General features: G+C 35.1%; 1 protein-coding gene across 3 annotated transcripts; it reads left to right on the forward strand.

The window, feature by feature from the left end:
- The first annotated feature begins 6,140 nt into the window (after positions 1-6,140).
- LOC121419077 (disheveled-associated activator of morphogenesis 1-A-like) lies at positions 6,141-60,003 on the forward strand. Of its 3 annotated transcripts, XM_041613370.1 has the most exons (23): positions 6,141-6,233; positions 15,103-15,191; positions 16,485-16,620; positions 21,212-21,409; positions 33,977-34,087; positions 40,726-40,829; positions 41,170-41,236; positions 41,558-41,675; positions 42,925-43,107; positions 43,446-43,513; positions 46,277-46,303; positions 48,514-48,519; positions 49,855-49,977; positions 50,779-50,998; positions 51,493-51,647; positions 52,005-52,265; positions 52,624-52,819; positions 53,612-53,826; positions 54,495-54,556; positions 55,022-55,082; positions 55,516-55,650; positions 56,011-56,181; positions 57,293-60,003. In XM_041613370.1, exons 1-23 carry the CDS (start codon positions 6,225-6,227, stop codon positions 57,554-57,556), a joined length of 2,979 nt encoding a protein of 992 aa, XP_041469304.1. In that variant the 5' UTR covers positions 6,141-6,224; the 3' UTR covers positions 57,557-60,003. The 3 variants fall into 3 exon arrangements, with proteins under 3 accessions (XP_041469304.1, XP_041469305.1, XP_041469306.1); XM_041613371.1 differs by lacking the exon at positions 48,514-48,519; XM_041613372.1 differs by lacking the exons at positions 46,277-46,303; positions 48,514-48,519.
- The last annotated feature ends 945 nt before the right edge of the window (positions 60,004-60,948 follow it).

Below are 60,948 nucleotides of genomic sequence, written 5' to 3' on the forward strand. Positions count from 1 at the left end.
TAAGAAGAAAAAATATTGAGGTAAATTTTATAGATAAGTGCTCAAAGTGATCACTGCATACTGCATGCAGTGGTAGGGTTTTTATTTTAAAAGAGAAAACTGTCATATAGCATTATGAGAGTATTTTTTTTATAGAATTCTTGATCTCTTGAAAATTAACTACATTTGCTCCAATGAATTGATTTGAATACATTTTTTTTGTTAAAAGCAATAAAAGTATATCAGCTGGAAGTCCATTAAAAATCTGATATCCGCTTGCACATGTTTCAAATTAGTGTATGTGTGTTAATAATACAGCCAAACAATCATTCTCTTCATGCGCAACTAACAAATCATTATTTTCAAAGAAAATACCCAGAATGTATTGAAACTTTTTGCTTCCGTATTTGCAAGTTGTAAATGACAGGCAAAATTTACCCAAGCTCCTAAAGGTAGTGGTGAAGCAATATGCTGTGGTATGTGTCATGAATGTTGCGAATAAACAGAACAATCCCACCTTCTCTGGTATTGCATTCTTTGTGTCTGACGTCAGGAGGGTTTTCATAAAAACACTGAGGTGTGAGGTATATTGGGCTTGAACCTGGTATTGAAAAGGATTTCATTTTACACCGCAGCTGGATGATTGCGGTTATTAGGCACAGTGGAGTGCACTGCTATTGAATATGATTTGATTTGAATTGACAGCAGTACATGAAAATTGAATCGGTTGAATTATCAAGAAACTTACTCTGCATTGTTATATCATGATAAAATGATTTGTATTGGAGTTTGTTCAATGTCTTGTATCTGACAAAGTATTTTTTCTAAATCCTCCAATTCATGCCCATTAATCTCTTGTTAAAAAACTAATTATGTTCTTTTTGATATTCAATCTAATTTTAGCATATGAGCTTTATTTAAAGAGAAATGCCAGTAGTTGCCGTAAACACTGATTTCATGAGAAAGTCTGTAAAACCAGGCTTAATTGTCTTTATATCATCGAGGATCCAGATCTGATACAGTTACATAAACTGAACTTTGTGAAATCTTGAAATCTATGCTGAAATTGTTCACACTGAAGATCACAAACGCAGATAAGCGCACGTGGGACAGTGTATTATTATTGCTTTGAATGTCATGCCTGACGCTTGACCTGAATCCTGTGCTTATTTGCTAATTTCTCAGCAATTACACAATTTCTTCCAGAATCCTTTGGCACGTAGGCCCTATTTTTGTCTCACCTGCGAAGCAAAGTGAGACTATAGGCGCCGCTTTTCCGACGGCGGCGGCGGCGGCGTCAACATCAAATCTTAACCTGAGGTTAAGTTTTTGAAATGACGTCATAACTTAGAAAGTATATGGACCTAGTTAATAAAACTTGGCCATAAGGTTAATCAAGTATTACTGAACATCCTATTAGAGTTTCATGTCACATGACCAAGGTCAAAGGTCATTTAGGGTCAATGAACTTAGACCATGTTGGAGGAATCAACATCAAAATCTTAACCTGAGGTTAAGTTTTTGAAATGTCATCATAACTTAGAAAATATATGGACCTAGTTCATGAAACTTGGACATAAGGTTAATAAAGTATCACTGAACATCCTGCATGAGTTTCACGTCACATGAACAAGGTCAAAGGTCATTTAGGGTCAATGAACTTTGGCCGAATTGGGGATATCTGTTGAATTCCCATCATAACTTTGAAAGTTTATGGATCTGATTCATGAAACTTGGACATAATAGTAATCAAGCATCGCTGAACATTTTGTGCAAGTTTCAGGTCTCATGATTAAGGTCAAAGGTCATTTAGGGTCAATGAACTTTGGCCGAATCGGGGGTATCTGTTGAATTACCATCATAACTTTGAAAGTTTATTGGTCTAGTTCATTAAACTTGGACATTAGAGTAATTAAGTATCACTGAACATCCTGTGCCCGTTTCAGGTCACATGACCAAGGTCAAAGGTCAATGAACTTTGGCCGAATTGGGTGTATCTGTTGAATTACCATCATAACTTTGAAAGTTTATGGATCTGATTCATGAAACTTGTACATAAGAGTAATCAAGTATCACTGAACATCCTGTGCGAGTTTCAGGTCACATGATCAAGGTCAAAGGTCATGTAAGGTCAATGAACTTTGGCCATGTTGGGTTTTTTGTTGAATAACCATCATATCTCTGTAAGTTTATTGGTCTAGTTCATAAAAAGTGGACATAAGAGTAACCATGTATCACTGAACATCTTGTGCGAGTTAGAGTAGTATTCAAAGTCAGCACTGCTGCTATATTGAACCGCGTGATGCAGGTGAGACGGCCAGAGGCATTCCACTTGTTTATTTACAATCAGACACTTTGGTGGTCATTTCATTGGATTCTGTATGAACTCATTTTGATATTGTTACCAAAACTGGCATTTACCTTTAAACATACAATATCAAATCCTAGATTAACCATAGCACATGTAATACCTCTGCAAGGCCAATCTATATTAAAGAAAAATAATAATGGAACAGACTCGGATTTAGGATAAGCTTTCATAATTCTAAATTATGGAAAATACTGTGCAAATTTGCAACATATATGGTTGTTTGTTGAGTTAATGAACAGAAGTATACACGTAGGGCTACATTATTTTGATCCTTAGAATGTGCTTGAATGTGGAAGGTTTTTGCATACAATGCACTTAGTTATCTGATTTGGGGGTGAATCACAGTCAATACCGAATGACTTTGATTCAGTCAAATACCTTTGGAAATAAAGTGCAAAATTAGTATACAGTATTTGAAATTCAATGTTATTGACGTTTACTTTGCCATTATAGTTTCTTGAAAGTTCTTGATTTGTTATTGTATATCCAGCAAAGGCAACTTTTTTATTTACTGTCAGTGAGATCCAGTGTTTTCATCAATGACTGTAGAAGGCTAATGCAATATAGACAGCATTTTGATTACTCCCAACCTTATTTATTTATTTATCCACTATTTGACCTTACAACTAAAGGAGTGAGAAAGGGATGCAACTGTGGTTTGTTTGGGGAATACAAGTGTGGTAGTGGAACGAACTGTGACATATTGTCTAACATGTATGCCACTCGGTCCTACTCTTGTTCAAATATGATTGATGATATAAACTATTCTCTAGGTATTGATATCTGTCATGGATGAATCCTTCCATGGAATTTCATGGATACAAACCGTCCTGCGATTTTATCTTGAACAAATAGAAAATATATCAGTATTGCCAGTGAAATTGAAGCCTAATCCAGGCTTTTTTGTTGACTTGATTTATTCATTCACTGGATGGGACATGACCTCATGACACATGATTTCAGACACGTAACCTAATATTCTGGGATTGTGAAGTTATGTGCCTTTCCCAAGAATGTGTTTATTAGATTTGATAAGTGTCGTTTTATTGTGTGCCTGGCAGATTCGCCACAAGCAATGTTCTATTGTACACAAATTGAAGTTGTCAGCTATAATAAGTGGTCTCGCCCGGGTCATTTCTTGAAGTATTCACCATAGAGGGGGATACGACACTCTGAAAGCTTAGATTCTGATCGGCGTGAAGGCCAGGTTTCAGATACATGAAGGTCGTCAAAGTTCGCAGAACTGAAAGAAACTTCAACATGTTTCGAAATAATTAGGGGAGCAATGTGAAGTTCGTTTTGTAGGGCATACACAAAAATAATGATGAATGGTAGTAGTGAATCATTACAAAAATCGGTTTGTGTTTTTCAGAGCTGTAGAGCATCCTTATTTTAATTTTTAAGAGTACATGTATATTAAAAGAAGCCTTTGATCTTCATTGAAACATGGCAAATTCCTTGGGTATTGCCAATGAGTTGATCTGATCATTATGAGAATTGTTATTTATTCCCTCACACAAATTAAGAGTCAGTTGTATCAAACAATGTGTTCAATTCCAGAGTGGGTGTTATCCAGACTAATTCTAAAGCACTCCCTCTTAGCTTGTGTTTTGAAAACAAGGTTTTTAATAAAACAGCAATTCTTTTTTCATTACATTCTGATTTGGTTTGAGGATTCCAGGTGGATAGAGCCAAACGAAACCCATTTTATTTGACTTTGACCATGGGGTACCGACATCCTCTAGCTCCATGTATGTACCTGTGTTCAGGTGAAAGTGATTGATTGTTAAAAGAATAGTATCCTTACGTTCATTTATTACATTACTTTGTCCATTTATCCTTGGATCCATGCTCAGTCTATTGTGGTGAGAAGAATTTATTTACAAAAGATTCCATAGTAAAGTGCATGTTTTAGCGTTGCTTTTGATGAAATTTTTTTTGTTCTGCCCAAATCTGAAAGCTACATGTACTTCATGTGAAGATCATCTTGTCTTGAAAGTGAGCATTGACTGAGTAGTTAGACAGTGGGAGTCCCTTTAAAAATGCTTTCCAAGACACACTTGTAAGCCAATAATGTTTCAGTCTTGTCCCATGTATCTTATTGGTACATCTTTGCTTTATGCTGTTTTTTATGATGATATTTCATACAGGTGTTTGTTCCATGGAATTTCTCTAGTCTGAACATGCTATGAAGCACTTTGCCATATGAGAAAAGTGACTTCAAACCCTTTGAACTGGCTGAAAAAAACAGATAATTGTCCAAGCAATTATTTCCAGTCCATTTGTCGTCCTGACACCAGACACTAAAATTGAATTTTTAGTGAGTTTTTATGGCGATGAGATGTTGTATTGCTCTGCAATCGTATGGCTGTATCGTGTATTGTTATTGTTGTTTGTCCATAAAAGTCATATTGATTTGACTTTGATGTTTGATCTTGTGGGATTGTTGATGGCCAACCACCTATACTTTGATCCAGACAACAAACAATTCACAGTAAAATACTGAAGCAGTTATTACCAGAGAGCTGACTGCTTTTATTGAAATATAGGAAATAATTGTCAATAGAATTTTACCAAGTGAGTGAGTGAGTGTGTGAGAAGTTTATTTATGAAATCATTAGGCCTGTATGTGATGACAAGTGTAGAATTTTAGAAATTGATATTCTACAAGTAATTGCAATCTTTGGGTCAGCCTGTATTCAAACTTGTAAAGAGAACTTTCCCAAACTGTAATCAAATAAAAAGTTTTTTGTAGAACATGATAAGCAGCTTTAATACCAATTAATGCCAAATGAACATCAATCCATTTGTTATGGGACAAAATGAATATTATCCACACCATAGGTGAATTGTAACAGAAATCAGGAATAATTTTCTTTCTAATCCATTATGGAGATTTAAAGATAAGCATACATGAAAATGCACTCCCTGAATTACAAGGAATCAAAATAAATTTGAATCCTGAAAGTATTACTCAAAATCTCAAATGATTTATATTTAAAATCTTTTAAGGTTTAAATCCAAACCAAGCATACTTTGGTAACCAACCATAGTCAATCTAGATTTATTTTAAATCCATTGACTTTGGAGTGAAATTATCAACTTCAAGGAGTTGATTCATTTCAAGAAAAGATGGCCAGGCACTTTAACAAGTCTTTCATTATTGTGGGTTTGTTTTTCTTTGAATTTTTTTTTGTTTGTGTAATGAATTACTCAATGCATAGTTCTTAAACAATACAGCAGATACGTAAAAATCTATGAAAGCATCGTCTTAAATCTCACATAATGAGAAGTGATGGGTTTCAGGGTTTTTTTTTTCTCTGACGGATAAACCATTTTGCTATTAAATGGACCTGGAGTGGTTTGATATTTAGGTTTCAGAGTGGTTAATGTCTAGAGCGTGCATGCGTCCTTCTCTTCACTATCAATGCTTGGATCATTAAACATAAGGGTGTCATCCCATCTTCAATGCTGGATTACAGGAGGAATGGTTGATGGTTTGGACTTTGGAGAGGTTATAGATAGTTACATAACATATGCACAAAACATAAGAAACCGAAGATGTTTTTTGTCCCATCTGTTTGTTGTCTCATTTTTTCTAAAATCTTCAGAATCATGCCCCTTCCTTCTTTTCTTATCAAAAGAATCTGTGATTAAACACATGCGTTTCAGAAAGTCTTTGAGTACGACTCCAATTAGTAAAATTCATCTAAATTGTGTAAAAAAAAACTTTTATAATCTGAATTTAATACTTATTTATATGGAGATTTACCAAATTTAATGATTGTTCCCTCTCTTTCTATAATTTTTACAGGAACAAGAAGAGCCAAACTCAACATCATGGCCTGATTATTACCTAGACCAGATCAATGCAATGATGACAGTAAGTTTGTTGTTTTTTGTTTAAATATATTTAGAGTTGTCAATTTCAAATTATAATCACGAATCAGGATTTTTTGGTAACATTAACATGTGATAATAATGATTTATAATGTCTTTTTGTGTTCATACATGAATTTTGACCAGAAAAGTGATTTTTCTTTGCAATCTGCAACTTCGTCAATTCCTTCCTTCTCCGATTAACTTTATGAATTATTAATAGCATTTTAGCAGATAAAGGTCATATTTCACTCGCTACTTTCAATCCGAGATCAATGGGGTAAACATTTGCCATATTGCCCTCTCAAGCACTCCGGGCTTTGCCCGTAAGAATACTGTACGAAAACAGAGGGCAACATTGACAAGCATAAATATTCATTCTGAAAATTAAATCAAGTGAAGATAAGTGCATGGATAAATTTGCCATTTCATCTACTGCCAACTCGTTCACTCACCACATGGTCTACCCTTATTTCAAGATCAATTTCGAGATCCATTTTGTCCATCAACATTTCGTCTAACACCATTTGGTCCAATCATCACTTCATCTATAAATCACCATTTCATTTATGACCATTTCGTCTCATAACCAGTTTATCTCACTATTCATTTCATTTTCATTCATTTTTCACAATTAACACAAAGTCCAAAGACCAAATGGTATATGGACTAAATGGTTATTGGACCAACTGGTTATTAGACGAAATGGTGAGTGAGCGAATTGGCAATTAGACCATGTGGATAGTGGATGAACTGATGTAAGACAAAATTATAGTAGAGAAGTAGGCAATTGGACGAACTGCCATTAGACGAATTGGATATAAACCGCAAGACCATGTTAGATATATTTTGAAATTATGGCTCCAAGTGGATAGTTCTCATTACATCGGTAATAATGAAAATCCGAACAGGTGATTGGTCTAAACCCTGTCATGTGACCATAGCTAGTTCCAATCAATGTCCCAAAATTGGCAAAAATTACATGAATTCTGACATCTGATGACAAAAGCTGGGAAATGGCTTAGTCTAGATCTGGATGTTAGTAGTAATTTGTTAGGATAACCATATACATGTACACTCACTCACCAATGTATCAGTCCTCTCACCTCCTCCTACTAACTACTATAATAGTAAGAGAAGGTGAAAATAAAATAAATACTAGTGTCCAGATCTAGACTAGGCAGGGCTTAAATTAAAAAGACCAGCTTGATCGAAGGTGTTGACCGTCGCACGTCTATCCAGGCACCTGTTTCGATTTAAAATCCGCCTTAATCTGCTTTTTTACCCTAATTTTGAGCTTTAAACTGCTGTTTTCTTTATTCGAGGAGATCTATATACTTGGATTTAGAGATATATGTAGGAGTTTTGTCTCACCGGGCAAAAGGAATGAGGTAAGGCATTTTTTCTTGAAGGCTATACATATACTACTAACACAACGCACTCTCCTTTATTTTGTATTTCCCGCCTTATTGGTTCCCACCAATAATGGCCCAAGCTTCGGTATCAGCGCCGGAGATCATCGAAGACCACGGACCCGATTTGGATGATGACGATTTTATGACTGTCTCTTACTCTCGTCCCAAAAAACGACCTGGGAAAAGGCCGAGACTTGCCAGTAACCTGGGAGCAGATAATATGAAAAATACGGATAAATCGTCATCATACGAATCGGACCGCGGTAACTCATCGCCATACCAGAATAGAAATTTCGATCTGATTATTACCACTATTGAAAAACATAAGAGCTTCAAGGATTTAAGTCCAGCCATTTTAGCTAATGCAATCAAGGCAGTTGCCATTAATCCTGTAGAACGTATTTTACCAATACAACAGGGTAAGGCGATTCTTGTTAAATGCAAGAACATCAAACAATTGAGGGCTATTCTACAATTAAATAACATAGGGAATCTCCATGTAAAAGTAGAACAGAAAACAACTGGCCTAAAAGGAGTTATTTCTAATGTACCACTTGAAATGACGGAAAAAGAGATTGTAGATGAGCTCAAATTGCAGGGTGTAACATCGGCTAAAAGAATGAGTAAGACTGTTAAAAATGATAACCCAGACAATGGAAATAATTCACGTGTAACCATACCCCTCCGTTCGATTCTACTGACTTTCAATAGAGCATCCCTACCAGATAAAATTACGATGTACTTTCAAATCTTCATGGTAAAACAGTACATTCCTCGGGTAACGAGGTGCTTTAAATGCCAGCGTTACGGACATGGAATTTCACAATGCCGGTCAAAGGTTAGATGTGTCCGTTGCGGAGAAAATCACACCTTTGAAGAATGTAAACGAAAAGAAGACCGAACGTGTGTAAATTGCGGAGGCAAACACTCAGCAGCGTATAACGGATGTATTGCTGCCAAAAATGCTAAGAAAATTCAACAACTGAAAATTCAAAACAACTTAACCTACGCCCAAGCTACAAAATATTTTGTAGAGAATGATCAAGCGAAAGAGAACAATGTAAATAGACCCATCCCTGTAATAGACAACCATCCCTCAATCCCCCCTACCAATACCGCAACTCCTATGACTAAAACGAAAACCCCTCAAAATGAAATAAGAAACCCCGATCAAAACCGTCCATGTGATCCCCTTCCTAGTATCCAAACCCAGAGCAACCAGTCATCACAGCTACCAGGTTCTTCTCGGGAAATACCGAGAGAAGAACGAAATAATGACGAATCGAGAACCGAAAATAACTTTGTAAATGCAAATAATGAACAGATTATAGAGCTCATCTCTCATCTCATTTTCCTTTTTACGGACAGATACTCTAAAAAAGACGTAATAAACATTGTTGAAGCTACTGCCCAAAGGCTTTTAAACATCAAAGCAAATACAAACAATGAACATGATGAAGGGCAGTAAACTTATGACAATACTATCAGCACTCACCATTTTACAATGGAATGCGCAGGGCATGTGTTCTCATGGTAAAGAATTAGTAAAATTTATTTCTTCAAAAAATAGCAAAGTTTACCATATAATTTGTGTACAGGAGACGTGGTTTACGGATGATAATATTTTTTACATTCCTGAATACACATGTTTCCCCAGGAATAGAATCAACAAGGGTGGACAAAGTCGGGGTGGATGTGCAATTTATGTGCACCGTTCTATAAACTTTTATTACCCTCGATATGATGACGAGCTTGAACTTCAATCGGTGGATATACATATCTTGCAATCTAGAGTATCTGTAGTAAATTATTATAACCCATGTAAAAAAATAGATGTCCATATTATCAATAAATTAACTGAATTCGTAAAAACGAATAACATGAATAATATCATTTACGTAGGGGATTTCAACGCTCATAACACTTTATGGGGTAGTGAAAAAAACGACGCTAACGGTCGGGCTGTTGAACATTTCATTGCTTCAAATAATTTTGTCATACTTAATAATGCAACAGGTACTAGACTGGACCCAGTGACTGGAAAGATGTCGTGTTTAGATTTAAGTATTACATCCCCAGATATATCAAATAAATGTTCATGGGAAGTACTCGACACCTCACTCGGGAGTGATCACTTTCCAATAGCTATAAAGATGCTCATGGAAAAGACTACGATATGTCCTGAAGTTGACAACCACACTTCAGAAAATTTCTGGTCCTTCAAAAACATGGACTGGGTAAAATTCTCCAAAAGATGTGAAGAAATTTTCAAGGACATGACTTGGTCTAATTTACAAGAGGACTATGCTCTCTTCAAACAATGTGTTTTAAATGTTATCAATGAAACAATACCTAAAAGAGGCAAGAAACATCACAAGCCTATCCCCTGGTGGACAAAGGAATGTTCAAAAGCAATTAAGGATAGAAATAGAGCTAATAACAAATTAAAAAGACACATCTCAATAGAAAACCTGAATACATTCAAAAAGAAAAAAGCCCAAGCCCAAAAGACGCTCCGTCAAGCAGAACGTACTTACTGGCACAACTTTTGCATCAAATTAAATCGCTTCGTGCCAGAATCGGTAGTATGGTCAATTATAAAACAGATGAATGGAATTCAGATTAAAAGAGGAAATAAAATACCGATTATAATAGAAAAAGAAAAAGAATTTATTACAGACCAAGAAAAGGCGGAAGCCTTTGGTAATTTTTTCCAATCAATAAGTAAAAATAAAACCAGTCTTAGTTTGAATCTAAACATAACTCAAATACATGGAAATATTCTCGATGAGCCATACAAATTCTTCGAATTGGAAAAGGCTCTAAACTCCTGCAAAAATTCTGCTCCAGGAGAGGATAAAATCCCCTACGAAGTATATAAAAAACTTCCATTTTCAACAAAAGAAACCATGCTAAAAATAATAAACTCTATGTGGGACACTGGAAAGATACCCACTGAACTGAAACACTCTATTCTCATTCCTATCCCGAAACAAAACAAAGACTTAAGTTTTCTGTCTTCATACAGACCCATTGCACTTACTTCGTGTTTCATAAAAATATTTGAGCGTATGATTAAAGACAGACTTGACTGGTTCATAGAAAAATCAGATATATTGCCTATGCATATGGGTGGCTTCCGTAAAGGAAGAAGTACAACAGATAATATCATTAATCTAGAGAATGATATTCAAAAGAGCATCAATAATGGTGAATACACCCTTGCCTTCTTCTTAGATATTGAGAAAGCCTATGATAGGCTCAACATAGATGGACTTGTTTACAAACTATTAAAAAACAATATCAATGGAAAAATCATAATTTTTCTTCAAAACTATTTGAAAAATAGAACCTTCCAAGTGGCTGTGGGAAAAACAAAATCTGAAATATACACTCTGCACAACGGTCTACCGCAAGGGAGTGTCCTTAGTCCCATTTTATTCAACATCATGCTAAGTGATATTCCATCTGAAGAATCAATTTCAATTTCCACTTATGCGGACGATTGTGCAATATGGATATCAGGTAATAACCTTGACCAGATCACAGGAAAATTACAGAAATATATAAATAGACTAAGTGATTGGTTTACAAAATGGGGATTCCATCTATCTCAGAATAAATCAAACCCAGTACTCTTCACAAAAAAACATAAAATACAATACCCAAAATTAGAACTGAATGGCAAGGACCTTACTTTCCAAAGTTCTAAACGATTTCTGGGAGTGATTTTTGATCAGAAACTTACGTGGCAACAGCATATTGCTGATATAATAATTAGATGCAAAAGAAAATTGAATATCATCCGCAATCTGACAGGAACCACATGGGGAAGCTCAACAAAATCTCTTTTAATGGTCTATAGAGCGTATATACGATCTCTAATTGATTATGGCTGTGAAGCCTATGACAGCGCGGCACCTTCTATTAAAAAACAACTAGATTCCATTCAATATCAAGCCCTAAGAATATGTGCAGGTGCATTACCACTCACTTCTTTGGAAGCTCTCCAGGTGGAACTAGGAGAACTTCCACTCGACTTACGAAGACAAATGTTATCTGATAACTTTCGTCAGAAGATTGAAACGCATAAAAACCACCCTGTATTAAAAAGCATCGAACCATCTTGGCAGTTGGAACTTTCTAAACTACAAAAAATAAATAAACCATTTGGCTGTAGAACGGAAAACCAGGGCCCCCATATTGAAAAAAATATTAGTAATTTTCCACCGTGGTTCTTCATACCCCCTGTAGTATCCACCGAACTTAGTTACTGTTTAAATAAAAACGAAAACCCCTCATTTCTGTATCAAGAAAGTCTCAGACTAATTAATAAGAAATGGCCTCAACAACTACACATATATACAGATGGATCTAAAGCACCCAATACAGGTGCTTCTGCGGCTTCATTCTTCGTACCCACATGGTCTTACCACCAATCAAAAAGACTAAGTGATAATACTTCAGTTTTCCGGGCTGAGTTGGCTGCAATAGTACTTGCTTTAGAGTGGTTAGAAAATATTAATGTTTATGTAGGAACAGTTATCTTAAGTGACTCACAGAGTGCGCTGTTAGCTATACAAAATATGAAAAACATATCATTTGTAACTGAAATACTAACTTTAACTACCAAACTACAATACCAGGGTAAAGAAATCTTTCTTGAATGGATACCAAGTCATTGTGGTATAAGTGGAAACGAAACAGCAGATTTTCATGCAAAAGCAGCCTTAACGAAGAAAATCGAAATTCAAAATAGTTTAGGTTCCGATGAAGTAAAAACATTGATAACAAAAAAATATACACAGGAATGGCAAAACAGGTGGAAGTATTCCATTTGTAATTTGAGACAGATACAACCACGAGTGAATCTTTCTTTATACGAATGCCACCTGAACAGATTTGCCGAAAGTTTACTACATAAACTTCGTTTCGGAATAATAGGTCTTAACTTTGATCTTTTCCGATTAAAATTACATCCCACTGGTTTTTGTGATTCCTGCAAAATATTGGAAACTATTGAACATTTTCTCGTGAAATGTCCACGTTATATCATTCAAAGAGCTATGCTACTCACTGAAACAAACTTGACGGAAGCTATAGAGATTCCGTCCCTGTTAAAAAGCACAGACATCGACAAACAAAAATCACTCATACGTTTCGTCCTCAGAACGAAACGAATATATAACAAACAGTAATACATATACCTTTTCCTCAGAGCAGTCTCAATAATACAGTTCGTTGAATTATGAGTAATAAATTAACAATCGTGAAACAATAAACATTATATAACCCCACTTAAAGAATGGCATGAATTATGGTATGTTCGATTCTCTCAAATTTACCTAAAAAAAAAAAAAAAAAAATAATAATAATAATAATAAATATATGTATATGTATGTATATATATATATGTACATATATGTGTGTGTGTATATGTGTATATTTATATATATGTATTGAAGGAAGAATGTCTTATGAATGTAATTGCATGCTTTTCCGGTTAGTTTATTTTGAAATATATATTATAATGCTTTGGGAAACACTGCAATATATACAGAAAGCCCGGATGCTTTCCTCAATTAATTCTGTAAGTCGGATACTGGGGCCAATGTTTTTTATGTTGGTCAACGGTTGGAGAGAGTCTCCTTCTCGGCTGATGATTAGTCACAGGTGACTCGAGGAAAACGGCCGATGAAAGCACCATGTCGATCTAGTTCATCAGTTACCCAGCTATTCGAGGAGCAGTTAAAAAATTGAGCTCTTTGTTTTGTTTTGCCAATAATCATATGCCAAGCTTTATGCGGGTTATTCAAACTCATGAAAAAAAAAAAAAAATACAAGAGAGAGGGGAAAAAGTGGAGGAAGTATTGAGACAGAAGAAACCAGAAAAAAGAAAACTTTTCATGTACAAGTTGCACTGCTCTTGATTACCTTTAATCACATTATGTTTATTTTGCAATTACATCTTTATGTGGTCATGACTAACCAAACATGTATAGCCTTCAGATGATTGCCTTACGGTTTGCTTATCTTTAAATGATGAAAGTATGCATGTTGATATATAGATTATTATAATTTTTTTTTTCCCAACTCACCCAAAGTCACATTCCATCCTACAAGGGCTTGTCTCCCAAAGTAGGTAGGATTTAAAGGCGTCTTGTCTCCGGGAAAGATCGAGACTTCACTGACGTTGATGTTCACATCAACGGGACAGACGTATCCCCATACTCCGGTACGGGTGTAGGATTGGAGCTGTGATTTTCCTAATTTCTTTTTCTGTCATCTCCATCCTGCTTGCATACTAGTAGGCCTATATAGCAAATTGTTAGCAATAGCCCTGGTTTTAATTTGTGAGACACACCTACTCGACTTTAAATCCTAGTATCCTAAAAAAAAAAAAAAAAAAAAAAAAAAAAGCATAGAAAAGAAAAAGAAAAAAGAAAGGAAAAAGAAATATTTGAATTTTACTTTTTTCCATTTTAAGAAAACAAACGTTAATAATATGATATGTACTATGGCGAAAATAGTCAAATTGACTGGTTGCCAAATAAAAATAAGAACCCCCCCCCCCAGTCCCATAGAGATTGCAACAGTGTGCCTATATACACAATGGTCAATCATATATTAATATTTTCTCATCTGAAGACCAGGTGACCGTTTCATAAAGCTGTTCGTAAGTTAATAGCGACTTTAAGAATGACTGGTGATCCTTTCTTGTGGTAAATGATATATTCATTGGCGATGGTTTAGTGCGTAGGAAAGGGTCTCCAAGCGTTCTTAAAGTCAATCTTAAATTACGAATAGCTTTATGAAACATCCACCTGGATCCTTGTTATGTATTCAATTAAATTTCTTATCTGTTGTATTTTATGATAATAATAATATAGGATATTTATATTGCGCACATATCCACCTTGTTAGGTGCTCAAGGCGCTCCTATATTACCCGGCTAAGCTAGGCGTTCATAGCGCACACAGCTTCTTAAGGAATTACTTCCTACCGGTACCCATTTACCTCACCTGGGTTGAGTGCAGCACATTGTGGATCAGTTACTTGCTGAAGGAAATTACGCCATGGCTGGGATTCGAACCCACGACCCTCTGTTTCAAAGTCCGAAGACTAATCCACTGGGCCACAACGCTCCACTGTGATGTGATTATAATCACGATGTAATCGGATATAATCCAAATATCTACTCCTCTGATCAGAGGCTTCGTCAAACTATGGTACCCTTTAATATTGGTGTGAATGCAACAATTTTCCTTCAGGGCTGTACGTGGCCCCGTGGAAAAAAGTCAGTCTGGCATCACTAGCATCACCATAGTTCCAACCACCTCCTCTGGCGGCCTTACATATTTTGTTCTTTGAATACTGGTAATATGCCTTTTTCAATACAAAGTGATTTTTTTTAAGTGATATATTTTCATGTTTATCATTGTATCAATGTTGTTACAGCTTGTTTCCACATCAGGGGAAGATGAAGTTGCTAACAGGACGAAGGTGGTTGACAGTCTCAAGACTGCACTCAGGACACAACCTATGAAGTAAGTCTGTCCCTAGATTAGGATGTTGATAGGTGTAGGTTAAATTATTCTGCATTGGTTCAATTAGAGTATGAATCAAAACAACACTTTGTGTTCATGTAAAATTTCACATGACAATTTGTCTTTGCCATCTGCAAGTTTTGTGCAATGTGATCGACCCTCTTTCAAATCCTCTGGTTTACCAGCAATCTCTCAAACCCATAAAAGAAGAGCATGACCAAAATACATTGGTGATTGCTGCTTTTGATCTATATTTGGTAGTGTGCATTCTAAATTGTTTATTTTGAAAATTAAAGGACAAGTCCACCCCAACGAAAACTTGATTTGAATAAAAAGAGAAAAATTCAACAAGCATAGCACTGAAAATTTCATCAAAATCGGATGTAAAATAAGAAAGTTATGGCATTTTCAATTTTTGCTTATTTTCAACAAAATACTTATATGAACGAGCCAGCTACATCCAAATGAGAGAGTTGATGACATCACTCACTCACTATTTGTTTTGTATTTTATTATATGAAATATGAAATATTTTTATTTTCTCGTCATTGTCATGTGAAATGAAGTTTCATTCCTCCCTGAACACGTGGAATTCCATTATTTTAACATTTTGTGCTTCAGGCAATGAGGTCCTAATCATCAAATTCGTAAAAATTGAAATATTGTATAATTCAAACAATAAAAAAAAAGAAATAGTGAGTGAGTGACGACATCGACTCTCTCATTTGGATGTAACTGGCTCGTTCATATAACTATTTTGTTGAAAATAAGCAAAACTTTGAAATGTCATAATTTTCTTATTTTACATCCGATTTTGATGAAATTTTCAACATTGTGCTTGTCTGATTTTTCTCTATTGATTTAAATCAACATTTTTCTGAGGTGGACTTGACCTTTAAATGTAAATTCACCCTTAATTTGTCATTAATTTAAATTCATCCCTAGAGATAAAGCTAGATTGGTGCCTGGATCAATACTCTCATAATATACAATGACATGAATATTTTTTTGATATGGTGTAAGGTAGATAGACAATATTTTTTTAATTTACAGCAATTAATGCGACAAATTGATTCAGAACTGATTTACATATAAATAACTCAAAAGGGACAATAAAATGAATCTCCCTTGAAAGCTATGAAATGGGTATTGGTTACCACAACTTGGCACTCTTAAGCCATTTTGTATACATTGTATACATTCATAAATAAGATACATTTGTATCTCAGCATTGCCTTTATTTTTCTAGAATAACCTTTTTATACTCCTCTCAATCACTTCTATTTGTTGTAGGTTTGTTATGAGGTTCCTAGATCTAGATGGCCTCTCCGTTCTCCTCAACTTCTTGGAGAAGATGGACTATGAAACCATGGAGAGCCCAATACACACATCAGTCATTGGCTGTATCAAAGCCCTCATGAATAATTCAGTAAGTATGACTAGTCCCTCATGAATATTCATGAAAAGTATTGTGAGATTTTCATGAATAGTTCGTTAAATTATTTTACTACTCAGGGGCCATAGAAAAAAGGGTTGCATTGTACTTTGTTCAAAAAAAGTCAAATTCAGCTTGATTTTCAACCAATAAGAAAGGGACATTCAGACTTCTTAGGTATGAGTTTCTGAGTTGCATTTAAAGACAAACTCTATCTGCAAAACAGCCAAATAGTTTTCAATATTATTTGAATGAGAAATTTGGTATTCAACTATGACCAAGTGATCAAGTATCAATATGGCAAATGTTAGCCCAAAAAGGCATGTGGGGTGCTCTATTAGGGTTAAAGGAGATTCAGATATGATGAATTTCAGGCCACGGTCTGTATCAGATTTGGAAAATTGATACACCTAATTTCAACAACTTCAGAATTTAATTAAGTTGTGTGATTATGAAAATAGAAAACCAATATCCCCAAGTACAGTATAGGCCCCTATGCACATTATTCAACACGGTATTACAAAGACCTTTCTATGTGATATGACAAAAAGATTGTGAAGATTATCTGCGGTGTACAAAGGTATGGATTGCTAGTTATCCCCTTCCTAAAGCAAACACTTTCTGAGATTTTAGATTTGACGCAAACGGAAACCTTTATCTGATCCCATCTAGCAGGTGTATGATGGTTATCTCTCGATGTGAACTTCCCATCCACATGCAATGATACCAAAATATCACATTGCTGCCCCTGTTCACACCGATAATGTCACATGACCTGGATGTCTGTTGCACACCCTTGTGGTAAAACTCATGTTACATTGTTGCCATTTGTTAACTCATTCACGTTTGTGGTAGACATAAGGCACCTGACTTTATAAGATAATCTGGTAAGGTCTATCAGGAACCCCATTGGAATATTTACCATGCACTCATAGATCATAGATGAGAATGATAACAAGTGCAGCAATATGCAGAATCCTAACAGATTATCTGTTAATATTGAATGTGAATGAATCTCGTCCTTGGTTTAACAATAACATGCAATGATCCACAAATGTATTATAAAACTGATAGACATTCGATGTTTCAGAATATGATTGGATAAATGTTTGGATAAATTGTTAAATCATTTTTAATTAATAAAAAAATGAGGACTACATATGATTCACCTGTTTGACGGATAAGATTTAACCTTATTCAAACCATTTGAGTTTGGAATAGGGAGCTATAATATCAGAAACTTAGTGCCATCATTTGTATTGATGTAATTGTTACTATACATGTATATGCTTGATGACCTCCTTGAAATATACATGAAACTTACCAGCATGTTCATTACCTTTGAATTTATGGTACATGTATTATGAAAACAGGTATATTAATAAGTAACAATTCACATTACAATAGATCAAAAGCGAAATAAAATTATATTGGTAGTTGACTAATGGTGAGATTGATTTCAAATGGAGAAAGTGAACAAAACTGAAAGAGGCTATTAACATGCATTAACGTTTCTTAGCAGTTGATTAGTAGGATGTTCAATAAAGTGATTTCAACAGTGTTTAAATCCAAAGTAATGTTGATTTCCTCATACTATAATGACAGCAAATTCTATTCCCATTAATGAATTATCAAAAGAAATACTCTGGACATGTTAATGTGTTGTGCACCGGAAAAGAATCAAATTTTTCAAGTGATATTATTGTTATTTACATATTTCACCACCAGAAAGAATACAAATGAAAACCTATAATACTTGATTTTCTAGTGAGAAACATGAATTATAAAACTTGCATGAAATCATTAAAAAAATAGACCAAATTATTGGGTAACATTACAAGGTGTATATTTTGTTACGATTTCATAATGCTTCTTTATTTTGAAAAAAACCCCTCTTTAATACAGAATATTTAAGAATCATCTAGATGAAAGATGAATACCATTAAAGCGTGTAGGAGAGTCTAACAGGTCACCAATTATATCATAAAATTGTGATATCCTGAAAGACCAGAAGGAAGTGGGGAGAGGGATGCTAAGAATAACCTCAAAACGGCCCTCCCACGATCAAAACTCAGTTTTCCCCTTGATACTGCTTTTAGGATACTCAATTCACTTTAGCTTATTTTTTCAGTGTGAAATATCCTGTCTTGCTGGTTTGTAATACTCATTCAGTATAGTGTCAAACTTTTGAATAAATACAAAATTAAAAGAAAATGTGGACAGGGGATGTTATTTGGCCCCAAAACATTGAAAATAGCTCTGGCGAGTAGGCCTTCACTAAATGAAATTTGAAAAAAATTCCAATGTAAAAACAAGTAATCACTTTTTATGTGCTTATGTGTTCTAGAACATGCATATTAACACATCTTAACATGAAGTTACTTGTAGTATGTACCATGCCTGACATATATCCCATGGTGTGTACAGCCAGTCTATGTGATTAATGAACCATTTCATCTCGTTTCTGAGTATAGAGCATCCATTGATTTCCTTGTATCCTTCCTGACCATCCTGTACTATGAGATTAAATAGATTCATTTTGGAAATTGCATTGGCTTACTGAATAATCCTCCCAAAGATCTTATAAAAACAATTTTGACATTGAGGATCAGCAATCACATTGTGCAATGTTGAGAAGCTTAAAAAATTCAACCAAAAATAACATGAAAAAAATTACAAAAAGTTTCGTATTGCAATTCTGATATCCGTATCTGTTTTGCTTTTATGTGGGGATGACATATTAAAATATCAATTCAATTATATTTTTAACATAAGGAAAATTTAGAATGTGAATACTTGAGTTTGTATTAAAGGGGAAGTTCACCCTGAAGAAAACTTTGTTGTAAAAATAGCAGATAAAATAGTAAAAATTATTGGTGAAGGTTTGAGGAAAATCCATTAAAGAGTAAGAAAGTTATTAGAGTTTAAAATTCTGGATTTGTGACGTCATAAACGAGCAGCTGCCCCATGTGTTATGTAATATAAAATGTATGAAATTCAAATTTTGCATGGTTCCTGATGACTTAATTTTATTTTAATTTCATGATCGGGTGTGAAAAGATTTGTCTATAGATATACAAAAGTTACAGTGAAAAACTTTTTCAATTTTCTTAGAAAATGACATTTCATTGATTTTTTTACCATTCGCTATGTAGGAATGCTGCTCGCATATGACGTCACAAATCAAATAATTGAAATTCTAATAACTTTTTAATTATTTGATGAATTTTTCTCAAACCTTCGGCAATATTTTTTATTATTTTTTCTGCTATTTTTACAATAAACTTTTTGTCAGGGTGAACTTCCCCTTTAAACACATAGCCACAGCCATGATTTTTATTACCACTCGAACATTATTCAGAGAACTTTGGGATGAATATAAATATGTAATTGCTGCAATGCATTACTTTCTAACTATATATTCCCAAAAGAAAACAAGAGTGAACAACCAAGCAAAGGATGAAACATTTATTATATTATAGTTTATACCAAAAAGGGTTTTTAAAAAGGCACTTTTCCCACACCCTCACAATATCATCGCTTTACAGTAGTGATAGCTGAGCAGATGGCAGCCAAGTAATTGGTTGACGACTTCAGTGAGGCGTTGCCCCATATCCCAATGCTTACGTTGGTGTGAAGTTAGCCGTCATGTGGTATCTTAACACCTACAGTTTATTGCATTTTTACAGGGGGAAAACGACTAGAAATATTTTTACAAAACATTTTTTTGTTTTTATTTGTAAAGAGAGTGACCATGAATAGTTTGGCATTCATTTCTTTGTCTTTGAATGTACATATACTTCCAAATATTGATTGGCCCTTTTTAATCACCGTAAAAAGTGCTAATTACGTCATTTTGGTGCATTTTGTACAGTTCCTGTACACTAGTCCATTGACTTGTAGAATGATAAAATTGTTATCCTTTACAAAGTTTAAGATTTGGGTAGATGTCTGGTAAAAAAATAATATAAGTTGTAAGTTGTAGCTCATATTTAAAATCAAGGAGATACATGAATGCACTGTTGCAGATATTAAACTTCCGCCAGGTCCCCCTGAGAGGAACCAAATTCATTGGTCACCTGGGCCATAATGATAACTTAAAATTTAATGACAACTTTGATTGGTTATTAAGCAATGTTACCAAGATAATAATCATCACTTTAATAGCATATATGTTGAGGCTCTTATTATTTACCAGCTTTCTTGCTATATGATTAGGAAAATAATCCATAAGTAATTACGTATTATATTTTAATGATATATTTGTCGATATTATAATTAAGAATATAACTGCAGAGGTGCAGCCGTAATTATCCAAAACTATTCCCTAATATTCTCATTCTAGGTGTTGAAGCACATTCATGATAATAATCCAGATATTTGTAAGTCTGTATAACAGTATCTAATCGCTTACTGATTTTTATTACTCATTCATCAGATTTGATAAAAAAAAATTAAAGATAAAGTATTGATAAAACTTTACTTCCATCTCTGTTTTGTAAGTTTTGTTAATCATCTTGTGAAAGATAATGTTCTAATCCTTTTTTCTATTTCCTTTCATTAACCTTCCTTTCTTCCTGTCCAGCTCGGGCGAGCCAATGTCCTAGCCCATCCAACCTCCATCAACATCATCTCACAAAGCATGATCACAGAGAATATCAAGACCAAGATAGCTGTCCTGGAGATCATGGGCGGTGTCTGTCTCGTTCCCGGGGGCCACAAGAAGGTCCTGGATGCCATGTGCCATTATCAGAAGTTTGCCTCTGAGAGGACAAGATTTCAGGTATGTTTTTAATCAGTCAGGAAAATATAGCATTGCTTCCAGGGCCCTGTCTTACTAGGAGTTGAATTGATCCAACTTATCTCAACTATGGAAAGCAAAGTATGCTATTGACTAGTCATGTACATCCTTTAATATTCTCTAAAATGATTATGAAGAACACTTGTGTGTTTGCCATTGTTTGACCAATCGGCATTCCCTGTCCTTGTTTATGGATGTTGAGAGAAGAACATTGCTTATACATTACCTCTTCTACATGACTAATTATGACATTTATGTCTTTCCATATTTGAGATTGATTTGATCAGTCACTTTTCTTTGTAAGATAGGGGCCATATTCCATTGATTGGTTTGCTGCAGATTGGTCTCACTCCATCACAGGAGGCTTGAATTTCTTGAATGGACTTGATTGATTGAGAAATCTCTCTTCATTAAGTTGATTGGAAATATTTGGAATGGGATCACATTGATTTCGTATCAGGACCCAGCCTATGATTAATCGTAGGGCTTATTTTTACAATTAATTGCATTATGGGTGATCAGAGGCACAAATCAACTATACGATCAATCGCTAAGTTTCGCGTTGTTGGGCCCAGATTCTACAATTAGGCAACAGAAGGAATATACTACCGAAATTGGTGTAATCACCAAAGAGAGCATATCATGCTTGTATGAAACAAACATATAATGGTCAAATAGAGATACACTGTATAAGTACAAGTCAGATAATATTGTAATTTGGAAACTCTACAATTCATAAAGATTTTGCATTGAAATATTGTTTTACATGCAAATACTTAAGATAACAAGGAAAAAATCAATAGCTCAATCAACAGAACATAGATTGCAAATATTTGGATGACAAAAAATAAATATTTTTAAATAATCATTTCAAATTGATAGCATATGATCCAGAATAATTGTAAATTTTCTCCAAAAGCTGCAGTGCTAGATATAAAAAACTTTATTACTATACCAAGATGGATAAAATTCTGAAATGCAATTAGATCAACATTGATCTCTCGGTACACTTTACAGCCTTCTTTTGGATAGAATAGGTAGGCAGTAGAACATTTGAATGTTTACTAAACAAGAGGACCTAGAGAAGGATTAACAGCTCTGCAGAAAAACCCAAAATAAACGGCTTCAATATCACTGAGCTAATGTCACACTTTTGTGCTGGTCTTTTAATCTTCTTTAAAGATTATGAAACTCATACCAAATGTAATAGATATGTTATTTGGTGCAATGGAATACTCTGATCATCTTGATACTGTCATCTGATAGTACATAATAGGTGGTTCTTTATCAGCCTGAGTTTGCGCACTCTGCAGATTCCAGCTCTGGGTTTCAGCGATTTTCATTGACATGTGTTACAAGCTACTGAAAATCCTTACATCTGATTGGCTGAAAATCACAGAGCAAAACTTCACGGAATGCTCTCATATTCAGGGTTAATTGTAAAACCCATTTCTGTCCGTCCAAGCTGGGGAATTTTCTCTTGGACTTGCTTTTTTTTTACCTTGGGATATAAAGCATATTTCAGGGCCCCCACATTTTGGGTAGTATGCAATGATATAGTATAAATAATTTTTCCGTAGCTAAAACAAAAGTGTGCCTTCCCTTGCAATTTGCTAGATTATTCACCAGATATGCACAATTTTGAAAGAAAAAAAATTGTCTTGGGATTGTACTCTTTAGAGAATTCCCATTAAATATCCAGTCGATTGCGTCCTCTGTACAAATATACTTGGGATTGCTCTGATTGGGGTAATTTACCAGATCTGAATTACCAGGATTCTTAAACTTAGGCTAATGGAGATAGGACTAAATGACTTGGTCCATCTTCAGTTCCAATTTAATCTGATTACAGCATGTTGCTTTATCCATTTAGGAATGTAAAGCTTCTTCAATATCCCCTCTCAATTTCCATAAAGAGAAATAGGACCACTGTTAAGAATGAGTAAAAATATCCTCCCGATTAAATGTCATTATATCACATTTTCAAGAAATTTCATGGTAACAAATTTCTTTAATGCTAGCTGTAAATCTTTTTAGCTGTCCAACCTACTTTTCATCGCCATGCTTTACTTCAGAACAAGGGTCATAGTGTGTTTGGAAATCAGATACTACCAAAATATCAGAGAAAAATCATGTGATATTAGCATCAATTTCATTTTTAGGTTCAAATTCAGCAAGGGGCATGGGTGTGTTATTCCAGCAATCCATACATGTATCTTTGAAAGCAATAAACAATTTGATGGTACCATCGAAATGTTTGGGTGTCTGTATCTCGTTTCTGAATACAGTAGAAATTGCAGTTTATGAATATTTATTTTATTAGAAAATCCAAAAGAATATATATAAAAAAATGTTATGTGTTCATTTGACACAATTTTTTATCTCCAGTTGTAGAATAACTCATTCATGTTCAATGAAAAGCTATATCCTGGTATTTATATATTTTTTTCAAATTTGCAGAACAGCTTAAAATTGGGCAGCAGAGGTTTAGGGGTTTGGGTTTCCATGTTACCCATATTCAAGCTGAAAATGGCGGAGCTTTCAATGCCTCATAAAATCCAATCAATAAAACCATCCCTTGATCAACTTTTTTTTGCTGCAAGCCATGTCATTTCCCAGTTTCCTTGCCACATTGTTACAATTAAGACATCACTGAAGAGTAGCTCCTTCCTGAAGCAACCATGCCTCTGCCATGGGGGATTCTCTTCCAACAACTTAATTATTTAACCTAATTACCAGAAAGTCTAGACAGAAGCCTAGCAGACACGACAGTCATTCCGTTTATTCCTTATGGATGGGAGGTAGGCACGGAGGAGAGAAGGCTAGGAGCAAGGGAAAGTGGGTTTCCAAAGGGATGGGAAACATCTTTGTTGTCCTCGACTGTCACGCCATCAATCCATCATAGATTAATTTCTCATGTCTTGTGGCATTATTATTTGAAGATATGCTGAGGTTGCTATGATTACCTGGGAAGAGTGAGTTTCCCTCCTCCCCCCCCCAAAAAAAAGGATGATAATAATATTTGGATTTATTAGCAGAATTTCAGGTATTTTGGTAAATAGTATTCATTCCAAGTCCAGTAAGGGCTAGAGTGCACAGAAAAGGCAAATTTGAAACCCTATCAATGTTATGATCCATGTTGCAAAATGAAAGCCAAATGCTTATCACTTAATCTTTGATGTAAATTTGTGTTTCCTAGAATACCTTTCCCCGTAGCAAAAAACTGAGAAATTAAAGGAGGAAATAACCATGACAAGAAAATGGGCAAAAATAACCTTATTAGTTTGCTAAAGTTAATGTTCAAGCTCTATTTTTAAGTGTGACAAGTCTGTTTTATTAAAACCAATAAGCACTTTTAGAATCATACGTCCACTTAGACGACTGGTACGAGGTGTCATATTAAGGCATTGCGCATGCGTCAGGTTCTCACCCTCGCCGACTCTCAAAATTGAGAACCTCGCCACCTTCATTCTGTCATCCTCCTTGATCATAATCAACTTGCACGTGAGTGACATTTCAACCACTTAAACTAAAAGTTGTAAGATGCACTATGTTCATATATTTAAAATTGCTTTCTAAATTCCAAAATATATATTGCTATATCTCCTAACTCACGTATTGAGGAATTAAAGCAAGTGAAAGAGCAAGTTGCACATGCGCATCACCCGACCGAGTTGTGACGCGATGGTAGACCAGATTTTTCAGGTTGGGCAGCATATCATGACCCACTAGTTATCATGCTGTTTCATGTGGACGTACATACCTGTACAAACCAAGTTAAATCTAAATATTTGTATCTGTATTGAACACAGACTACATGGACACACTTGATCAGTCGACCGATACGCCGTTCATGTTCACTCGTTTGAAAACTCCCTAATGTATACAGAGGTAAATGTCGTGCAGGTGTAATCTCTAATATTTTCTTTCATAGCAATAGCATACATCCTTGGTCTCTCTGCTTCAAGCAAAATGATTGTTCTTGAAAAGTGATTAGACTAGTCATCAATGGATTCTCCACCTTTTAACAAAGAAAAGAAACTCCCTTTCTTCATTGAAGAAGGGGGGCATGCAATGAATCATCAATTTTTTCCCAATTACAAGCTCGACATAGATGAACATAATGAAATCAGTCCTAATTTGGGAGCTCATTACGAAGCAAGAATATTCCTGAATGCGTTTGACAGGAAAATTTGATGGGAGCGAGCAATTAGGTATGGGAGGATTAAGAAACTGAGAGATGGTATTACGATAAGAATAAAAAGAGTGACAACCTTTTTCCTTTCTCAGTCGAAAGGGATTAATCAGTTGAGATGTATAGTAATGGGACACCCTCATCTGCTCTGATAAGTCATTTGGTTTTGATTTGCAGTTCGAAACAGAAAATTAATGACCAATTCTTTTTGGCAATGAAACATTTTTTTTCTGGGGGGTGGTTATTCCTCCCATGTTATGCAAATAATACAGTGGAGGCCCAGTGTGTAGTGTTATTGGAAAACATATACATGTAATAATAAGGAAAAAATAGCATCCGTATGGATGGTGAAAATCATTTTCTTTTTTGTGTGCCTGTGATTTGACAGTGTTTCAGCTTGGGGGGTGTGGTTCTCTCTCAAAGATATCATTGAACTTGTATTGCCTATATACAGCTGTCAACAGATGATTTATCAAATTACACTTAGGGGATTCCCCAAGGATGCCCTTTATACCCTCTTCTGTTCTGTATCACAGAATGATCTCCTATCTCCCTCATCTTTGGTTGAAATAGAGGTCAACAGGCAATAGCAATACCCTCTTCTACTACCCATCCATAGAAATGGAATTCTATTTTATTTGCACTCAGAGACTGCCAAGGGTACTTTATTTTCTTATTGGGGTTATGGGAAGTTCACTTGTAATATATAGTTCTATGGAATAGATATGGAATAAATAAACAAATATGTCATGTCATCGTAGACATACGGGGCTTTAATCTGTTTTGTGATATTTTAGTGCATCATACTAGATATAAGGCTGCAGAATAGTTAGGAGTAAATATATTATTTGATTTTAGCAGGGCTTCATAGTTTTGGAACATATTCTTCAACTTTGGTACTCAGCAGACTTATTGTAATTTTTTTTTTTGGGGGGGGAGGTTTAAAAGAAGGAAAGATATTTGCATCCGCAATTTCTTGGTTAACCTATTAGTCTAAATGTAGGATCTTTTAAAAGATGTATACATACAAAATATATCACATTCGAGCAAGAAAGATTTAAGTGCTTTTGATTAAATGCATCAAAGTCTCGGCAGTCTCGTATTTTGTAAAAGAAGGTAAAAATTTCTATTCACAGTTCATTATCCTCTTTGGTTATGAACAATTTTGTTTACACATGATTTATAAATTGATAATGTGAAAATATCCAACAACCCAAGATCTCTGTATAGTGAAACTGCAATATTTGGTCAAAATGATTGTTGAGACAGTTATATTTAATTGTGTAAATTAAAAAAAAAGATGTAGTTTATAACAAGAAATACACATGCTGGTCATTTTGAACAAAGATTACAGTTCAGAGGAATATTTCCATAAATCTGTGTCACAATTTGGGTATCAAATAGATATGTCTTTATGATTATTTAGATTATCAAATGAGCTTATAGACTTAGTAGTCTATCAGCTGGTGCATATTTCTAAAAATATGACCCATGCTAACTCCTGGTTTGTATATGAAAGTCATCAAGGATTTTTTATTGAAGGATGTCTGAAGCCCTGAACAACTGTCCTGAATAAACCCAGGGATTGTCCTAATCAGAATCGAAAATCATCAAAACAGTATTTTGAGCCTGAAATCTTATACAGGAATAATGAGGGCTTCCGTCTGCTTCATGTTGAAAGTTTCATATTGCCTTGTTCAAACTTGATGCTTCACACAAATAAAAACATATCCTTGGCAGCTGGCATGAATTTAATTTTAATACTCTTGTTACCTTTCACACCAATTTTAATTCTATGATACATGTTGTAGTATAGAACATGGCTTTTCAATTAAAAACATGATGTGAGAATAGTTTTGTAGCAATGTATGCCCTGAAGTTGTTCGCAGAGATGCCAGCTGTTACTTATTGCATATTTTATTTCCCTTTTTGCACAAAAATACTGCAGGTTTTGAAAAAGACATTCTCAAAATTGTATTAAACACATGTCTCTTAGAAAGTTTCAGAAAATCTCTTATTTTACCCAAATCACTATCTGCATCCCTTCTATCTCTGTGAATGACATTTTCCAGAAATATATGTCAATTAATATTACTGTTGAGTCATATATTTTCCATGGTAATATATCAAGGTAATCTTTTGCATCATGTTTCAATACACCTTTGATCCAGGATCTTGCCAATCAAAACTTGGAAATAATTTTACTAAAAAGAATGGGTTGATTGTGACTTTCTAAAAGGATATCTGTCTGCAATCTCAGAGCCCTCAACGAAACTGCAGAAGGATGTATTTGTTTCCACAAGCCAAGGATGATTTACAAACAACATTGTGACTTTATAATTGATTAAAGCTGTCACATAATCTTTTAAGGGAGCATTGCAACGATGTTCACTTCAGAATATATGATGGAATAAGGGGGAAATTCCAATTTTGACTTTGTGTTCAATGATTTGATAGGGATATTTGTTTTTTTTTATTAACCTTGATTTTGATTAGGTAGTATTTGACCTTCAATGCGATAAATTTTAAGGTCAATTATCAATGCCTGTGTAAAGTAATATTTTGTTGGGGTGGGGGGCGGGATAATGGCAACAATTGCTAAAGACAGCCATCTCATAGGGCTCAAAAACAAGATAAATTCAATAAAAACACCCGAAGAAAATCTTCAGCATCATAAAATATAAAGTGGGTGTGAATTCAGCACATTTAGATATTGGAAGAAGAAGGGGGGCAGTTTTTGTCCTTATTTAAGCCTCGAGTTTTGTGAGGGGTGCAGTTCCAGCACCATCGTCAGTTTTTCCATGGACCCTAGGAGGGCCCGTGGTTTTTCCTAGATATCTGCCTTCTAAAATGTTACAAGGCTGTGAATAATTGTTTACTACCATAATAAAATGAATCCATGTTTAAGTGCTGAAAAAAATAAGTGCCTTCTTTGTATTTGTGAGCATCACAAAATTTGGCATTATGAAGTGTAAATGGCCCTTGAACAGGAGAAGAAATTAATTAATCAACCATGAACAGGTCACCTGTTTCTCTCTGTACCGAGATGACTCGCAAGAAACGAGGTCTGATTAAGAAACCGAAGGGAGATGATGGGTCCTCAATGAGGTGTGATATTGGCACAGGGGAAATTTACTTTGAAGAAATTGACCCATAACCCATATCATTGCTACCTTGTGACTCTGAGACATGCATCCTCTTTGATAGGGCTTTTGCAAGATTTCTTAGGAAAAGGGGCTACAGTATAAAGGGAGCTATGGAGTTGTTTTACCATGGATGGAGGGAAGATAGCCGTAAAAGAAAAAGTATATTCTGGGATGAAAACAGTTTTTCTTTAAAATTTTTGTCATCTTCTTGAGCAGGTACTAGTAATACATGTAGGTCAGTATTTGAGAAAATCAACATTTGCATTTTGAAACTTTTTTTTAATTCAGATCTGTGGTCAGTTGTTAGGAAATGGGGTGTGAATTACAGTAATAGTTTCTTATTTGTGTATATATTTGTTTCATGATTTTTGTAAAACTTCCTTTTCAAACTGTTTTCTGCATTTTTTGGGAGCTGACTTTTTAAATTGAAAGGAGGGAGAGAAGTTTGTCTGCATGCAATGATATGCACCTAACTATTTTTTCATAATCATGTGAGGCATCGTGGTCTAGTGGTTACAACTCTCATCTTTCAATCAGAGGGACGTGGGTTCAAATCCCAGCCATGCTGTGTATTCCTTCAGAAAGATATTTACCCACATTATGCTGCACTCAACCCAGGTGAGATGAATGGGTACCGGCAGGATAAATTCCTTGAAAGTGCCTTTACGCAGCTGGAGCTACAGCCGGGGTAATATATAGTGCCCATTGAATAGGCAACTAGATAATTGGCCCCTCATAAATTCTATATTATCATTATTGTTATATTATTGCAGATCTTAATTAGGAATTACTCAAGATTTATTCCTGCCAACATCCTCAGATGGTTGGTAATACTCGCAATGTGGATTCCCCCTTATATTTGTCAAACCATTCTATTTTGCCTGTTGCCTTATAGAGGTATAAAAGCAGGTTTGTTTCAGCTGTCACCAGAATCAGAAAACACCGGCAGTGTGAACACTTCTTCAGGGATGAATCATTAATGACTTTGGTGGATAATTACCGACTCTGAACTCCCACAGGGTGTCAAAGCTACCGTATAGAAAGTCTATTTTGGGTCCAAATTTTGAAATCACTTGACATTATAGACCATGTGCATCCGAAACTCATTTATGTCCTGATATTTTGACATTTAAGGTACTCCTCTGCCAAGTTTTTCAGCACAGTCAAGTTTGTTTTTATCAAAATTACTGCTTTTCCCAGATATTGTCAAAATTGAATAGTGTAGAACTATTCTAGAGACAGAAATAGAAAGTGGCAGATGTCTGAATCCCAGGTGTTGATTAAATTCATGGTAGAAACTCATCCACCCAAAAAGGTTAAGCATCTGTTTTCACTGGGAAGTGGTTGAATAAAATGCAACTTTATTTTGTAAATGTAAATCATGCAAGAAGGATTTAAGATATGAAGATATGATGCAGAAAATTTTGCTTTGTTGTAAAATTACTTGATTTGAAAATGAAAACAAACCAAACATGTATTAATTTTAAGTCTGCAAGCACAGACTTGTATGTTACACTGCCATGTCTGAGAGTTTTGTCTGACAAAAAGAATGTGACATCTTTTATGGGGAGAAGGAAACTTATGGGCCTGAATTCACAAAGGTGGTTTTGAAAACCCACGGTTGAGTCCATGGTTTATGCAGATTTCCTGTATATATTACGTTTAATAGCGCGTATCGGGCGCGTGTATGAAAAATGTCCAATCCTGATGCGCGCTTTTGTCACAGTGCACCAAGTTTACGCCTGTTGCCGTGGATATCAACGCTATTTTATTCATGAGTCCACTCTTCAAACATTGGACTCATAAAATGAAATAGCGTATCTAACCATGGAAACAGGCTTCAATTTGGCGCACTGTGACAAAAGCGCGCATCAGCATTGGACATGTTTTATACATGCGCCCGATACGCGGTAAATTAAGCGTAATTTATACAGGAAATCTGCATAAACCATGGACTCAACCTTGGGTTTTTAAAACCACCTTTGTGAATTCGAGCCATGAAGTCTGAATGGGGAAATGGTGATTCATCTGAAGTAAATAGTTCCTTATCATTTCATATTTTAAAGACTGTTTGGTGAGAAAACTAATTATTTTGTTACAAAATAAGATGTAAAGAAATAAACAGCATCTGGCTAATATTATTAAGAAGGGATGGAAACAGGGATTGATCTGAAAACTGTCAGTTCCTTATTATCTTTTCATGTCTGCCAAAGCCTACTTAATGAGGAATACCAAATGTTTTGTTTTTACAAAAAACATTGTCCTGCGGAGCTTGAGGTTTGTAGGAAACTGAGGTTTTATGAGTAACCCAATATGGTAGACGCTTCATTAATTAGGAGGAAACGGAGTAAAATGATCAAGATGTCATCCCATGTGGTACATTTCTGACAGAGGTGGATCTTATCTGAAACAAATGACCACCGTTTGTTGCATAATAGTTGCCATTAGTTATTATAACATATGTGATATTGCAAATTGTGAAAGAAGAGGTTTCAAATTCAGACTTTTCTTGAGGTCTTTTATCATGAGAAATAACCAAGAGAACACACTTAAAGAGAAATTCCAGTAGTTGCAGTAAACACTGATTTCATGAGAAAGTCTGTAAAACAAGGCTTAATTGTCAGTATATCATCGAGGATCTGGATCTGGTACAGTTACATTAACTAGTTACATTAACTGAACTTTGTGAAATCTTGAAATCTAGGCTGAAAAATGTTCACACTGAAAATCCCCAACACAGATAAGTGCACGTGGGACAATGTATAATTATTGCTTAGAGCATCGGGCCCGACACTCTACCCAAATCCTGTGCTTATTTGCTGATTTCTCAGCAATTACACAATTTCTTCCAGAATCCTTTGGCACATGCATTTTATTTATACAAACAGACACTTTGGTGGTCATTTCATTGGATTCCTACGAACTCATTTTGATATCATTACCAATATTAGCATTTACCTTTAATCAGATCAATATTCCAATTAAATTTCACATTTAATGAAATTCAATTAATCAATGTAAAATGATTTTGGTCATCACACTTTTGTTAGAGGTTGAAATAATTGTGCAATATCATTCATATTAAATGTCTACCAAAGCCTTGAAGGCTGAAAAGGGCCCTTTTTAGTGACATTGATATTGCCAGCAACATCTTTTTACATTCTTCATATCTTCAGGGTCATTCCTCATGACCTGTGAACCAGATTGGACATCACCATCAGTCATGGCCCAGTTAGTACTTCCATTTATAAATATTGTAATGACAAGATAACAGATGTCAATGACTACTCATCATGTTGTGATATCAACCAAGATCTTATTCACTCTCTCCCCCTCTCCTTTGATTTAGTTAATTCCAGTCACCTGTTATACAATACACTTGAGGGCAGGTTGGGGTTTGGGGCAATGATCAGATTTGGATCTGAAGGGGATGTTTGCCAAAAAAAGAAATTCTAAGGTCATAGCAAAAAAAATGAGAAAAATTACCTTTCTATTTTTCAACAAAATGTACCTATACATTTGTATAATTTAGTGTATTTAAATAATACCAAAAGTCAATAACTTGCCTTTTAGTGTGTGAGTTGTATTTTATAATCCTAGCTCCCATCCAATACCCCTATCTCTTCCAGTCCATAGCTCCCCTCCTTTCACTTCTCTAATTTTTGTATTTTTTGTCTCCTTTACACTCATTCTCCCCCAACTCTCCTGGATGATCTTCCCAAGTTCCTTGAACATCTTGAATGATGCATGAAGGAGTTGAGTCATAATTGTGGTTTCACATGTTTTTTCATGTCCATGGTGTGTCATACTAACGTAATTCCTATGGGCCAGTGAAAATGGACAATACACAGAATTTCTTGCCCCATTGAAGATCTCATTATGATAATCTACTTTATTTGTTTTAAATCATCACAATGAGATGAAACACATCCTTTAATGCATGTGATACAATGTACTAGGTATTAAGTGATTCGAAGAAGATCATGTCATTCTCAATATAAAACAGTGGGAATCTTGCAATATAAGACATGCTTATTTCATAAGTATCCCTTGTAATTCAGAAGGTATATCCTGAACATGGTATTCATTTCTAATGTCATTAATTTTTGATGAAAGAGAGAAAATATAATTACTCACCTTTTTGTCATATATTGCTCCTTAACAAAAACATCATATACAAATTGACCCCTTCCCCAGGAAAACTTTCCCACTCCCATAAATTTGGAATATCGAAGCATGATATATCAGATTTTTGAAACATTGATTTGATATTAAATTAAACCTCCTGGCAAGATCTAGATATTCGGAATGACAAAAATTCTATTCAGAAGCTGTCCCGCCCCGCTTGCAAGACCCCCGTTACGAAACATCTCATTTCCCCAGCGCCCACATATACATGCACAGTGCTAGAGTGCACCGTACCTACAGTACCACGATCCTGTTCTGTAGACCCTGTTTTTCACACCACCAGGTACACATTTAGTTCCCAAGACATTTTACCCTTGTCAGTTCCTTAGACCGCCATTTCAGGGTTTTGTGAGGCACACCCCCATAAATATGTAATTTGAGTGCCCCCCCCCCCCCCCCCCCCCCCGTTCCATCATTGCGATTGGAATCTCAGTTATATCCTGATTTCGCTTGTGTAGAAGTATTAAGGTGGTTCATGGGGACAGGGTGGTTCACACATCAGGGGAAGGGATACTTGGGGGAGGCCCGGCCATCATGGCTCCGCACTGCTCCCCATTCATTGGTTAGGAGTGGTTTGCTATGACGATGATCACAAGGCACCTGTTGTTGATAAGGGATGCTCCAAACCACACTGGCATAAGACAGGAAGACGATGAAGATCAGTCATCTTCCTAAATCAAGCTTCTTTGGGTGCGTTCAAGCAAGAATCACAAACATAGTTTTTTTTCTTTATTTTCTTTTTTTAATTCAAATCCATTGTAGTTGGGATTTATACAGTGTTATCTTGTTACGTATTTCAAGTTTTATTTTCTATTAGGTATAGTAATTTTGTAATTTGTGTTTATGAATTTGCTCAATGAATTGAATTGACTTAGACTTTGTTATCAAATGGTTAAGATGATGGGCCTTGAAGATATAACTTGTCATTTCAAACAACTAAACTTTAACTTAGCAACAGTAAATGTCATATCCCGATATCATGAACTAATGATCTTTGAACTAATTTATTCTCATTTACAGAGGTTAATCAATGATCTTGACAGAAGTTCAGGGAAGTACCGAGATGATGTTCACTTCAAGACAGCCTGTATGTCCTTCATCAATGCTGTCATCAAGTATGGAGCAGGAGAGGTAAGATTGTTTGTAGTTGTCTCTATGGAAACAAGAAAAGCCTGATGAGTATTATTGTTGTGAACATGCATCAAGCTTAGCTTACATACAAATTTCTTTGGGTACTTAACCAAAGACATGCATTCATGTATATGACGAAGTCGGTTCCATAAGGTACTGCAGCCAATTGTAATTAAGATTAATTACAAACTATTTTTTGTATATAATTATTTTGAGGGGAACTTCAATTTGGAAAGCAACCATTATGAAATGCGCAAAACCTTTCCATTGATTCTGTGCAAAATCGAAACGTATGATTTCAGAACTTTTTGGAACTGGGCTCTTCATACATGTATGATTATAATCATAGAAATATCTACAGAACTTTAGATGATGCTACTTCTAATCTTAGTGTCCTGACCTCAGTGTTTGCTGATGCTGCAGTCTGGGGATAACAAGATATAAATTCTTGATGGGGTAAAAGCTTTGTAATTTTTGATAATTGACCTAAATTAGCAAGGAAAAAACTAATATGCTAAATCAGCATGGAGGTTTCAGGAGTTTGCAAACAGAATAATCTGCTGCAGGTCAAGTATGACAGATCTCCATTATTTTGTTGTTCCAGAAAAAAAATTCTTCTAAGTTTTCAGACCTCCCATTTCAACATGCTATTGTAAAATTATTAATTTCTTAGTAAAAAATAATCATAAATTGGCTCAGTATTCATAGGTGTAGTTATAATTTTACTTGTTCAGTTTATGGACTCTCCTGTTGGCCAAGTGTATATTTTTACAAAAATGAGACTCATTTGTGTCAATGGAAAATGTGCATTAATGTGATATCATGCCGGCTTTCCACAATTGGCTGTGCGACTGTGTGTCCACACTTGACTATATCAGGTACAAGATCGTGATCATTTCATATTTATACAACATTCTTGCAACTATCTGAGAAAATCCTTTTATCTGGTATTTGCTTTTCCTTTATTTTATTCTTAACTTTTTTTTGCAACAGTGCATTTGATGAATGAAATTAATACTAGTTGTGCTGGGCATGGTTTTCATTTAAAGGATGTCCCAAAATTATAGCACAATCATATTTTGGGGGAATTGGTGCTGTCAGTGGTAAAAGGTATTGCACGGTAGCCATGTTTCCGGAGTGTGCTAACGACGGCTCATTTCCACTTTACATTTTGGGCATTATTGATGGTTTCCTTCCAGCGTAAGTAAGCTTGAGAGATGTCAAGTTTGCTCGTCATTCTGTCATTATATGTTTGACATGTTTCCAACTACAGGACGTTATACCCTCACGCAGAGTTAAAAGATCTATTAAAACAATTGCAATGTTAAGAAGCAATTTTTAGACCAGACTATGCAACAAGTCTCAAAGTTCTTCAGTCCAAAGCGATAAATTTAATTTTGGCAGACCTGGGGAGCATATAAAATAATGTATATTATTTTTACTTCACAGTGTACAAACAATCAACTGAGCCAGAATGAAATAAAACATGTTTATTTTCAATGAATGCATGTTGTTCATGAAGAATTACATTAGAAAAATATTTTATCAATGGCCTTCTAATTCAAAGTAGTTGAATTGGTTGATGTCATGTTGTACTCATGTTATTCGAAGACAGATATATGAACAAAGTAACCCCTGGCAGAATGTGGAAAATGAAAAGAAAGAATTGAAAATTTGCCAACATTCGAATGTGTTAGAAAATTAGTATTATGAGCTCTGGCATTGCCTAATTATTGGATTAATGATGGGTTAAGTTGTTTGGCACAACAAGTTTTATGTTAGAAAGAAGATGATACATAATGACATGAACGGGAAGAAGATCAATGCACTATTTATTTGCTTTTAATGTTTTGCCCACACATGATGTTTTAAGATAGGGATTTTGGGAAGCAATTACATTAGCATTAGTATGTTTGAAAGGCAGACTTGAGTGTAATTTGCTTGCATGTCATGTGAGGATTCTCCTTGGTGGAAAAATTGCCCTTCTCTTTGAGACATTTGTGGTTTTCTCATCTCCCATGTATGAATTTCATTCTGCCTTGACCAGTCTATGACTTATATTTGTGAATAGGTAATGATATTTTGGGGACTTAGATATTCCCTCCCCCATCCCTTCATTCTGATGTATCTTATGATCTTCCTATATTGCCCTCTGCGAGTGAACATCAAACACTTTCGAGCTGGCATCTCTGCTTCTCACATCCCTTTCTTCTTACTCTCCATATCCTTTCTCAGGTCAGCTTCATCACAGATATCCTTTCCTTTATCTGTATCTTAGATCTGTATCTTAGATCTCTCCTATCTTCTTGTGTTTCCCCCAAACCCTTCACAACCTGTAGCCAGTATTTCCCTATATGTAACCTTTGGCCCTTCTTCATATCATTTGGGTTCCCAATCTATCCCATCATCTCATCTTCCATCTCTCTCCCTACCCTTTCTTGTTTCTTACCCCCTTCCTCTTCTTATTTCCCCCTCTCCCTTTCCTCATCTAACCCTTCCCAGTTCCCCTTGGAGTCACCTGAGTCACTCATGTCCTGTCATCTTGCTTCTCTCCCGGAAAGCAAAGTTTGGCAGGAGCAACGCTCTGAAGGTTGTTGTCTGTCTGCCTACATCCCCCTTCCTACCACAGCTATTTATGAATTCCATATTTATTTGGGGGAGTTCGTTCACACAAACCGTATGTACCAGAAAATTTATCTGAGATGAAACTCTCCTCATTCTAGCGCCTCATTAAAAAATGCCCTTATTTACAAGCTCCCACTCCAAAAAGTGTGTGTGGAAATTTGCAATCACATCCTCTAATATTTTTGGCTCCTGATATGTAATAGTATTGAATATATGCCTCAGGATATAAATGATTTTTGTTTCCTTCCTCAATTTATACTTTCCAAAGAAAGAAGGAGAAAAAATCCTTGTTATTTCCAGGACAATCTTAATCAGCTAATTCCATGATGTTCAAAAGTATATTACTTATTGTGGTCTGTGTATTAGCTGGACATGCTCCATTCATACAGATGTGTGTCTCAACCCAGGTGTAGGCCTAGCTATCTACCCTTGATGTGAAGTCATTTGTAAATGGTATTGCCATCAGCTTTTAGTTTCAGTATTGTACATTTTTTCTTTTCATGTATTTACAGTATTTCAGTTTGGCTTATGATGATTTTACAAAAATGTAAATTGGGTTTTCTTGGTGCTATCAGTCTGGAGCCTTTACATAGTTTGATTCCACTGTTGAGGTATCCTGATAATGTAAACAAGTGTTTATCAGAAGCCCAAGTCAGCGGGGTCTCCCCAGAGATATCTGTAGGATAAGGTCACAGGATCTGTGCTATTAGAATACATTCATTCCCCAAAGACTCTACTCTCTTAACCATGTTCTGATGTTCACCTATCATCAATTCTTGGAGTTTGCCAGTTTTAGGAAAAAATAGGAAACAAATGTTCCACTATGTGATTTGTTCCTCTCTCTCTCTCTCAAAAAAAAGAAGGAAATTCAATGCTTTGCCATGTGTCCTTTAAAAAAAATAAGTTTTTCCTTGCAAAAGCAGAAAGGTGAAGTAAATGAAGCAATAGATTGTGTTTAATTTGGAACATTTTTAATGAATAACAAATGGTGTTATGACAGAAATGAATTCTATTCTGAAACAGATGTTATGAAACTGTTGAAAAAAGGGTGTTTTTGTCTTGCCTACATAGCAGAGCGTGACTCTAGGTGCCGCTTTTCTGATGGCGGCGGCATCAGTATCAAAGCTCAACCTAACTTAGAAAGTATATGAACCTAGTTCATGAAACATCCTGCCTTGGTTTCAGGTCACATGACTGAGGTCAAAGGTCATTTAGGGTCAATTAACTTGGACCATGTTGGGGGAATCAAATCTTAACCTACGGTAAAGTTTTTGAAATGTCAGCATAACTTAGAAAGTATATGGACCTAGTTCATGAAACTTACTTATAAGGATAATTAAGTATTACAGAACGTCCTGCTTCAGTTTCAGGTCGCATTAATAAGGTCAAAGGTCATTTAGGGTCAATGAACTTTGGGCATATTAGGAGTATTTGTTGAATTTCCATTGTAGCTTTATATTTTAAGTTTGCTTTTTGGGACTTGGAGCAAGATAGTTTGAAAACAAATCACAAGAGTGAAATTACAGAAAGATATTTTTAGAGTGAAATTATTTAATTATCTAAATATAACTAACAAGGAAAAAAATGTCAATATAAAGGAGAAAACACATACTGTATGGTATTTAGCCCTCTCTGGGGAAGTTGAAATAACAAAATGATTCTCGTACCAAAAAGCACTTAGTGCTTTTCAAACCCAGGTCAACAGATAACTACCCAATTTCTATCAATTAAGCTGTCACACCTTATGTGTTAATATTCACTAAATTAAAAATTCTATGTCATCTGACACTATAACTATGGATTGAACTAAATAACAATAATATCTATGTCACTTGACATTTCTTTCCTTGTCAGTTAACAAAGGAAATAACACATGGGTAGGGGAAGTTAGGTTGGTTTGGCCATAATTGCAGACCCTATTTTTACAATCTGTTCCAAATTGAACGTTTCCTCTAACTCCAGATTTCAAAAGTGAATGTGGCAAGCAAATGTTACCCCAGTATCAATTTGAGAGCTGAAATTTGATATTTGAAGTCTTTTATATGAAGTGAAAATTTACTCTCAGGCTAAAAAACATCCTCATTTTATTTGTTTGGAGACAGGGTTATTTTTTCCGTTCCATCATTGGCTGGGGGTTGCAGGTTCCAATTTAGTTTTTCAATTACATAATGAGTGCTAATAGGAGTTGTGTGATTGCCAAGAAATGAACCTGTTAGGTGCAGATCCTTTGCCTTGAGATTTGAAAGTAATAGGGGTACTTTTTTACTTAATTCTCAACAAACAATTTTTATACCATCAATGTAGTTTTGTTGATAATCTTTATCTAAATGCGATCTAACTTACATTGAAGCTGTTTTTATCGGGCTCTCCAAGTTTTTTTTAAAATAGCATTATAGGTCCTAAATTGTGAGAAAAAGCACTGCATAATTCAAATAACTTATTTTGATATTCATAGGAAATAACTGTCAAATGAAATACTGAAATTGTTCTTTCAATTCTGTGCATAATGAATAAACCAACATAGGAGCAAGGTCTGTAGATTGGATGCCTGTTATATTCATCTCCCCCAATGCATCACATCATTAGCATCATACTTCAGAATTGTGGTGTGGTTACAGACCATCATATATGCACAGCTGTCCGCAGATTGATAGATACTCCAGATCCCAGACATCAAAGGCTTTGCCACCTTTGAGAGAAGAAATTAGGATCCATTTCTTGTTAGTAGTATCCCCCTTCCCTAAAGGACAGCATGATAGATTTGGCAGAGCCGATGCTCGTGGTCATGATAGGAAGCGACTGGAGCAGCTCATTTTGTGTCCGTCTTTGTAAAAAAAAATGCAAGTATGATATCAAGTTTAGTGTACTTACTTCTTTGATCATAGCTGCAAATGGTGATTTTTCGGGGGGGGGGGGGGTAGTTTATTTATGAAAGCTCAAAAAGATGGTGTGAATAAAGAGCAGGGAAGAGATGGAGAGCTTTAGAGTAGTAATGGACATCACTTGCTCAAATACAATTTCATGTGTAAATGTGTATTACAGACATTTTACAAAAATGTCCAGATGGTGGTTGAGAGAAAGTAGAGAGAGATAGAGGGGGGGGGGGTCAGAAAGATTGATTTCTGTAAAATAAAGAGATAAAGGGAAGGGTGTCATGAATAAAAGATAAAAATACTTTCATTAATTTGGGTGATCCTATATTTGCTAATGAAATGGCAATGCTTCCAAGACTGAGATTCATCAGGAGATAAGTTCTATGAAATATAACTACAAGTAGCTGGAAGATGGAAAAGAATGCCTTATAATGAAGGAGAACTATCCTGCTGATTGATAATAGTTCTTAGTTCTGACTTGATAAATTGATGTAAATACTGGAATCAAAGATAGAAGACTGGTGTTGTGACAAAACAACCCCATCTTTTGTTCATCATGATACTTCTAAAGCTTCTGACTGTCAAAACACTTTTAAGGCTTTACCTTGAAAACCTTCTTTTGAAGGAGAACATTATATATCATTGAATAAAGATTTTAAAGGATTCACATTTGTTTTGGACAGTCTATTTTTATTCCTATGTTAAACAATTTGAGTTAACTTTTCATACCTATTCATACCTATGCCCTCCTTCAAATATTTTGAAATAGACAGAGTAGCTGTAAAAAAAAAGGTTTATTGAAATTTGTAGAAGTGTTTGTGTTGTTTTGAGGCAATAAAAAAAATTACTGTTCCATACATGAGTGAATGTTTTAGGTTGAATTTTGGCAACTATTCTAAAAACTTATGTTATAGAACTGATGCAACTATGTCATAAACTATAAATACTTAGGCCTATATATGTGCAGAAACAGACCCTTGTCTTCCATAAATTTGCTTTACTTTATGATTCAAAAGTTGAATCTTTGTTTGGGGAAATAATTACACTGATCATGCAAGCTCTATTTGTCTTCATCTACTCACCAAATGATCAACATCTTCTATTGTTTTTCTTTATATCTTTAATTTATTCCATTTGCAGGATAATTTGGAATTTAGGATTCACTTGAGATATGAATTTCTAATGCTTGGTATTCAGCCTGTGATAGACAAGTTAAGAACACTAGAAAATGCAACATTAGATAGGTGAGTCGAGATTCCTTTCATCTGGAATGACCTTGTCATTCAAATGCTTTTTAAATGTATCACAAACTAATTTGCTTTACTGTTTTCACTGGTAGTTGATGATGATTTTGTGTCATCGCTTGATAGTAATGTTACTTTGATTAATTAAGGCCTCGCGATACACAATGTATCTTTTGTCAGAATTCCCAATCTAGATGTCTTGGCAAGATGTTCTTGCCAAGAAATGTGTGGTATACCATGAAGACTATTTCTCTTTGCCATGGAAACCTTTGAAAGTCACATGGATTTAATATGACTAATTTTATTCAACTTACCTGTTATATTTTCTCTCAAACTTCAGGCATTTAGATTTCTTTGAGCTGGTCAGAAATGAAGATGAAAGAGAACTTGCCAAAAGGTTTGACATGGTGAGTGAAATTTTCTAAATCCATTTCTACCTGGTAGGTAGGCAGTATTAGAACAATGTCAAATGAAATGGAGCTGGATTGTAATGACATATAGTAAAATCACTTCTGTCTACATAAGCAGAAGCAAGATCATCATTTGTTCTCACATGAGCTTTTAATGAGATCATCTTGCATGAAGTAAATGCAAATAATACGGTGCCATCATATATAAAGCTCAATTCCTTTGTTCAGCAAGCTGTAAACTCCATCAAATTCATATGTCTGGATGTGAGCCACTCATCGTTGCGTATTGACTGTTCAATTTATGTTTTTATCTTTCAGGTTCATGTTGATGTACGGAATGGCAATAATATGTTTGATGTTATTAAGAAGAAGATCAGTCATACAGAGGCTTATCCACATCTCATGTCCATCCTACAACATTTATTACTGCTTCCAAGTAAGCTTCTCAATCAGTTCAAAGATAGGAATGAACAGGGCAGAAATGTAACTCCTTTATTGCAAATTTTATAATTTTCTGTTGGTATGAAAATGCTGCGGGTTTCATTACAATATGCAAAAAAAACACTGCATGTTTCATTAAAACTACCTAAAAAGTTACGATTCTGTTTTCCACCCCAAATACCATAGTAAAGCCCTCACTGTATTGCAATTCTTGTGACGAGGTTGGGAAGAGGCATCACCAGACAGACTTTGTTGAAGGTATATGTAGGGAAGACTTGCAAACCCTGTTGAATGTAACTATTTTTCCACTAAGCCTCTGCCATGTCCAAAGAAATTCACCATTTTTTTTATATATGGGTTTATTTCACAATAATGTGGAATGTAAAAACTTTCATTTACTCTTTCAAACTTGTGAAATAGAACATGTTATCAAACTCAAAGTAGCTTACCCTACATCACATGGCATCTCATTTAGGCCCCTCCTTGGATACATTCACTTTCAAAAACACCATGGTAGTATTAAGAAAAAAAATCAATACACCACTAGGTGACAATACCCTGAAGGTCATGTTCATTGATAAGAGCTATGACTCTAGCACCCATTGAAAAAAGGGAGCTTTTCATAAACATGCTGGAACTAGGTCAAAGTTTCTCCCTTTCTATTGTATATGCTTTTGTTGTCAGATTATCAAGGATTTAGCATTAATGGGGAGCTTCATATTACAAAGCTTATGAAACTAATTATCTATTCAAATCAGCACACTAGTATTCCAGTGGAATTATACATGAATAGAAAGCCCATGAAAGGCTCTACAAGTTTGCTACACACTTTCTTTCAAAATGGATTAAATAAAAAATCAACAGAGGTGAGTTAGCTGCTACAATAATGTGACACATTGGTGGTTTAGGGTCAACCCACAAAAAGTTGATGCTGTTCTTCCAGGTACTGCATAAGGCAATGCTATGTACTCTTCCTTTCCACCCAGTGCCTAGCAAGAAGGCAGAAGATGCAGTTTCTTTGGTTGGATTCTGCTTTGATTGGAACATGTGACCTTCCATCCATGAGAATAGGAGCCTCTCACCCTGATATTCCATATCAAAATGATATACTATCGATATGATTTCTTTCTATCAATACCAAGAAAGAGTACTCATAAGGATGGTTTTTATCAATACCAAAAGGAAAGTAGTGCTTTGGAGTTCTCTTTTGAGCTACAACATTGAGTGCTTCTGTTCTTCAACAGATCAAGGCAAGAGTATCCATCATTGGTCCCTGGTAGACCTCTTACTCCAGCAAATCGTACTACAGTTTGACGACGGAGGCAACCCGGATGTCTCGCCCTTCGACATCAACTTCAAGGACGTCATCGAGAAGGTCATCAACCAGGATGTAATTAGGCAGCGAGAAGCAGAGGAAAGAGAAAGAGGTAAGGGTTTTAGGATCAAGAATTGAAAAGGAGTTTTTTTTTTCAAATTATAGCCTGTTTTCTTATTAACTCCTCTAAACATGATTTCTACATGAAAGACTTCTGTGAGCACATTTCTAGTCTCAATTCTCAATCATTTTTTCTTTGCGAGGAAAAAAGTTAACATTTGAATTTGGCCCTTTTCTTACCATTGAATACAATTAGATTATATCAAATTGTTTTTAATGTCACATCAAACTAAACTGGAATTAGCTTTTTAAGAGTTTCCTTTTGCAATCCTTACACAAGTGTTTCATATCAATATGAAAATCACTGCATTGCTTTATTTTTGTGTGTAGAATATGGAGAGCTGAAAGAACAGCTAGAGAGGAAAGACCGGGAGTTGGATGGCAAGGAAAAGCAACGGGTAAGAAATATCTACAAATGACATAGCAAAATTTAGGTTGGAAAATTATCTTAAAGCATCCCTATGTACACAGTTTTTAGTATTCTAGCAACCAGTCATGAATGCCAAACATTCTTCAGTATTGGTTTGGCATTAGACAGTGGTAGTGTTAACTCCGTGATTACCGAACTTCAAGACTCTCAAAGACTTCATGCAGAAACTGCTGTTTCAGTTGGCAACAGGTAAGCAATGTCTTTATAGTTGACCAAGTAAGAGAGCTGAATCTGGGAGACCTAAGAGAGTTCATCCACTTCACTTGGGGCTATTAATAGCAGGCCTCCTATTACCCCACGGGAGAATGTGCATTGACATTTGAAGAGTCGGAAGGAAGAGCTTGATGTTTGAATCAGGTTTTGTCCCAGTGGGGGGATAACGGAACCATGACAAGGGCTTCTGGGGTACAGAAGTGATGAGGGTGTCATATGTGGGTTCCCTGGAATTGGGAGTGTCAGATAGAACTATACTGGAGACAAGTGTATGGGGGTGGAGGACGAAGTAAGGCTCTCTTTAAAATTGTAAAATTGAAATAAAAAGCAGAAGTTGTTTGTCTGCCTCATACTCAATAGCTTTTTCTAGATTTATTATCTCCAGACTTTTGGAGGACAAAGCTTGCCCTGATTCATTCATAGCACATTCTACAGAGTGGAATGTGTGATTCTTTTTAGAAACCCTGGGAACTTAATGGATTCTTGTATAACTCTTAAATATTTTGTATGCATCGTGCACTATAAATACATATTTTATATAACATGGGAATGTATCCATCCCACCCACCCCCTCCTACTTCTCTTCCTCCCTATCATCTACTCTTACCTCCCCTTACTATTTCTATGATCCATTGGAACCTGGCTCAACATTTTGACATCAAAATTGTCAGTTTCATGGAGACTAATTACCCTTTCTACCATCCTATTTTTATCCCTACCAATCCCTTTCATGTTTATAGCATGGTTGGAATGTTCCTCTTGCCTGTTGTCATGGAAACCTGTCCTACTTCTCTTCACAGGTGTTGTTACTGAGGGTTTTCAGTGTACACCATGGCTCCTTACAAATTATTTTATCTTAACACACAGTTACATTGTCCTTTTTAGAATACACTTTTCTCTTTAAACCGAATGCGATTAATTTCATATGGAATATGTGTAGAAAGGCAAAAAATCTCTGTCCAGTATAACTAAATGAAAATTTGTAACTAGTGCTGATAATGACGCTCTGTAAATTGTCAGCCTAATTAAATTAATGACACCACTGTTTCAAAATACAAATTGGTAGCTTTTTATTGAAAATTTGCAGTTTATTCACTTTTTGACTTGTGTTTTGTCCTTATTTGATTTTTTTTCAAACTGTAAATGGGGAGGAAAAACTACACTTGTTGCCAATTTAAAAGTTGAAACATATCTTCTACAATGTAATGGGTCAAATTTGGGGACAAGCTTTCAAAATGGGTTTCTCTCTTGCGCTTTTTGTTTGAGCTGAAAATTTCAAAATTTGATGTTAGATCTGTGAAGTTGCTACAGAATTTCTACTGATGCTTTCCATTTTTCAATTTAGCTGCTTTATCGTGTGTATGATTTTATTATTTTGCAATTCATGTTGTTTATTTCAATTCAATTTCTCCTATGATTTGCCAAGTATCATAATCCACCAAAGTGCCTTATTATTTTTAACTGTGTTTCGTCTGGTGTATCATTTTACTTGTAAAACATCTATAACCAACGTATGTTTATAGTATATCCCATTTTCTTTCTTCTGTGTAATAAGTCTATGCAGTATATTATTATTTTCCTTGCATTTTCATTTGTCATCTTCAAGCCAGTTCAGTTATACAAAATGTAAGATGATTTCTGTAATGTTATCCTCATTAGGAAGTTATAAGATTCAAACTGTCTACCTGTTCTTATGACATCAAATGTCTGAATTTACTTCTTTTCCTGATACATGAACAGAAGTCAGTTTGTCATTCGAAATGTTGTGATAAAGATTTATTTTTAAATAAAAAAGAAAACTGAAATGCATATTAATTCTACACTGATCAAAGTTTCTGACTTCACTTTTATTCAAAACACAATCAACACTACAAAATAAGTTTATCTACTTGTTCGATTTTGGTTGAAATTTCAGTGCTTCACAATTCTGTTGGTTCGATGTTGCTATTTTATATCATCGCTATCGATGTATTCCTCTGTTTTGCAGAGATATTAATTTGATAAGTGTGATCATCTTTAATTGTGACTTGTATGCTGACATTATTATTGTTTTTTTTATTGGTGTAATTTGCTGTTGGGCTATGACATTAAGCAGCTTGAACATCCTGAATATAGGTACCTGATTTTGATGATTTTGAAATATTTGATGTTATTGCATAAATATCCAGTAATGATAAATTTAATGATATTTTTATTTTAATACATTATCAGCTTTATTGAAGTTCCATGTATTATCAGAAGAAATTTGTTTTATGTATGTGGTAGTACCATATTTGTTTGGGTTGGATTGTTGGAATACCATGCGTAGTTAGATTAAAATATTAACATACCTTTGTTACAAATGGAAATCATATTTTGTATTGACTGAACTGGGCTTGTAGATGATAAATTGAAGACTAAATATATCATATTGTTGTATATATTTTTACATTTCTTTTGTTTTTTTCTTGTGTGTAATGTGTCTTCTTTTTCCCATGTTCTGTCTCTTGCCTATTCATCCCTCCTTTATTTTTCATAGAGGTCAGACGTTCAGTCAATGTCGTCGGTGGGTAACAGACGTACATTTGTATTACTTTTACCCAGCATGCACCATTGACGTTTCATTCAATCAAATTTTCATGTTTTCATTTTGGTGTGGCTGTTGCCAATTTGCCGTAAATCCTTTTCCTTTCCTGTTTTTCACCACCATCCTATTACTGCTGTTGCCATTAAAGAGTTAAAAGATTCTCTTCTTTCAAACCTTTGCAAGCTCTTGCAGTTTATTAACTTATAAAGATATTTTGATGACATAACACAATGAAGTTGAATTTTTATTCTTCTTGTATCACTGGCATCTGTTTCCTTTGGTGTGCAGTTTGAATGCTACACTGAAGATTTATTTTTTCCCCTTTCATCACTTTTGTGATTTGATTATTTGACAATCATTTTTTTTTTTACTCTTAACCATCTTGGTGATGAAATCTTTCTTGTTGAATCACTTTGTGTTTTACACTATCAATGTCACAATTATTTGCTTCTTTCACTACTCATCACTTTAGTTTGACAAATTTCTAAATTACGTTTTTTTCACTCGTACATGCTACTTTTATCATGACAAAAAAGTATTGTTTACATTTGTTTGAACATCTTTACAAGTGTGTTTGCTCGTTCGAAAGGGTGTTTTTCAAATTACATCTCTGTATTCATCATTAAATAAATACATTGACATTGAATGAAATTCGCAACTTCTGTAGATATAAATTACGAATAAGTGGAAAATATGGTATGGATTATGCCAATTCAGGTGGAAAATGCATGTGATACATACTCGGATACAATAAAAAAAGAGAAGGGTTCTTTGAAAAAAGAATTGTTGGAATAAAATTAAGAACTACATTCATAAGATGAATGTAATACACATGTAGAGAGCTGATGTTTTTTAAACTTCCATTGCATTGCCTGTTTCATACTGTAAAATGGATGGAATATTAATATACATGTATATATGTATCTCTTTTTTGCTCCCTGGATACAAAGAATATGCATTTAAATGTTATCCTTGAATCGTTTCCACTTATATTAAATAAGCAACCATGTTGCAACCATGTTTGTCCTCAAACAGTTGTATAATGAAATGGGCTGTGGTATATATTGCTAAATCTTGGGCTTTAAATTCTTGCATGCCGAGCTTTTGCAAATGCCAAATTATAAAGAAAAAATGCAGTTTCTTATATCTCTTGGCTTTCTCAGATTTAAGAATATTATTCTATCAATAGTGCTATGGCTTTAAAGAATACTGCAGTAGCTGAAAATAGAGCCTTTCTTCTAAGAAAAAAAATAGAGACTGAATATCATGCTTTGGAATTCTATTCTGCCACTATCCAGATCAGCTAGATACTGGGACTGTCTGCTTCAATTATCTGGTTGTGTTAAGATAATCCAGCTTATAACTAATGGTATTTATTATTGTAGAAGTTGATAGCTCTTGCAGCTTTGTATTGCTCAAAATGTACTCATTGATTTCACTGAAAGATTTAGAATTCGCTTTCTCCACTCTCTCTTTCTCTGTTCATTCTCAAATACTTTCTAATTAAACCTTGAATGTCATTCAGAGCAACTGCACCTCAATCCATTATTATTCAAAGTAAAATAAAATACTGTCAAGAATTCACAATACCAAGGAATAATTTTACTCAGTTTTATGGGAATATCTGTTTGCATTTTGGAAAAAACATATAGAAATACATGTTGGAATGAATGTTCCATGTTCAGATATTTCTGAATCAGAATGTTTGATTCTAGTGTCATGACATTGTAGTTACAACATTACTTCTCAAACATTTGCTCAATAATGTAACTAGGAATGCCATAGCTTCAAAGATCATTTTAGACTGTTTTCTTTCAGCCATATACAGAAACATAAGATATATGTACATAAAATGTTCTACAAAGAGAGAATTGTTTTGAAAAATTATTCAAACATTAAATCAACCCCTTTGGAACAATAATCCCACATGTTGAGGTTTCTATATTTTTTTATCATTGCAAGACCCCGAAAATCTGTTATAGATCTTAAATTGGCTAGAAATGGAAGTTTCAAAATTATTATGTATCACAATATGGATATGATATAATATTTATCAGGGTAACAGTTAGCTCTTAATAATGTCTGTATTAATAAAATTCTGGATGTAATTGATCTATTGATTATTTAAATTCCCTTATATTTTTTTATTTTTCTCTTTTTTTATGAATTGATGCTTTTTCAAACTATAGGAAGTGGTAAAGATTTTAATTCTTAAATTCAAAGTTTAAGTTCTTACTAATCCCAATTTGATTGAAGTGTGAAGTCTGCCACCCCTCAAACCATAACTAAAATGATAATAGTAATAATAATTAATAAAAAGGAGAATATGCACAAGAAATTCCATTACTTGTATTTACATCCAAATAATTATCACAGGATCATGACCACCTTTCTCACAGTTGGTACAAAGTTCAGCAACATTTCCCATCATGTTCATACAAATTGTCTGGTAATCTTGTTAAATTTGCATTATCACCAACTTTCTCAACAATAAAATGTCCAAAGTTGTTCAGACAAACAAGCCTATGATATCCCGATGAGTCTTCTGCACATTGGATAAAGCTAATTTGTGCCAACGTGTAGCCAAGCTACAGAATACCGTATTCAACACATTTTTTTGACAACTCATTTCCCATCAAATTTTGTTGAGCTATGTTGGCAAGCTTTGTTGCTTCATATCCGAGAAACCTTAAAATGTGACAGTCTGCATCATAAGAAGAATCTGAGCTAGAAATTCATGAATGGTTATTACAAATGATGATATATTGATCTTCTGAACAACATTGAGTTGTGTAAGAAGTGGACTTTGCCTGGATGAAAGTCTCAATATTAAATCATCTGCAACCACATGTAGCATTTTGACGTTACACAAATTTTGTAGGCATGCACAGTATGAAACATATCACTCATGCCAGCACAAGAGCATACATGTATATGGGAAATTGTTGGGGTGGCTTTGTATATTTCAATACATAATGTATTTTATGGTTTTCATACATTGTTTTTATGAATCATTTTCAGGAAAACTTTCTTAATTTGCGCAGTTACATTAAAAGCACAATGTTGTACTTCACTTTTGTTTGAAAATTTACTTTTTCTTGTCATTATTTGAGTTTTAAGTAGAGACTGACAAATTGAAATTTAAAAAAGTGAAAATTGAAACCTTCAATTGCCTAAAAACCTTATGAATTTGAACTTAACCTACACATAAAAATGCTATAGAGCTTTGCAACCTAACTTTGAAGTGATACGAAGGAATTTACCTACAAACAAAATGGATTCTTATTAAAAGTAATTACCAATCACTAACACCTTTTTACCATCAATAATATTTTTTAATAGACATTTCATACTTATATTCCTTTGTTGAATTTTCTACAGTTTGATTCTTTGCAGTGCATTCCTTTTCAAAGTGTTTTATTTTATTAATTAATATTTTTACTTGTTCCATTCAAGTATTTGCATTATGTTCATTTTGATGTGGTTGATTAATGAGAATGTATTGCTTGGACCCCCGTGTGTTTTAACAGGAAGAGGCGATGGCTGCCCTCAACGCCATGCAGGAGAAGTCCAACAAACAGTCCGCTGACCTCGCTGAATCAAAAAAACATTGTGAAGGCCTGCAACAGGAGCTATTACGACTACAACAAATGGTGAAGAATGCTTAACTACATCCACAATATTCTATTCAACCCTTATTTTTGTTTTGTTTTGATATTTTATTTGTTTTGGCATTGTAACTTGAATGCATCTACCCTTGACATCTCTCTACTGTTGTGTTAAAGTTTGAAATTAAACAGAACTAAACTGAATTAGAGCATAATGATATTACTTCAAGAAAGAAAACTTGAAATTTCATAAGAGTGGTTGAAATAAATCTTTAAGATAATTCATTTTGGGTTGCGAATTTGAATAATGGAAGAAATTGTCTAAAAATGATTACTAAAAGCTCTTCATAATGCACTGAAGAATTGTTTTTTTTTTCTATGAGGTAATGGAATCATCAAAATGATATTAAAAAAATCTGTCACAGGTACTGCACACTGTGAGTATGGGACTACATACATTGTCGCCCATACATTTTTTTGCTGTTGTTTTTAATTTGAGGATGTATCCCGAGCAGTTAACCATTTTATGATAGCCTTACCAATCATAATGGAAAGAATCTGAAGTACATGTGTAATTATGTCCACCTTTCTCACAACTAGGTGGAAATTAAAAGAGAGGGAATACAAAGTAAATGTTTTCAAGCTAAACTAAGATGAAATTCAGACTTTTGATACATCAGTATGGGATATTTTGTATTGCAAGAATTTATCAATAAGAGAAAATAAATAGATTGAAAAGTGAGATCTAATTGTTGAGTTCCCATTGGTGGCTTCATTGATGGGTTTCACCAATGTATCTGTACAGCTTTTAAACATGTTTTCATCTCGTTACTGCCCCCTCCCCAGATCGCATCAGGGAAGAGCAACGGCCCAAGCATATCAGACGATGACAAACTCCAGAAGACTGGCGGTATTCCTGCGGCTCCCGGGGGTCCCCCTCCTCCACCGCCCATGATGGGAGGGGGCGGGGCACCTCCACCTCCACCACCACCCTTCTCTGGTGGTGGTGGTCCCCCTCCTCCACCACCCCCAGGGATGTTTGGTGGCGGACCCCCACCCCCACCTGGTAAGTGACCCAGACCATATAACACATAGTGTTTCGCATAATAAGAGGGCTGACTTTTATGAATTAGTTTTCAACCCACATACATACAAATCCTAGATAGATTTGGTACTTGAAGTCAGAATAAGAATATGTCATTATCAAGATATCATTCTACATTTGTCTCTCTAAATCAGGGTGAAAATACTATGAAGGAATCAAATTCATTGAATGATGTGAGCACTAAAACAAGATTACCTTATCAGTGCTTGGAACTCCTTGTATGTGTGCTATACAAAAATAGATTATAAATGATTTCATTACTAATAAGTTAGACAATACAGGTAACTTTACCTAGGACAAATTTGTTGTCATTTGGACTACAGAAACTCGAATAATACCGTCTTCTGGAAAAAGTATTTCTCACATAAAGTAGAGCTTAGTGATTGATCATTAAATGAATATGTTTGAAGATATCTGCTCTTGCAATTATAACTTCTCCTTCCTTTACATTTTAGGTATGCCAGGGCCTCCCCCTATCGGAGGTATGTCCCTCCCAGCAAAGAAGAGAGACCTTCCAAAACCTTCCAATCCTCTCAAGTCATTCAATTGGTCCAAGCTGCCAGATATGAAGATACAGGGAACCATCTGGCAAGATCTAGATGATCTCAAGGTGAGATAGTGATGGGGATGGTGATGATGATAATGATGATGGTGGTGGTGATGATGATGATGACAACGACGATGATGATGACCAGGATGATGATGATGATGATCGTGTTGACGATAATGGTGATGGTGATGGTGGTGGTGGTGACGGTGATATGATGATGGCAATATTAAAGTATCCGGTATTGATTTTTAAAGGTGAAGAAAATGATGAGTTGTAGTACTTGAAATGGTGAGAATAATGGATACGTTCACCCCCCCCAAAAAAAAAAAAAAAAAAAAAAATGTTTATGACAAAAAAGTATTGTTAATAGAAATACATATTTCCTTTTACTATATTATTTTCCTACACGTGATACAGGTAATCAAAGTCATTGACCTGCGTGAGTTTGACAACACCTTCTCAGCGTACCAGAAGAAGGGTGATGAAACGGACCGAGGCGGGGAGATCACTGGCAGCATCAAGTCTCAGAAACCAAAGGAACTAGCCTTGATTGATGGCCGACGGGCTCAGAACTGTACCATCCTCCTCTCTAAACTAAAGATGACCAACGCTGATATCCACAGGGCTCTCCTTTCCATGGACTCTGCAGATTGTCTTCCTAAAGACATGGTTGAGCAGGTAGGCCTATTCACTTTGACCAGTGAGAGAACTTTGGTGAAAAAAAATCCACTGTAAGCTTTAAAACAATCAAATGTGTTTATTTACTTGTTACTTAAAAAGTATCATCCCTGATACAATTAAGACAAGAAATTCTGCCATGATATTTTGCAGCTGCTAAAGTACATGTACTTGGTTTTTCCTTATTCCAAGAATTTCCTAGAGTATCACAAAACCAATTGCAAAGTATAATGGTCAGCTTGGTATACTACTGAATCACTGCAAGCTTCAAACAGTTTCCAAAACTGCAACAGTTGCTTTTACTCTCTTTGGTCAGCATTCCTGTTAATGAAAGTTCTTTTATGATTTTCTTTTGCAGCTATTAAAGTATGTGCCTACCCCGGAGGAGATTAGTCTTCTGAGGGAACATGAGAAGGAGAAAGAAAACATGGCCAAGGCTGATCGGTTCTTCTTTGAGATGAGCAAGATAGATCACTATGAACAGAGATTAAAATGTCTTTTCTTTAAGAAGAGGTTCCAGGAGAGGATGAGCGAGGTCAAACCAAAGGTCGAAGGTCAGTTCTAAATTTCATTTCATTTTATTTTCCACAAATCAATCAAAATACAAAAACACATAACTCATTCCGAAATAGTTTGCATAATTACAATATAAATGCAGATTCAAAGTGGATGGACCTAAAGTAAAGCAAAAGCTTGTTGTGGATAGGCCCTTAACAAATAATTAATGTGTAATCATTGATAGCTAAAAATAGTTACAGAATAAAATAGAGCTGAGCTCGGAGAAAGTTACAGAACTGGACAAGGACGAAAACAGAGAACGTTACAAAGAACAGGGACACACAGGTTACTAGATTCTAAATTCATTCCGTGTTCAAATTTTCAATTGATTGTGGATGTCCTTGTAAGAACAATGGGGTGTATCGACATTACAAATCTATGTGAGGATAAGAGGCAGAAAATATTACATCATTGTATTCTTTTCATTATTTTGATTATTTTCAAGTCATTATTCTTCATATTAATATTAATGTTTCCTTTCAGAGACAAAGTTGTACTATTCAAGCCTGTTTTACAAAGTACAGGAAACTTAATTATGTCTGAATATTCTCTTTGATTTATGATAGGTCACACCTTTGAACCCTTGCTTGTATATTCATATTGTTTTGGGAGGATGCAATCCATCTATTTAAAAAGAATTATGGAGCATTGCTTAATCATCTACAACTTAAGTAGCCAGGTAAAATCCCTGATTATCTCACAACAATTATATCTGAAATTTGATTGTCCAATTTTTCATGAAATGATGTACAGCGTAATTTCATATTTTAAATTCTTGATTTCTGTAGCTCTTCTGAAAGCATCAAGGGAGGTTGGGAGCAGCAAAAGGCTGAAGAAGATTTTGGAGATCGTCCTAGCATTCGGCAATTACATGAACAGAGGGGCAAGAGGGAATGCATCAGGGTTCAAAATTAGCAGCTTGAATAAAATAATGGATACCAAGTCGAGCTCCAATAGGAACGTGACATTACTCCACTACCTGATTGAGATGCTGGAAAAGAAGGTGAGATAGGGATATGAAGATTATTGTATTGAGTATAATGGTATTATTAATGAGTAATTATTTTTACTTAATTATCTCTTTACTCAGAATAACCCTATCAGTGGATTAAACAGTCTTGGGGCGTTGATTTGTTACATGTACATCGATACATGTGTAATTGTCTGCTAAATTTCCTACGTCTGATCTATCTTGATATATGAAACCACTCAGCGCACGCCTTCGCATCCCATAGAGACGCTCGCTGTCCATGTACATGTTTTTTAGAGAAAAAAAGCTCTTACAAAAAAATTTGCTCCTTTCATGCTTTATTGTGCTGTTATCACTTATTAAATGACCAGGGTCCTGTACACAAAACTAAGCAATTAATTGTACAATTAATTTTGATGATTGATAATGATTGAACATTGTAGCCAAATGTAATAGATCAATGAAAAATTATTCTACAATCATTGCTAAACTGTGTGTTGTGGGTCCAGAGTTAGACGTATGTAAATTATAATCCAAGTATTCAATTGTTTTCCTCGAAAGTAACAGTAGTTAGGATGATGCAGTTGTACTTCTCTCCAGTATTTGTTTCCATCATGTAACATTTCAAAGCTTATCTTTAGAAAAGAATGAAAATCTCCACAAATCAATGACATGATGTTTTATTGAATTTTCATTACCAGTTCCCTGATGTAGTCAAACTTGAAGAAGAGATGCCCCATGTCAGAATATCTGCCAAGGTCAAGTAAGTACTACAGCTTGTAATCGTAATCATCAGGATATTGGGAATTTGTTCGCAAAACATGAAAACTGAACAAATTTGAGGAGGGAATAGACTGAACCTATTATAGTGGCCTAACTTACATGGACAAGTCGCAAAAAAACCTAGACGTGCAATTCTTATATAAAACAAAAGATCTATTTGATAATATACCAAATCATTCATGTTTGGCTAGCTGAGGACAAGTGATGGTGAAATGCTAAGATGATTTGCACAGTTATATTCCTTCATTTTGTTGTTAACTCTCAAAGAATCACAGAATTATACACTCTTGAATATTTGAACTGTCAAAAATATTTGCTCCACATTAGCCTTGATAACAACTCAATACTATATACAGTGGCAAATAAGCCAGAGCAAGTTTGAATGTACTTGTGAAATTATGTTCATTACCAATTAAGTTTTTTTTTCCTGTTCTCCCTCCCACAGCTTACAAGAACTTGAGAAAGAAATGGCTCAAATTGCCCAAGGTCTGAACGTAGTTGAAGTGGTAAGTACGAGCATTTTATAAACTTGATTGGAATTAGCAGTTTACTGTGTCATAAATGGCAAGAAATTTGTATAACTTGTTATTGAATGGTTTAACCTTATCTGAAGTCCACATGATGACAGAGATTGCACAATGTCTATTTTTTTTTATTCATGTCAAATAAACTTCAAAACCTACATTAAGCGGTACCTTATTTATTCATGTCAAATAAACTTCAAAACCTACATTAAGCAGTACCTTAATAATGCATGATTTATTCCAATGGTATCTCCTTTTGTGTTTTGATATATATCATGAAATTTTTCGTAAGCAAACTTCACAAAATATTTCCGATTGTTATGAAAAACGGTTTGTGTATAGACTATCCTACTGTACATGGCCCTCTTACAAGAGTTCACCTCCCCTTTATTATCATTGTTATTTTGATATGTAGGAATTGGAGTATCAGAAGAAGAAGCCAAAGACTGAGAAGCATGATAAGTTTATCTCTGTCATGAGTGACTTCAAGACGCTCTCATCCATCAGCTTTGGCAAGGTTCAAGATCTGCTGGTGGAAGCCAAAGAAAAGGTACAAAATCTTTCATTCCTAGCCTAGCAAAAATTTTTGCACCATGGCACTGAGGAAATGAAGTAGTATGTGTTTTGTGTATGTTAGGTACATTGAAAAAAAATAGGTGCTTAAATTCAATCTTATGATGGATTTCTTTAGAATATGATTCAATTTTTTTTCATGTCTTGTTAGTGAGAGGCTTGAGATGGATTTAGCACAATATTTTGATTTTTCACCATCTTCGTATTTTTAGGAGAATTTTACACTTCCTTCACCAAAATGTATACTTAATAATTTCTTTGCTTAATGCTCTATCTTGTACTGTTATTATTACACAATTCCAATGTCAATATTTGTCTTTCACCCAATTTTCTTCAGTTTGAGAAAGTAGCCAAATCTTTTGGAGAGGATCCAACGAAGATAACACCCGAGGAACTGTTTGGTACCTTTGACCTCTTCCTTCAGTCATTCCATGAAGCCAAGACAGATAATGAAAATATTAGGAAAAAGAAAGAGGAAGATGAGAGGAGAGCAAAGAGAGAAAAAGAGGTCAGTTCTACATTGTATTCATTGCTCTATGCTGTAGAAGCAGTAGTAGCGTATCACTTTTATGGTAATCAGTGTTTTCCTTAATGATCTTGGTGTATTTTTGTTGTAATGGGTTGGCTGGATTTAACTTGTTGATAACAACTCTTTGAAGGTCATTAGACTGTTTTTAAAGGGGAATGAAACCATTGGAACAAGATAGCTTGTGTGAAAACAGAAAAATCAAAGAAACAGATCAATGAAAGTTTGAGAAAATTCGGACAAATAATGAGAAAGTTATGAGCATTTGAATATTGCGATCACTAATGCTATGGAGATAGCAAATTGGCAATGCAACAAAGATGTGTGATGTCACTTGTGAACAACTCTACCCATTACTTAAGTATATATTTCACTTGAATTGCCTCTTTTATCACATCTATCCATAGATCATGTGTTCTTTCTACATGAGGGCATGTAATACATATTTTTTAAGAATACATCATGGATAGAGAGTTTGTATCATCATAAGAAAAAGCAAAAAGAGACATTTTGAGGGTATTTTATAGTCCACCAAAGGGAAAGTTGTTCATCAGTGACATCACACATCCTTGTCGCATTGCCAATGGGAGGATCTCCATGGCATTAGTGATTGCAATATTCAAATGCTCATAACTTTCTCATTATTTGTCCGATTTTCCTCACACTTTCTTTATTCTTATTCTTTGATTTTTCTGTTTCTACACAAGCCTATTTGTTCCAAAGGTTTCATTCCCCTTTAAGAATGGCATGCTAGATGATACTTGGAGTATAATTTGTATTACATTTATAACACTACCAAAGCTGAATGAGACATGCTGTTCGCATAAGGACCTCTGATTTGACAGCATTGTACACTCTGTCCACTTGCCTGACCCATTTATGGCGGATGATTTGAGGAAATGTCCACAACTGAAAAGAGCAGTGAAAATGTGTCTTTTCCCCTCTAATTTTAGTGTATTTCCAGTGTGTTTAGAGTTTGGCTTGTTATTTTCAGATATCATATTTTGAAAAAATGAAAGTAGACATTCTTCTAAGTGAAAATGAATTGTGATTTTTTGTTTTGTTTTATGTTTTGATTCATTTTTTCTTGTAGATGTCAGATAAGAGGAAGAACAAAAAGCTTCCAGGTAAGAACAAAGGCAATGGTGATGGCGAATTTGACGACCTCATATCGGCTCTACGAACAGGGGACATGTTCACGGAAGACATGAGTAAACTCGCTAAGAAAAACAAGCGACGCATGGGGCAAGGGCAACCAGGACAACAACACAACAACTCAGCCAATTCAATGGCAGACAGCAGAGAACGATTGGGCAAGCCCAAGACTGGTAATGGACGGTCAATGACTCAGATCTAGTGAGGTCTTAAAGAGAACCGAGTGACCTAGAGGAAACCCTCGGAAATGTGCCCGGCGATTCGCTCCAGGCTTCCAGGAGAAACAGGCATTTGTTTGTGTATATATTTCAAATGGCAGAGCTATATTGTGTCGGAAGCCGACATGGAAGTGGGTACGTGTCTGTTAATGCGAGGGATACGCTAAACGAGAGGTATGTCTTTCTTCTAAATCAAGTGCAGCTTTGAACCGAGACCAAGCCAACCGCAGCAGTTGGAGTGTAGCACAGAGCTGATTATGTGAGAGAAGTTGTCTTGGTGGAACATTATTAGGTGTCTCAGAGGTGAGGGAATCTGCTCCAGGGCAAATATGCTATGCATGCATTTCACCCGAGATCAGAAAGGATCAACCTGATAACTGCTGAATTCTCCAAATCACATAGGCTTTGTACAGGGACTTTCTGATTCCCACAGGCAGTGAGTTGACTTCATCATGTGGGTCTGTAGAGCAGAAGTAGTATATCAAAACCTTTATTCTTTATATTGTGTTGTCTAATGCCCAACTGACACTTGAACATATTGTGGTGCCTGCATTGCCCCGCATTGATTTAGAGCATGACTTGCTTGTGTCAGTGCATGCATTTGTCCAGACATATTCACATATTTTCCTATTTCTTGCACATAGTTCATGTACTTTCCAGACATGCTGTCAGCAAATGTTCTCAACACCCTATTCTAGTGCAAATTGAATATTCCAATGCTCTGGTGTTGATGTCCTCTACGTTCGTTGATGAGGATCACTTACACTGATCACATGGTCTGCTCTCACAAATTGCTCATATCATTTGCAAACTATGCTTGAAGTATATATGCTTAGCCTATGCGCAAAGTACGAGCGCACTGTAGTGAACTTGTCGTGAACTGCATGCCACACCTCCGGGGGTGTGCCTACTATTGTCTGCGCCACGAAATGTGCCACGCAGTGGCACGTCTATATTGCACATAGTTTACGAATGGTTCTCATGTTTGTAATTCATACCCAAATTTTGACAATTTTGGCACCGTCTGCACCTATCCGCAAGCTGGCACGCATAGTCCCTGCATTAGCACGCACGAGTGTGTGACCGTGCGCAAACTATGCGGGAACCACAATGCGTGCAAGTGTCAATGGGGTCTATCTCCATGGTATTACAGGAACACTCACAGTTGGAATACATAAGTAACGTGAAACGAAGGTGCACAAAGTGGATTGGGAATGCATATATTTTACACAAAACTAGTCTTTGGTATTTTGACATTATGGTGTCTTTGAAGGGCATTAACAAGGCATATGACAAGAAATGCACATCTTTCCTTTCTTTACATTTATGAAATGTATGACAGCAGTTGAATCTGGTAATGTTCCTGGTTTTTAACATGAAAACAAGAAGAAATGGAATATGACTAAAGAAATTGTTTCTCTGACAAGGGAGGGATGTGACACCAATTTTTACATTACAAGACTTGACAACTCCATGCATCATTAGTTATATGTGAAAATCATGTGAATGCATATCATTAATTGGGACAAGGGTATCCACAGAGATGATGTTGTATTGAAAGACTTAAAATCTTTATTGGTATTGTGAACAATATCAGAATTATTCAGGAAGAGGATGGGCCCTTTAACACAAAATTTAAATTGATAGACTGGTTTTTATTATTGATTGTATTGGTTATTATATATAATTAATCATAAAAATCAGTTTGTAAACTTTGCGGGCCACAAGTAATCCAAGCTGTCTTTTTCTGAATAAGACATCAATTTATTGCAGATTGTACCATTTCAGAGAAGGAATGGGTGTGAGCAGTGCTATCAAATTATATTGGTGTACATAATCTTTTATAAAGATATGTTATATACATGTTAATCATTTCTTTAAAACAAAAGTAAAAAGAAACAAAAATAAGTGCATGTATGAGTCAACATGTGTTCAGAACATGTGTGTAGGAGAGGATGCAGTAGGTTGATATATATTATTATTGTTGTGAGAGGCTTCCAAAGTCTGACATACTACATGTTCGTGTAGTTATAGCATGTCTTTCGTAAAGAATTCTTTGTGTTTTCCATTTGTGAACATTGGTGAGCATAAAATATTAATTTCTACATCAGTAGAAAAGTTATATTCTTGTGATTTGATACCTGTGTCTGTAGAGATAAATGGGGTATGGGTTTTAAAGCTGGGTGAAGCAAACTGATGGACAATTCAACAAAAATGGACTTGACATTTAAACAGTTCTGAGATTTCAGACACAGACAAAGATATAGTTTCGTATGCGTTTGTTTTTATAGAACAGTTGTAGAGAAAATGCATTTACTATATGGCATAAAGGACATGGTATAATACGCACATCTATATTGCAGTTTAAGGAAGCCATTTGGACAACCACAATTTCTATGTTCTTGCAAGAATCTTGTAATACTGTCATTAACCCTAACAGGACTGGGAGGGGGGTATCATCGAAATGCACAGAACTGCACTTTTTATCTGTAAGTCTTTTACAACTTTTTGACACCAAAATCACAACATACGGGTATAGCTGAAAGTACAATGTACTAGACTTTGTGTAAATTCAGTGGAAGTTGGATTTTTAGGACAATTATTTTCCATTTTAATAATTGGTTGCCTATCAATTTGCTTGTTGGATGGTGTGTAATATTCACTGAAAAAAAGGGAATGGAAAAGAAATGCACAGAAATGAAATGAGCTCTGACAATTTTTCATGATGGAAAAATGTTTTTCAAGCATAAATTTGCTTCGTTAATTTCATATTTGAAAGTTCTAAATTTCAATGCAGTGGCCCGCAAGATCAGAAATGGGATCCTTAGTGGCCCAGTCCTATTAGGGTTGACAGGTCCTAGGCTTATCTGACAGTCTGATTTATGTATTTGTGGTAACACTTTACTGTTCAGAGCTTTGGCCAAGCTTTTACATAATGCTGCTATCATTCAGAATACATTCTGCATAACTGGGTCTCAACATTACCTGTATTATGGAATGTCGTGTACAAAGATGTGCCTACACTTGTTAATATTATCGGTTTTAATGTAATGTATGCATGTAAAAAGATGCAAGTTGCGACAAAAGGCGAGGCATTTGTATTTTTCTTTGGTATTCATCATTTTCACTTTGGGATTGTATGCAATTCAAAAAATGGAACATTTGTGTAGTTTTTTCACAAGAGCTTTGTTTTGTGTGTGATTTTGACTAGCTGATGTCACCCTAACTAGTAGCAACAGTGTTGACCTTCTTCGCTAATGGTGGGCAATAAGAACGGAGTTGAATTACTCCAAGATTTTTTATGGATAAAATATCTCAGTAAAAACACAAGCCCGTAATGAATACAATAAATAACTGTGGCTAAGAATACCATGAA

The sequence above is a fragment of the Lytechinus variegatus genome, chromosome 7 (assembly GCF_018143015.1).
Source record: "Lytechinus variegatus isolate NC3 chromosome 7, Lvar_3.0, whole genome shotgun sequence".
Taxonomy (NCBI): domain Eukaryota; kingdom Metazoa; phylum Echinodermata; class Echinoidea; order Temnopleuroida; family Toxopneustidae; genus Lytechinus; species Lytechinus variegatus.

What these genes read in the sequence shown, in the direction of transcription:
- LOC121419077 (XM_041613370.1), top strand. An exon ending in GAAAATGCAACATTAGATAG is followed by an intron (nt 40,830 to 41,169) that starts GTGAGTCGAGAT and finishes CTCAAACTTCAG; the next exon opens with GCATTTAGATTTCTTTGAGC. An exon ending in AGAATATCTGCCAAGGTCAA is followed by an intron (nt 54,557 to 55,021) that starts GTAAGTACTACA and finishes TCCCTCCCACAG; the next exon opens with CTTACAAGAACTTGAGAAAG.